Consider the following 63,310-nt stretch of genomic DNA (forward strand, 5'->3'; position numbering starts at 1 on the left):
AGTTCCATGCCTGCTTCAAGTAGGCCTTAAGACTTGGCATCTTGACTTCTCTGTCTGTCAACACTCGCATCACTAAGCACTTTCGCCAGTCCTTGGGGCCCTTGATTTCACCCTTTTTTGCAGTGACTGGTTGTAATGGTGTCGGGGAGAGGAGCCCCGCAATGGAATCAACAACAATCGGAGCTTTCATATCTTCCTCAAGCTTACTTTGGAAAGAGTACAAATGCAAATATGTACCGCACAAATGCATACAAAATAATACAAAATATAAAGTTTTGCACTCTACATATTTACATTTGTACTCCTTACAAACTGAGCCTCTACAACAATCTAAGTTCGATCTCCTGAATCATCCATAATGAGAAGCACAAAGTGCAGAGAAGAAGAATATAAGGGGGGAAGAAGAAGAAAGACCATACTAGAAAGCGCGATAGGGAAGAAGATTGGAGAGCCTCCCTTCATATCACAACCAAGACTTGAATGTCCAAGGAAACTAGTTTCTTTGTATTTTGTTTTTATTTAGCAATCTATTGGTTCCATTGATATAAAAAGATGTGATGACATGATTGATAGAATTTTGTAATTCTAAAAATAATAAATTAAAATTTTTGAACACTATTCAAACTTAAACTTCAAGGATCAAAGTATAGGTATCGGGTATCATATTGGACAACTCAAATATGGATATTGATATAAATAAAGATATGCTTTAGAAATGCATGAATATAAATACATTAATAATACTAAATTTAAGGTTAATTAACCACAAATAATGTATAAATACATAAGAAATGTATATTTTAATGAAGTATATAAAAAAGAAATACATTACAATCAATATCATGGGATGCATAGGTATCATATAATTTTATTGATAATACATCAATCAAGAGTCCAAGACACAAAATATATGCACCTATTATATTTTAATTATTATATCAATTATTCCATTATTAATATTTTAATTTATATAATTTTTCTGAAATTAAAAATCATTTTTTATATAAATGTAAATTAGTAGATTTGATAGATTCAATTTAATATTATATTTTAAAATATTTTTGTAAATGATAAGTATATTGTTATTTAATATAATAAATTAAAATACTAATATATATATATATATTAAGATACATAATTACATATCATGTGCAAATTTATATATTTTAAGTATTAAAATAATTATTCTATTATTAATATGTAATTTGTATAAATTTCTTAAGATTAAAATCATATTCTGATTTTAATGTGGATTTGATAGATTACTTTTTCCGTTAGTTTATAAAATACTAAGTTTGAATATTTTCTTTTTAATTTTTAGTTGAAATTGTTAAACATAATTATGTATTATTTATATAAATTATATATAAATAATAAAATTAATAAAAATTATTTTATTCCACTTATTATTAAAAGAGCTAAGATAACTTAGTGGTTTAAGGTTGTATTTAGGATTTGGACATGCTGAGCACTAAGCGGCATAGGTTTGAATCATTTTATACACATGACTGGAAGAATACAACTCAACTCATAGTGTATACCGTACTGGTTATGACTGACACCGATAGGATACACTCCTGTTATAACTAATACTTTTTTTCTGCTCAAAAGAAATCACCTTTTGCTCAGAAATCATTTTTCAAATAGTATTTCTTTGGAGAAGTGTACCAAAGATAACCTAATAATTAAAATGTCTTAAGACCTTACAGCACGTTAAGTCGTTAACGGTTACCCCCAAGTTTATCCATGCGTTCAAACAGTGGAAGACAAGAAGCAAGTCCAATGGGTTTGGTATGCTGTTATAGACAAAGCTGCCAAGTGTTAACACTGTATGAAATGAAATTTTAATCTGGTTTAAAATCACATGTAACAAAAAAAAAAATCATCTGGTCTGAAAAATGTTCTGGATCATTTTTCGTGGCGACTCTTGCGCCGCGCATTCTAGCTGAGACACCTCCTCCGAACTGAGACGCCAACCAAGAGCACCCAAGTTTTCCTCCGCTTGTTTTACTGTCTTCACACCGGGTATTGGAATGGTGCCCATGCATATGCACCAGTTTATTGCCACCTGCCGATGAAGATTGCATACATTTGAGTTAAGGAGGAGAGCTCAAAGATTACTACACGAAAATACTGCCAGCATGATTGTAAAGCAGCAAATACAAGCAACAGGATGGTCCTAACAACTACCTCACTTTTAGAATTTCTAATTCTCACTAGCCATTGAAAAAGGTAGAGAGCATAGAGAGATTCAGCTTCAATAGTAGGAACGAAGTTGAAATTCATGAGTTGAAGAGAGTAACTAAATTGGCTCACATCTTTCTGTCCTCTTGGCCTAAGAAAAATAATTTTTCTCCCTGAAGTTGGTTGATTAGGGCAAAATTGTATCCTTTAGAAACCGTACATGCACATGTGGATGCATATGACTCAAAAAAAAAAAAATTTGCGGAAAAGAAAAGAAACAATGTGTCGATTCCATCCCTCTTTCTTTTTTTCATAGTAGGGCTTTTCTAATCCCTAATGAAGGGACTTGTCTTCAACTTTTTCAAGAAAGATGAGTTTTGGCTCACTTCCCTACAAAAAAATAAAAAAGAAAACTGAACTTATAGAACTAACCTCTCATTGATGTATTGTTTTGTTGAGATCCAATCCAAATCACAATGTAATTTCTTTTTTTTTTTTTTTTTGTTCCAAAATGGGTCTCTTCAATTCTTTTAGGTCTACGCTTTATTCCGGGTAAGGATACTCTTCAGTTTATGAGCTTGCTATATTCTTTAGATAGCACCTCATCTCAGCTGCGGTTTGACATCATACAACCCAATTTCTTTGCCAACTTCTGTGCAATAACTTTGGGCAGATTTGGGCCTCTTCTATTGCCGATTACCTAGCCTTACTTCTACTAATTATTTCATTAATGATAACTTCAAATCAATCAATTATGTGTTACTGCTGCTACACACGCGCCAGAAAAGGCCAAGCATTCATATATGTTGCTAAGTGAACCATGGTTTTCAAAACTGGATCGGACCAGAAGGTTGGACCGGAAAAACTGGGATCCGGTCAGGTGACTGGTTCCATTTCCCCCCAAAACTGGATTTTCTCAAAAAACCATTGATTTTGGTCAACAAACCGCTGAACCAGGCAGTTAACCATTCGAACCGTTCGAATGGTTTTGACCTTTTTTTTTGTCAAAACGGGCCAACCATTCGACCCGGTAACCGGACCCCTGACCGGTTTGGTCTCCGGGTCGGTTTTAAAAACCATGAAGTGAACAATCACGGAGAACTGCACAATGCAAGAACTCAGGAACATATGACCAGGTACAAAAGGAAGAGATAGAGGGCTTTCCTAGCCAACAAATGAGCCACCTGGTTTCCTATCTTATCCTAAACCACACTGAACAATGAGGGATACTATTCAAAAGAGCCCTGCAGTCAGCAATGTGCTGTTTGATGCGCTTTCAGACCTCCAAAAAGAAGTTGATCACCAATAGAGCATCTCCTTCAAATTTAACATGATGAAGGTGGAGATCGAGAGCTAACTTACTGCTTTCCTTTAAAGCCAAAGCTTCAATCTCCTTCGGAGAGCAGAGAAGAAAAGCAATACCATGGGCCACAATAAGAGCACCAAAATGGTATCTGGCAAACAGACCAGCCCCCGCTTTGATGTTGGAGGTAGCTCCATCAAGATTAATTTTAATATGAAGAGAGAGTGGGCAGGGCCAATGTTGGGGAGAAGAAGATCCATCATCCAAGACAGTACTTTGATCCCCATCCTCACAGAATGAACCACCACCAAAATCAACAAATTGTGAATGTAGATTATTTGCTATGCCAAGTATATCAAAAGGTTCTATGTTGAAGAGCAAATTACAACGAGCTTTACAAATTTGCCAAAGAACCAGTGAGCATTTAGCAAAAACCGAAACATTATCCTTCCTTCTAGGATCATCCATCTCGCTCCAACAAGTTAACTAGTTGAACAATGACCAATTAGAAAACCACCTCAGGTTTAATGGAGAGAGGAACCAAAGTCTTTGCACCAATGGGCAATGGAAAAACAAATGATCCATGGTCTCTTTCATGCAAATGACATATTACAAGCACAATCAAAATGAACTCCCCTCTTAGATAACTCAGATTTGATAGGTATAGAGAGAGAGAGAGAGAATAATGCACTTCCAGATGAATGTGCACGAAACTGATATGTTTGAATTTCCAAAAGTGGTTCCAAGTCCATTTACCAAAAGCAATATAAGAACGAGATGAGCTAGGAGAGTGCTGGTGAATTACCCGGAATGCTGAATCCAAGACAAAAGTCCCATTAGAGGACAGAAACAAGATTAAAAATATCCCCCATAGAGGCATCGTATGAAGGTAGTGGAGTACGAAGGAAGGCATCTAATTGACGGGGGAAAATAGCAGAAATCAAAAAGTCATTCCAGTCCCTTGTATTTGTATCAATTAGTGTAGCTACCTTACCATTATATGATATCCCCCCAAATCTCGAACAGCATCTAGATTCCACCCATCTATCCATGGATCATCCTAGATACTCACCTGCCAGCCATTGCCAATAATCCACTTTAGTTAATTCATATTTAAAGGTCTGCCAAGTAACATGGAAGCCCACATCCCAGAAGAATTGGCAGCTCTTTTAATCGACCAAAATGAGGTATCATGCTTAAGATATTTAGCTGATAGAACTTACACCCAAAGACTATCCTTCTCCATTAGAAACCTCTAGATGAGTTTCATGATCATGACTCTACTAATATCAAAAGCATCATGAAAGCCTAAGCCCCCCACATCCTCATGTCGCATGATGGAACCCCAACTCTTCATGTACATATAGCTTTCTTTCTCTAGACAACGCCACCAAAAGTCATGACAAAGAGAATTAATCTTGGATGAGCAATCCTTCGGGATGAGAGAGGTGAGAGATGATAATTAGGGATTGCCTACAAAACACTTTTGATAAGCACCCCCTACCAACCTGTGACAATAATTTAGACTTCCGACTGCAATTTCTTTGAAATTTTTCCACGAAGAGCTTCCAGCTTTCTTTGGTGTAATGTTTATTTATTATTTAATTTATCTAGTGTATAAAACAATTCCTATGAACTTATTGGCATCATCAATTCTCCTCCATAAAAACAAGATGTTTCCATCTCCTCCAAGATGCCACTGTCATGTTAAATAGAGCATTGAGCTCCTAGGTTAAAAGAGTAGTTCTAACAACATAGACAAGTGAATTAACACTATTCAGCATATGGTTGCATATTCAACACCTGGGAAAACCTGCAGAGTTTGAAGAATTTGATTAGAAGCCAACAGATTATCTTGGTCTTCCAATTAACAATTTTTTTAATGAGTATTGAAGATTTAACAAATTTCACAAATAAGGGAATCATTACTACCCTGAATACTGCATGTTAAACACACGTGTTCTTCTCAAAACAAAGACACAAAGAGCACGCATCAGGTAACAAAGTCATTCCCAGCCTATACAACTAAACAAAGTAATATAAAGCAAAAAAAAAAAAAAAATCAAACCCAAACTACAAACCAATACTAAATCAATTTCTAGGGAAGGAGGGGAAATGCTTAGCAACATGTTCAAAGCATTCACTCAGTCAGCTAATCCTGATCCCGGTTCTTGATGCATATTCATTTGGGCATCTTCTTGAATCTATACCATTCAAATGATGACCAACAGTTCTCTATCATACCCTTGGGTGGGTATTTTAATTTTGTAGTTTGCACATCTGCCCTCCTACAACGAAAAAGCATTGCAAAACAGAAACAACAGTGCACTTTCTTCTGCTAGTCATTCCCAACCTAATAACCTAACCCTAGTAGCAAACATCTAAATCATTTTCTATGAAGTATAAGCCACCTAGGTTGGAGCATTTGGCAATAGAATGAACAGAAGTTCTCCTTTCAGCAACTCTTGGCTTGCCACATTTCTCAGATCACTTTTTTTTATTGGAACATTTCTCAGATCACATGCTTGGGATATTCAGCATACTGTAAATTTTCTGGTGTTTCAATAGGAATTTCTGTTATTATATGCAAATTTAATAGTTCAGCAGAATATTTTCAATTTTTCATTTTGCTCAAAGATATGATACAGTCCATTGTAAGTTTAATTTGCTTTGATTTCAATCGCAGAGCGCACATAATGAGTGCCAACCAAACTGCTTATTTTAGTACATGGTATGGACACATAGGAATTTATCTTCCAACATACAAATGTAAACCTCCAGCCTAACTAAAAGAAAAAATTAGGTCAATCCATGATCAAGACACAAAATAATGCTATTTAATCCATGCAGAAAGAGTCTAAAGTACTATTTTATTATTTTACAAAAATAAATAAATCCTATGATCTGGATCTTTAGAGGCAAGAAAAACCTTCACCAGAGCATACTGGAGTAATCTTGTTAGTGATTGAATCCCCAAACAACTGTTCAATGCATCCCAGTCAAACTTGCGACATGCTCCATGAGATGATTACAAATAAAGAGTACTTTCTATCATTCATATGAGTTCTAATTGGGCAGCTTAATTTGTCTATCTTAGTCTAATATTTATACATTGAGACCCCAACAAGCTCATATTAGAGAGAGAGAGAGAGAAGTGTTACCTTTCATATATAAATTTTTGACATAAGAAATTATGCTGACTAAAGTTTCAAACTTTGTTATCGTGTTTCCACCCAAAAGCATTTAAACATTTTAATACTGAAGACTTTGGTACCAAATCTAACTCAAGTTGGCACATATGACATACATATGTACTCACATTTACGCATATAGAAAGTACAAGCTGGGTTGCATGACATGCAAATTTAGTTGCATTTAGGCAAATAGTATCCCAGTTATTGATGGAAAGTACTATCAAGAGAGTCAGAGGAAATACTTGTGGTATAGTTTTATCCCTCCTTTGTGCAATTTCTCTCAATGCAGTCAGCAAGGGCTCCAAACCGGGAAGAATTTGGCTAAATAGTAAAGCCCTATAGAAAGAAAAAGAAAATAAGATAAAAGATAATTGTCATAAATGGTAATTCGCACTTCACAGTTACATCTTGACCATTTATTCAGAGCATGATCAGGAAAAAAAATAGAGAAGTTTTGGTACCGTGGACCACTTGGAAGGTTTGAAGATGTATATTTGCCAGTAAGCATTCCCAGCCCAAGAGGACTATAAGAAATCAAGCGGATACCAAGAGTGTCACATATATCCTTGATTTGCATTTGATCAGCCCCCATACTCAGCAAAGAGAATTGCACCTGTAGTTAGTCTTATATGTTTTAGATCAATATTCTCAATCTTTAAGGCATTATGTGATATCACACACAATGTGAATCTGCTGCAGTAATAGATCAACAGTTGACAGTTCCACAGGACATAAATAACATCAAGGTCCAAAGAGACATTTTAGGAGAAAGAAGTAAAACAGCTTCCAAGATAGAACATAGTAGCTATAGCCGGTACTCAAAGTCTCAAAGTTCCGTTGACAAAATCATAGTGAAATTGCTTCATTGGGTTTTAGTTAGCACTTTTTTTAATGGCAGGAGTTGGATAATCAATGTATAGAACAAATAAAACTGAATTCCAATATAGAAATTCTAACTGGTACCCAAAGTGCCATTAAGAAAAATCATGGTGTTCTTTCAGGAATGTGGATCCACATGAATTTCCTTTCAGGGTTTTTAGCAGCTATCCATTGTTTTCCTGGCATATAAGAAAGTGTAGCAAGAAAATCCAAGCACTTCACCCTCTAGAAATGATTATAAACTCTGCTAAGAACTAAAGCTTAGGATCTAGTAGTTGAAGGTGATTAAGTATTGTGAGAACCTAGGCTTCAGGAAAATACAAGGGTTCTCAGAGACAAATATTAAGAAAAAATAAGAATTAAACATACATTTAAATATCTCATTCAAATTAGTCCACTAGGTTGAATAAAAGGGAAGATCCTCTTCCAAGAACTGTGTTTGGGGTTGGAGGCTTGGAGCAACATCCTTGTATGATGGTTTTTTTATGAATTTTTCCCAACATGAATGCATCAGTTGCACATTTCAGTTTCTTGTCACTCATTTACCCTTCTCCTCTGTGTGTGTGTGTGTGTGTGTGAGAGAGAGAGAGAGAGAGAGAGAGAGAATTCATATGAATTACCTGAGCTGAGCAGAGGGGAACACCTCGAGACTTGAGGTAATCATGGATCTTCACAAGCTGCTTTGGCCCGTAATTGCTAACACCAACAGCTTGCACTAAACCCTGCAAGATCCTTACCGCCATGAGTTGTAAATCCCTTCTCCCTAGCTTCTCATAAGTTCAAGTTTTTGAAGCAAGGTTAACCAAATAAACATTGTATCCCTGATCCTCTTTAATGGCATAGTTCTACTACTTGAAAACGAATTACAGTAACCTTCTCATACATTGCAACTAGACCATCCCAGAGAGCCAACTCTTGTATAGGAGCATAATTTGCAGTTGACCAGTGTAACTGTCCTATCCCAATTTTCTCAATTTGCATTCGATCCAAAGATGACCTGGAAAGCGCTTCTGCATCAAACTTTATTTACATACTCCAATAAAAACAACTAAAATTGGGTAAACTAAGATTGATATACAGGTTACGATGGAGGTGCAAAACGACAGTTGAATTGAAAGTTGATTGTACTTGGATAACTCTAAGAACCAACTTGAAAATTTGAAGAAGTGAGTTGGATTAAGATGAAGTTTTGTGAGTGGGTCTATTGAGGGCTACTAAGACTAAAAATTGGCTGTCTACCAAAAAAAAGAATAAACATTAGCATCCTTACATAGGATTAAAGTGAGCACTGAATGCGTGTAAATCAGAAGCAAGAAACTGGATAAGCATCATACTTGCAAGCTTTTACAAACTGAGCAGGTGTCAGGCGCCAAGGATAAGCCGCAAACTTGGTAGCAATCACAATGTCATCACGCACTCGCTTTCGTCCTATAGATTCATACATCAAAAGCTTTAGTTATATCAAAATGTATTGATTTGTCACTAACACAAATATCCAAACTTTGCCTAACGCTTATATATAGTCAGAAGAGGGGAGAATGCAAAGAAGACATTCCCTTGCCTCAATGAATACTACAATTGCTTTTGTAAAACAAAAAGGTAAATTAACAACGTTACAGACACTGGTGATAAAGAGATAACTTCTTCCCATCCTCCGTTTTACTTATGCAGATCTTTATGTTGAATGAAAAAAATAGAGTAGAAAGAACAATGTCCAGAGTTTCTTATGTGGTTTAATTGAACTGAATTAACGGAAACTTTGAGAGATGAAACTGACCCGGAAATTCGCGGATAAACTTGCCAAGAAGCCTTTCGCTCTGTCCGTTTAATCTTCCAGTCCCATATGAGTCTGCCGTGTCAAAGAGATTGATCCCATTCTCGACCGCCAGATTGAACGTATCCTGAAGATCACCATCCATCGCCTCCTGATATCCCCATAGCAGCTGGTTGCCCCAAGCCCACGTTCCGAATCCCATCGGAGAGACAGTCAGTGGACCCATCTTCACCTGCCAACGATTGCCGAAAGAAGAAGCGCTTAACTGCGTGATCATTTTTTTTCTGCTACACAGCATAGTTAAGCAAGTTCCTGAAGTGTTAAATTGCGCTACCAGACACACCATACCTTCTCCCATGGCCAGAATGGAGGTCCCAACCGAGGGATTTTAGGTATTTTGAAAGCCGATGAAGGAAGCATTGTCTCACTTGAAGCGCTGCAGCGGCTAAAACATGCGGTGGGTGTTGCCGATGCGAGTGGCATACTTCTTCGACTTCTCCTTCAACTGGAGACTGGAGAGTAGAGACGCGATAAAGGACGGAGGTTCGATTACCAGGCCCGTGTTCCGCGCGGATAGGATGGGATTGAATTGCGGGATTGTGCAGGTGTCGCAGGACCACTCGCTTGCTTGCGAATGGAGAAATTTTCGCTGCCCACTCTCCACAGGAATTTCCCGCCCAGAGTCAACAGCATCATGCCATCATGCCACGACATCAGTCCACCCATAAAACGAATTGGGATCTGCTCCTGACAGAGGGCGACCTCATAGGAGAGACGGGATCTGCGCCTCACATGGACATCCACCGTGCATTGGGAACATCTTTAGTACGCAAGATGATCCCAATACACGATGGAATTTACCTGTGAGGTCGATATAAGGCGCTCGGCGTGAGGAGCAGATCCAGCAGGGAATGATTCAACGGTAATGTGCAAGAGTCCGGATCTGCTCCCTATAGATCGCGCCTCACAAGACCTCACAGTACATGCTAGCCTCACATTGGAAACATCTTTCGTATTTGTACTTTGGGCCTAAAAATTCCGAGCTGGTATCCCAACAATGCTTTGGGTTTAAAAATTTTAACCCTGGGTTGAACTACCATTCTCCTGAAACTGGATCTGTTCCTCACATATCATGTATTGGGAATATCTTACGTACTTATTAATTATTATTCACAGAAGATATTTTTAATACATGTGAGACGCCCATTTGTGAGGAGCAGATCCCATCTCCATTCTCCCTTTATTTATAGAGCTCGAGTTCGAATCTGCCCCCACCGGCTTGCGCCCCAAAAACGTCCCACAGCCTTAGAAGTTAGAATCGGCTGCGTGTCCTCTCATACGCTAACGGCTATCCCGTTAGCTCCCATTTCACATTTTCACCCAAAAACGGGTTTCACTCCCCTCTTTCCTGCTCAAACGCAATCTCTCAACTCAATCTGCCCCACCTCCTCCCTTGCTTGAGCTGCCAAGAAATCCAAGAGACGATTGTTCCGGCAAATACACCGGAGGTACATAATCTCCACTATCGAATCTCTTTCTCTGATTTTTTTTTAACCTTCTTTGCAATGGAACAAAAATGCAGAAGGGAAATACATGTGTGGTTTTCTCCCTCTTTATATTTCTTTATATTTCACAATTGAATTTTTTTCAGTTGGGTGGTTACCTAGCTTGCAACGGAAAAAACCGATACCGTTTTTATCATATGCTTACAATATATAACTTCACGTTCAGATTATCAACATAATGTATCTGTCGACAATTTTTGAAGAGACTAAGAACTACTCAGGTCACTTGCATTGAAAGTTAGAACACCAACCAGAGTCTTGAAAATGCTTAGAAGGTGAGAATAAACTTAGTTTCTTAAATTTTCATTATAGATAATTCAAAGCTATTAGAATATCTTCTAATGCTGTCAAGCTCTAATACTCAGGAGTCAGGAACTCCAAGATTTCTTAAATCAAACCAAAGAAGGTGATCTGCACCCACATAAAATCTCTGAAATGGATTTTCTACTTGGAGATTTCAATGACTTGCTAGAGGACTTAAAGAGTAGTAACTTGGGAAGTGAGCCTTCTATGAGGTAATAAATATGTTGGTTTCAGATTGAAACAGGTCTAACGGTCACAGAGCATTCAACTGATGATTGGTTTATGGTTTAGGCAGCTTGATTTTTCCAAGTCCCCAGGGAGTTCTAAATACAACACTAGGTCGACTGTCCAGTCCCATGCAAAAGGTGATAAAACAGAAGAACCTCAAGCTAAAATATGTTCACTAGACTAGTATGGTGAATCTGGTGGTGTTGAGCCAATGCCAATTCTAACAGTCACAGAGAATTCAATTGATGATTGGTTTATGGTATAGGCAACTTGATTTTTCCAAGTCCCTAGGGAGTTCTAAATACAACACTGGGTCGACTGTCCAGTCCCATGTAAAAGGTGATAAAACAGAACAACCTCAAGCTAAAATATGTTCACCAGACCAGTATGGTGAACCTGGTGGTGTTGAACCAATGCCAATTCATGTAGAAGCATAGAATAGTGGTGGCGGTTGTCAAGATGGAACCTGTTCATGTCTAGTTGTAAAAATTTGGTCCTAGGAAATTCTAGCCCATCTTCACCATCCAATTGTCTGGAAAGGTTTTGTCTTATCTCTTCAGTTCATTGTCCATGTCTCCCAAACCTTTCCAACCCTTTTCTTTACGAAAAGGCCGCTGTAAGATCTGCACCTCAAAGCTGTAATTTTAATGATTTTTATTAATAAAAAGAGCTTTGGTAAATTTCACTCTTATTTTTGGATTTTTATTTATCAACAATATTTGTTAAACTTCTATTTCTTAACACTATTTATTAATAAAAATATGTTTAAACTTTACCAAAAATACTCCAACAGTATTTACCCAAAATACTTTGAAAGTTACCAAAAATGAATTATACTATCCATTAATAATAGTTTTTATTAGTAAAAGTATTGTACTTTTATTAATAATAGTATTTATTACTAACCGTATATATGGATTGAATATTAGTTAATACAAATATCTCGGTAATTAAATATCGATAACAATATTTACCAATTTACGAAAAAACTTTAAAAATACGGTAAATGTATTTTATCAAAAAAAAATATTTAAAATTTAACACAACATTAAAACATATTGGATATGGGTCGGATTACGATCATATCCGCATCGTATCTGATCCATTTAACTTAAGCCAAAATAGTTTAGTTAAATGGACCGGTATGGCATGGATAAGTCTATCAACCCGACCCACACCTTATCCACTTTATTGCCTTCTTCACAATCGTATCCGTATCGCATCTGATCCATTTAACATCAGGCATATAGCTTCGGTTATGAGCGAAAACAATAGATTTAAACCCCATGAAAATTATAGTAAATCTATTTTGCATAAAAAAGTACAGACTTCTAATATCCAAACTAATATATTAGACAACATATGGAGTTAAAATATTGCTTCTAAGAAAAAAATAGCGAAAATAACCAAAACAGAGCATACTGTGCAAAGAGAGCTGCAACTTCAACTAGGAAGTCTACTTCGTGGAAGAACGGTAAACGATGAAGTCTTCAGAGAGTGTTGTTCCAAAAAAATCCAATGAAAAAGTTTCTTCCTAGGTATTGTTCTTTGGTAGAACAGTAAAGCTTGCTCGTGGTATCTCTGCTCCGGTCCTATTTTTCAACCAAAACAGTGAGCCTATGTCGAGAAATGACGAAGGGATTGCTTAGAGGCAACCAAAAGGATCCAAAGAGAGTCAAACTCTTACCTGTTCTAGCAAATAATAAAATTCTATAACGGTGGAGTATGCTTCTAGGTAGACACATAAAAGATGGGGATAGACCAATCCTGGTAGACACGTAAACTTCGGCTTCCGGGTAGATAAAAGCAATGGGAAGACGCCGATGAAGAATAGAGGGAGGGTGAAGAACAGAGTTACATGCTGCCGAAACCTGTTTTACAGAGCAAGTAAAGAAATATGTTTTACAGAGACGTGAAGAACAAAGAATGGGACAGAGCCCCTGATTTGATGTATAAAATGAAGATTCAAACACTGAATAGAATGGAGGAAGAAGAATCCCGTGGTGATGTGTTTTGACGTCCAAAAGGAAAATTTAAAACAAAGATAGAATGGAGGAAGAGATATAAGGGAGGAATAGAGGTTTCCATAACGAAGGGAAGGCTCTTTTGGATGGTTTCCATCCCAATCACGATTCTGAAAAGTAGTTTTTGATGGTTTCCATCTCCTTCACGTTTCTGAATAGTGGTAGAGGCCTAGAGCCTATATTGAATTGGGGTTAAGATTACAAAGAGAGTTTGCTGGGTGGCGACTCCTTGGGCTGATAGGGAACCTTTAGACTTGGCAATTGGGTTGGGTGGGTCAGATTCGGGTTGAATTCGGGTTGGGTTATCAAATGCTAGACCCTAACCCTAAATGTTTGGGTTAGGGTTGACCCATGGGTCGATCTCTCTCTCTCCGCCCTATCTTTCTGCCATCGCCGCTGCAAGACTCCCTCCCTCCCCTGTCTTCCCTCCATCGCCATCGCCGCTACAACTTGCAGCGACAGCTCTCTCTCCCCCCTGTCTTCTCTCTCTCGCTCTCTCTCTCTTTCCTTGTCTTCCACCGCAATTTTTTATTTATTAAACATTAATTATTTATTATTAATATTACTTGTATTGTTTATTATTTATTTTTATTAACTAATAATTTTTAATTATTTTATTAATTTTTAAAAATTATTTTAATTTTTTGTGTAAAATATTAATTATTTTTATAGTCATTAATTATTTTTTAACTTTAATAATTTCATTTATTAATTAATAATTTATTATTTTTTTATTTGTATCATGGTTTTCAAAACCGGATCGGACCAGACGGTCGGATAGGAAAAAACCAGGAACCGGTCAGGTGATTGGTTTCAGTTTTCTCCAAAACCAGATTTTCTTAAAAAACCGTTGATTTTGGTCAGCAAACAACTGACACGAGCGGTTAACCGTTCAAACCATCCGTATCGTTCGAACGATTTTGATCGTTTTTTATTTTATTTTATTTTTTTTAAATTATTTTAATTTTTATTTGTGTAAATTAATAATTATTTTAATATTTTTATAATCATTAATTATTTTTAACTTTAATAATTTCATTTATTAATTAATAATTTATTATTTTTTTATTTGTATCATGGTTTTCAAAATCGGATCGGACCAGACGGTTGGACAGGAAAAAACCAAGAACCAATCAGGTGACCGGTTTCAGTTTTCTCCAAAACTGGATTTTCTTAAAAAAACATTGATTTTGGTCAGCAAACAACTTACTCGAGCGGTTAACCATTCAAACCATCCGTATCGTTCGAATAGTTTTGACCGTTTTTTATTTATTTTTATTTTTTTGTTAGAACGGGCTGACTGTTCAGTTCGAACGGTCGAACCGTTTGGCCCGATAACCAGACCCCTGACCGGTTCAATCTCCAGGTCAGTTTTAAAAACCATGATTTGTATTGTTTCAATATTATTTTGAGGTTGAAAATTATTTTTTATGAGATCATGTAAATTGAACTCAACATTTTCAAATAATATGTTCTAGGGGTAAAATAGTAAAATCAGTAAAATTTAGATGGTAAAGGGTTGTTTCAAAACAAACAAACAAACTTATGGATTCAAATCCTCTAAAAAGTAGAAAATCATCCATGCCTCTTTTCAGGTTTGAGACACATTTAATATCTTTTTAACTTTTTAGATCTGAATTTTCAGATTTATCAAATGCCACCTTAATTTGGAAAGAGTACAAATGCAAATATATACAGTGCAAAAACATACAAAATAATACAAAATATAAGGCTTTTCACTCTACATATTTGCATTTATACTCCTTAATAAGCCTAAAGTGGGTAGCAAAAATTTCCCTCGTACAAATCCTATATCTTTCAAAAAAAAAAAGCATTAGTTAAACTTGATAGTTATTTTACAAACCGTGTGACCAATCATTTTGCTCCACACTAGCCTTAAAGATGCATACAACTCACAATCACTTGATCTCTCGCTTGCATTTATAGTTGGGGAAAAGTGATAGGTTATACAACCATAAAACAACTATCAAATTCAACTAATATGCTCTATGCTTATCTCCATATCGCATGCACTTTTAGTCATGCACATTTTACTACATTTCCAATTATTCTAATGCATCAATAATGTATGAATTGGAGATTGTTATGAGCAGCAACATTTTCCTACACTTCCAATTAGTCATGCACATTTTAACCATGGCTTGAACAGAATTGGTGTATGAGACATCATATAATTGTTATGTCATGTTTACATTCATGATCAGTGGACTATGTGTTATAGTTGAAAAAAAAGGTATAAAATATTGTATTCAAAACCAACAAAACCATTCAATTTTGTTGGTTATGGAACCATGGGTTGTTGGTTCAAAGTATCAATATAAATGAAATTGGTGACTTGAAATCAGCCCCCCACAAGATAATTTCCTACAACGTTCCACAGCATTCTCCGCCGTGTATTGGGAACATCTCCCGATGATGTCTCATCATTTCTGATATTATCATCGAGAGATGTTTCCAATACACTGCGGAGATGTGTTGTGGGAAACTATCTTGTGGGGGGCTGATTTGAATTCAAATTTGGCTTTTCTCTTTTGCCCCATTTGGTAAAACCATTCTTTTCTATTGTAACAAGAGATTGAAACTCTGCAATTTGGGCATAGTAACACTTAGGTCTCTTAAACTTTTCATTTTGTAATGAATAGTTACCTCATGCTTTTAAATTTCAACACTTTGCTTCCATCATTAGCATTTGGTTAATTTCAAATAAGGATTAAAATAATGATATGATATGCATGAGAAATGGCATACTGTAATCCATGATCATGGATGTAAGATACGCTACAACTTAGTTTGTATCACACTCATTGTCTAGAAAATCAAACCAGACCAATTAATTGTACCAGTTGAGTCGTGACCAAGGGCACTAGTTAGTCCAATCATACCTTATAAACCAAATTTTATAGAAAAAAAATGGTTGATTAGTTGGTTTAATTGGATAACTGGTCTCTTTTATTGTGTATGTTACTTTATTACATACATATTTTAAAGAAAATGCGAGTTAAGAGTCTTGAACCATGGTGATTATATATATTTATGTGTGTGACTCACATCATCACAATTTGACCTCCAATTTAATCATATTTGAACACCTGACCTGTGAACCTCTCCCTTTTTCGATTTTATACCTGGTCCAGTTCTTTGAATATTGATTGCACTAGTTGTGCATGTCGAAATAATATGCATTTGTATTAGGTCATATTGCATCATATCAATGGATACATGCCAATACGTATAGATTCAAAAGCACATTGGTGCTTGATTTCACAACTTTATATATTGACTGCTTTTTGGACTTTAACGAAAAATTATAATTATAAACACTAAAACCCACATCATCACAATTTGATCCCTGGTTTAATCCTATATCAACATCTTACTTGTGACCTTCTCCCTTTTTTGGGTTTATGCTTGATCTAGTTCTTTAAACATTGATTGCACTAGTTATGCACGTTGAAATAATATACATCTCGATTGGGTCATATTGCATTGTATCGATAAACATGGAGCGATTCACATTAATAAAAAAGCATATTGGTGCTTGATTTCACAACTTTGTATATTGATTGTTTTTGGACTTTAATAGAAAATGAAAAAATTATAATTATAAACACTATAAATAATCTAAGAGTCGTTTTCCCTAAAAATTTAATAAAATTAAAAAATATAAAATAATTTATTTTACATGCAGCAAATGATTTATATGTTTTATTTCACACAAAAAATACATGTTAATGAAAACATATTTATTTTTTTTTGAAAAATAGAGTTATTATTTGTATAAAAATACTAAATGAATAATTTTCCAAAAACTAATAAAAAATGAAAAGTATAAAATTAGTTTATTTTATTTACCTTGAATGATTTATATGTTAAAAATTAAAGCATATTTATTATGTACAAGTATAGCTATTATTTATGTAGAAATGCTAAATGAATAAATTTCCCCAAAAAATAAAAGCTATATATTATATTATAATAATCATAAAAACCAATAACTATTGTATGATGAATACATGTTATAGAGTATTTTGTCTTTCATGTATTGCATGTCCAAAATCCAAAATTTTGAACTAAAATTATAGGTGACAGCTGTGGGATTTGAACCCACGCCCTTTCGGACCAGAGCCTAAATCTGGCGCCTTAGACCACTCGGCCAAACTGTCGACGAGTGGCCAATGTCTCTAATAAATTTTATTTGTAGTAAATTTATTTTGGAATAATAGATAAATTAAGCACAACAACCGAAAAAATAGAGGATGGATTCTTTACAGAACTCGTCGTCGGCCACCGCAGCTGGGAATGGCGGGATCACCCAAACAAGTGATCCAGATGATCCAAAGCAGAACCTCAACCAGGTCATCAACTCCATACAAAAGACTCTTGGTCTTCTGCACCAGCTTTACCTCACTGTCTCCTCCTTCAACTTGGCCTCTCAACTCCCTCTTCTCCAACGCCTGTGCGTTACTGTCTGCAGTCTTTCTTAACCTAAAATTGAAATAGTTTATTTTATCCTCATTAATCAATCATCAATATTTCTTTTCCCGGTTGGAGAGCACTGGCGTTGTCCCGCAGAACATGATTACGAGCTTTTATTGATTTTAGGGTTTAACCTTGCAGGAATGCTGTCGTTTCTGAGCTTGACACAATGCAAAAATTGGCGGAAAATTGCAACATTCAGGTTCCAATGGAAGTCGTTAAGTGAGTCTTCTGATTCTTCACCGTTTCGTGTTCTTTGGAGGCTGCGTTTTTTTATTTCCCCCAATAACTAATTCTTCTTTATTTAACATTCTTGCCTATCTAAATTTCTGGGGTTTTAGTTTGATCGACGATGGGAAGAATCCGGACGAATTCACGAGAGACGTTATCAACGGATGCATCGCCCGGAATCAAATAACCAAAGGCAAAACCGATGCGTTCAAGGTAATACTCTGACGGAGTTTATGTTCATAGCGTCGGCAAAGCTCATTGTTCCCTTATTTTTATATGTTAAAGGAAGTTGTCAATGGAGTTACCTGCGAACTTGACTTTTGACATGTTCATCTGTTAAACTTGTTGGGCTTATTCCTTACATTGTAACAGTGGATGGTTTGGATTTGTATTTTGGTAAGCGCAGGATATAATCCTGTACTTCCAAATATGATTGTTAATTCGATAATTAGACAAGCAGTTCTTATGGCCCAAAAGAATGAACTATGAAGAGTCACACATTGGATTAGTAGCCACTTTCTAAGGATTTATACCAATTTATTCAAGAGGTCTATCATTTCAGTGTATTAGGGGCACGTAGCATGTGAATGCTGGAGATTCAGTATCCGATATGTGTGATTCTAAGCAATTCTTGTAGTCTGGAATTTGTTGAGGTGTTCTAGTTTTCATGAGAGAGTGTTGTTTCTATGGTTTGCCATCGGGTAAGAATATTCCGACCCATGTTTGAAAGGTTGGTTTGAGTGTTTCTTTATGGTAGCTGTCAAATTAAACATTTGTACAACTGCCTTCTTGGTATCTATTTAACCTGTTAAGTTGCAAGAATTGCCATTCTAGTCTGGAAGTATTCTAGTTTTCGTGAGAGAGTGTTGTTTCCATGGTTTGTCATTGGGTAAGATATTTTGACCCGTGCTTGAAGGGTCAGTTTGGGTGTTTCTTTGTGGTAGATGTCCAATTAAACATTTGTACAACTGCCTTATTGACTTCTTCTTGATTTCTATTTAATCAACTAAGTTACATAGGGCAGCCCAATACATCAGGCTCCCGCCAATGCGGGGTCGGGGAGGGACAGATGTAAATTACATGTCTTTGTAAATTAAGTTACAAAGATTGCCATTCTAGTCTGGAATTTGTTGAGGTGTTCTAGTTTTCATGAGAGAGTGTTGTTTCTATGGTTTGTAATTGGGTAAGAATATTTAGACCCATGTTTGAAGGGCCAGTTTGGGTGTTTCTTTGTGGTAGATGTCAAATTAAACATTTGTACAACTGCCTTCTTGATTTCTGTTTAACCAGTTAAGTTACATGTCTTTGTAAAGTGGGTAACGTGAGGTAGAATGGTGGAGAAATAGTTCTGTCCTTTCCTATATACTGGAACATTTACAATGATTATATTCATAAAAAATCATTTTACAATAATTATTCATTTCAGATATTACTACCCAATGTTGGTCACAGCTATCTGGGGTTGGGTGAGGTGGGCTGGATGTGGACCTAAGATTTGTTTTTTGTTTTGTTTTTTCTTGTTTTTTTTTGGGGGCACAACTGGCCACTCTCGGACTTGAACCTGTGTTCTCTTGCTTGTCAACATGAGGTTTTACCATCAGACCAGGCAATGATCCCTTCCAATTCTTACCTTCTTAGGGATAAAGCCTGTCATGGGATGGAATCATGTAATTGCCTCATATGTAGAAAATCAAATGAGTAATAGGTTGATATTTGTGTATGTGTAATAGGTTAGACATGAAGTCATATGAAGGGACCTAAGAATAGCTCCAATAGGTGATAAAATGAGGGGTAAAAGACTTAATCCTCCCCTGAGGTTTAATATAAGTACTTATACCTTGCCTTTGGTTTCTGATGTGACTTAAATGTCCCCTATCAGAATATGGTACTGGTATATTTGACAGAATCAATGAAAAGGCCTTTTTGTCATTCATTATTTAAAATTTTAAAGAAAGACACCAAAACAAAGAAAGCTGTCAAACTATAACCCAAGGGAAGAAACGGGATAGCCTGACAGTAGTTGGGTGAGGCTATCACGTATATAAATTATTGCCAGCTGGTCTTTCCTGTTGGACCACTCAACAAATGAGAGTTCGGAGTCCGGATTGTCCATTCAGAGTACAATGGACTTTTTTGTTTATATGTTTGGAATAGACATTATAAGTGGACTGGAGGGAAGTGGCCACAAGACATATAGAGCCGTCTTGAAAACATGCTTTAGTTCATTCAGAGTCCGGATTGTTCATTCAGAGTACAATGGACTTTTTTGTTTATACGTCTTGAAAACATGCTTTAGTTCTCCCCGCCCTTTTTGTAATAACAGTTAGTGATAAACCAAATCATCAAGAAAAAGTGGATCCGGACAGATTTCTGGTTTCTGATTTGGTATTATTTGTCACACACCTCTTTTCTAACAGAATACAAGATCACGTTTGAGATAAGCTAACAAAGATGATTAATGAGTTGAGGAATTTGTATTCCATGTGCTTTAAAATGTACAAAATTCAAAAATTTAAAATACAGACTTAAATACATTATACATGTTTAAAATACAACAAGAGATGAGATAACTTTATTTGCTAGGAAGTCGCCCAAGAGGTTTGGTGGTGCTACCTTCTCTGTCAAATGGGTTGGTAGATAAACCTTACCGTAACAGTTTCTGGCAGATCCAAATCATACCTTAAACGCTACTATGGACCATACGGTCAGTCAGGAAGACTCCTGGCTGTTTGGTTTACAAATTAAAACTAGATATATTTGAAATTTTGCTTCGAACAAGCTATTAGCCTATAATCTATAATAACCTGATGGTGCCATAGGAATGACAGGAGGTTGGTTTTATAGCAGGCAAAGGGGCAATAAAAGATGAAATTGGATTTTTAAAAAAGTTAAACTGCACATGATGTCACATGCATTTTTATCAGGATTGTTGGGAGGTGATAAAAGATGATCTTTGTGAGGTTTTTAATGAGTTCGTAGAGAAGCATATAGTTAGTCGAGGCATTAATTCCACATTCTTGGCTCTAGTTCCAAAGAAAGTTGATTCTCTCCATCCTAAAGATTTTAGGCCAATTAGTTTGGTGACTAGTATTTATAAAATCCTGGCCAAGGTCTTGTCTTTAAGGATTAAAGAAATCCTCCCCTCCAGTATTAGTCAGGCTCAAGGGGCTTTCATCCAAGGGCATCAGATAATTGATCAGATTCTGATTGCCAATGAATGTGTGGAAGAGACGAAGAGGTCCAAGCAGAGAGGCTTTGTTTGTAAGCTTGATCTGGAGAAAGCCTATGATTTGGTGGATTGGCAGTTCCTACTAGAGGTTTTGAGGAAGTGTGGGTTTGGGGAAAGATGGTGTAGTTGGATGATTGGTTGTGTTAGCTCTTGTCACTATTCCATCCTAGTAAACGGGCTGGTGAGGGATTTTTTTCCAGCTAGTAGGGGAATCAGACAAGGGGACCCACTTTCACCCTTCCTCTTTACCTTGGTAGCTGATGTGTTTAGTTGAATTATCACTAGGGCTGATAGGGAAAATGTGATAAGGGGTTGGAGAGTAGGCACAAACCGAATTCCAGTCACTCACCTTCAGTTTGCAGATGACTTGATGATCTTCTGTGAGGGAGGTTTCGGTGAGAAGGTGGAAAATTTGAAAGAATTGATTACAGTTTTTGAAGGAGTCTCTAATTTGAAAATCAATCTAGGAAAAAGCTGCATAGCCAGAGTAAATTTAGTTTTTGAGGAGGTTGAGGCGATTGCAGGCTGTCTTGAGTGCTCCATTTCCTCCTAGCCTTTGTCTTACTTAGGGCTTCTGTTGGGAGCAAACCCTAGGGAGAGTAGGTTCTGGACCCCAGTCTTGGAGAAGTTAGAAAAGAGACTAGCTGTTTGGAAGAAAAATTATCTCTTTGGGTGGGAGGGTCACTTTGATAAAAGCTACCCTCATGAATCTACCTACTTATTATCTCTCTGTCTTTAGGATACCATCTAGGGAAGCGAAGAAGTTGGAAAAATTGATGAGAGATTTTCTGTGGGAACTAGAGAAGGTAAAAAAGACCATTTAATTAAGTGGGGGGTTGTGGGTAGAATCAAAGAGGAGGGAGGATTAGGGCTTGGGAATGTGCTTAAAAAGAACTCACCTTTGTTAGGGAAGTGGTTGTGGAGATGGCCTTTGGAGCGGGATAGACTCTGGCATGAAGTAGTGAAGAGTATTCATGGATGTTCAGAGAGTGGTTGGGATGCTATTGCATCAAGGAGGGCTAGCCTAGCCACACCTTGGAAAGCAATTCACAAAGTTCTTCTGCAGTTCCTTAGCTGTGTCAGGTATGATGCTTGTTCAGGTAATTCTATTCAGTTTTGGGAGGACATTTGGGTTGGAGATCTCCCTTTGAAAGACCTTTTTCTTTCATTGTACTCTGTTTCCTTGTATAAAAATGAGGTGATCTCAAAATTCCTTCTGTCGAATTTATCCTTAACAACTTTGTCTTGGGATTTTGGTTTCCGTAGAGGATTAAGGGATGAGGAAATTGAGTGTTTGTCTACTCTTCTATGTCTCCTTGATAAGGTTTGGTTGGATCCCTCGAAACCTGATAAAAGGATTTGGGCCATTCACCCAAAGGGTCTTTTTCTTGTGGTTCCTTTTTCAAGTTCCTCTGCCAATCTCCTTCTCATCAGAGTTTCCCTTTCAAAGAAGTTTGGTGTAGGCCGGTCCCCCCCAAGGTTATGGCTTTGTGTTGGGAAGTGTGGCATGGTAAAGTAAACACGATGGACAACCTACAAAAGAGAAGACCCGTCCTTTGTATTTCACCAAACTGGTGCATTCTTTGCAGATCTCATGGTGAGGATTGTAATCATCTATTTTTATCTTGTAGTGTCACTGCAGAGCTCTGGGCTTGGCTTCTATCTTTGTTTGGGTCTAGTTGGGATATGCCAGCAGAAGTAACCTCAATCTTTAACCCTTTTTCTTCTCTTGGCCCCATAAAAGAGGAAGGAAAATGTGGAGATGCTCACGAGCAGCATTGTTATGGACAGTATGGGAAGAAAGGAATGCCAGAATCTTCCAAGAAAAAGGAAGAAGCAGTCAAACCTTAAAGGACTGCATTTTGTCCGGGTCTTTACATTGGTTAAAGACTCTAGAATTATTTAACCATTTTACTTTTGCTGATTGTTGGAAGGATTGGAAGTTGGTAGCAAGCTGTTCCTCCTACAAGGGGAGGGCACTGACTAGTTGGGTCCCCCCTCTTGGTTCTTTGAAGCTGAATTTTGATGGGAGTAGCCAGGGTAACCCGGGTCCCTCTAGGATGGGAGGTGTATTGAGGAATGAGGCTGGAGAGGTTGTCTTAATCTACTCTGGCCCTTTAGGAGTTGGGAACTCTATCCAGGCAGAACTGCTAGCTGCAATACAAGGAATACTTCTTGCAAAAGAAGTGGGCGTGGAGCAGCTTCTGATTGAAGGAGACTCTAAGACAGTGGTGGACTGGTTAAATAATGTCACTTGGGGCTACAAAAATGAGTTAAAGAAATTCAAATGGCTGACAAGAAATATGTCTATAACAGTACAATGGGTTGGGAGATCAGCTAATGCTTTTGCTGATGTCTTGGCAAAACAAGGGATAAATATTTAAACATTGTTCTGGGCACAATTGTAACTATTGTTTTAATTTCAACATTCATGTTTTCTCTGTTGTAGTTTGTGTATTTGCTGTTTGGAGAGGCTGCTCCTCGCGCCTCTAAGGGGATCTTCTTGTATCTATTCATTATTTTAATGGAATTGATGTTATTTATCAAAAAAAAAAAGGATCTGGATGGAGTACTAACTACCAAGGGAGGGTACTGCAGAGGTTTTTGTCTGATGGCATCACCCAATAGAGGAGGCTTTAGTTCAATTTGAAAAGAGAGGGGATGTTTCAGTATTTACTATTCAGGAGAAACCTCAAGGGAGGTTTAAATCTTTTACCCTAAAATGAGAGAAAGTAGACTAAGATGGTATATTCACTTGCATAGAAGACCAGCAACACCTGTTAGAAGAAGTAGTCTGTTACAACTTAAGGGGCCAGAAGAGCTAGGGGGCAGACTGGAAAGGGCTTGGGTGGAAGTAGTAGTAAGAAATGATTTAAATACCCACAATTTAATGATGGATATGGCACTGAATGGTGAAACAGGATTCAGGTTAGACATCACAATTTTTATCGAAGACTTGATCTTTTTGAACTCTGGGATTTCCTTTTTTCTTTTCATTTTGGTTTGGACACAGGATGGGAAGATCATTTCTGTACTCTTGGAGCTCTTCAGTTCTGGAATTCTGGTGACTCCATTTGAACAGAGTTACTGACTTTACGATACATGTTTTGTCTTATGTTTTTATTAGGCTTATCACAGTTGGAGGATGACTATTAGGTCTTGGTGAGATGGATAAGGGAGGGGAAGGAAGGATCCTGGTCACTCCAGTACTTTATTGGAGGGTTTAGATTTTGGCATCTAAAGTTAATCTTGTTCAAAACTTCAAATTCACTGCAAGATATACTAGATTTTTAGATGGTATCTTAGTTAAGGGGAAGTGCTGGGAGAACTGGGGTGTATCAAGGTTCTAATCTCTCTTAGATAATCTTCTATACTTTAACATTTATTTTCTATTTCATTTCATCTGTCTGGCCTTACTTGGCCAGTAGAGTTAACATCTTGAGCACTCTGCTGCTTCAGAATCTAAACCAGGAAAGACTTTACTTTTCAAACTCCCCTTCTTTAGTTTTCTTCACCATCTTACTAGGCCTGATACCCAAAAGTCCCCCTCTTAAACTTGTGAAGGCTTTTTAAACTTGAATGGTGTGAATATTCTTTTTTTACTTTTGAATCGTCTAACAGCATTAGACATCTTTACCAACCTCTGCCCATCCTATGGGAGATGATTGGGAATTTTTTTTCGGAATTGAAGGGAAGGGAAGTTACTGCGAGGTGAGAGAAATTAGGAGTGTGTCTAATGAACATGTTACAATTTCTGGAGGTGAATGTGAAATGGGGAGGGGGGACAAGAGATGATGGGATGGGGCATAGTGATCAACTGGTTGAGTTTATGGAAAAGTTAGGGTGTAAAATACAAGAGCCTGATGATATTAAAGTGTATTTGAGAAAGAATAAGGAGGGAGGTAAGGTTAGAAAAAGGAAGTTGAATGAAGTGGAAAGATTGGAAAAAGCTGTAGGAGATAAGGAGTTTAGTGGAAGAAAGGGAAAGGTGGGGGGTAACAAGTAGGAGAAGCTTGGGAAAGGGTTAGTTTTTGCAAAGAGGAATGAAGATTGTAAGTTGGAAGGTTAGAGATTTAGGGAGGGCAAGGAAAGAGCCATTATAAAAGAGATGCTTAGGAAGGAGAAGCCAGATATTGTTTTAATTCAAGAATCTAAGGTGATGGAATTTGATAGAAAATGGCTAGGAGTATTTGGAAATTCAGAGGATGGAGTTGGGCTGTGTGTCCTTCGTGTGGGGGGCTTTGGGTAGTATTGTGACAATGAGGTGGTAATTGGAATGGAGGAGTTGGTGGGAAAATTTTTAGTCTCAATTAAGTTTAAACGAGTTTTAGATGGATGTGAGTGGGTTTGTCAAATATCTATGGACCTAATGGGTACCAGGAAAGAAATAAGCTTTGGAAAGAATTGGAAGATATCAGGGGACTATGGGATGGGCCGTGGTGTATAGGAGGGATTTTAATGTGATAAGGTTCCTAGAAGAAGCTAACAATCTGAGACGGAGAATAAATTTGAGCATGAGGAGATTTAATCAAGTCATTGGTGCTTTTGGGCTGACGGAACTACCTCTTTCTTGTAATAACTTGGTTCAGTCTACAAGCTAACCCAATCTGCTTCAAACTGGATAAATTTTTATTCAATGTTGACTAAAGCCTAGTTCTAGAGCCTTGCCAAGAGTGACCTAGGATCATTGGCCAATTTCTATTTCTGAGGAAGACTTGGATGGTACTGGTTCAACTTCATTCAAGTTTGAGAATATGTGGTTTTGTTCCAGTGGATTTAAAGAGAGTTAAAGTCTGCTGGGAGGAGAGGGGAGGAATGAGGTTCCATTGGAAATTAAAAGAGCTTAAAGGCAAGATCAAAGAATGAAATGTACAACAGTTTGGTAGGATTGAGGAACAAAAGCAAATTCTGTTTGCTAAAATTGAAGAGTTGGATGAAAAGGATGTGTCAGGTACGATGGAGAAAAGTGATAGGAATGAAAGATGGCTATTGAGGAAGGAGTTGGAGGATTTATTATTGAAAGAGGAAATGAGTTGGAGGCAGGAATCAAGGGGCAAGTGGATCAAGGAAGGAAATAGGAACACTGAATTTTTTCATGCATTGGCAATGGAGGAGAAAGTAGAAATTTATGTCAAAGTTGGAGGTGAATGGGCTCAACGTTAGCCAACAGAGTGAGATTGCCAAGTCTTTGTGGAGCACTTGAAATCATTCTTTAGAAAGCCTTTGAATGATAGGTTTGGAGTAAGGAGGGAAGATATTGAACCATTCTTTAGAAAGCCTTTTTTTCTCCTTTTTTTTCTCATACACCCTTTGATTAGACGAGGGACATGTTAAGTAAGCACGTGACTGGGAGGAGGGATGAGTTGATAGACGAGATAAAGCGTCTATTTTCTTCAACCCCGAACCCTTCCTCTCGATCGAACAGATCAGGCGCAAAAAAGTCTCAAGACTCGCAGTCTCGAGGCTCTCTACAGTGGGTCCCTTCCAACCTGGCGAACCGTTTCTCACCAGATAGGCGCAACCCGAGATACCTGAAGCCCAGTGATGAGAACAGAACAGGGCTTGAAGATTGGTTGAGTGAACAAAACAGCAATGACGATTCTGATAGAGACGAAACGCCAAGTCTGGGAAGTTTGTCTTCGAAAAGCAACAAGGATCTTCTTGAAACAGAAAGTTTGTATACAGAGTTGTTGTTTTTAGAGGAAGAGATTGAAGAGGCAGGTGGCGGAAAGACTAGGAATGGTGAAGAAATTGGTTCTAAAGCTGTGAAAACTCCTCCTCCCTTCGTCGAGGGAGCTGACCCTGAGTCTAATGAATTACAGGATGTTGGTGGAGAGGGACAAGAATCGGCCGTGAGGATGGATGCGGGTATTCCAGTGTTGGAAACACAGAGAAAGGTTTTCCAAGTGGGTAGGTTGTCAGGAAGTGATTCTTTCACCATGTCTACTTCACAACCTTGTCCAAAAAGGGGAACGACTTTAAAACCATTTGCCGACTGTCAGCAAGTCATTTCCAGTGATTCTAGTCCTACCCCCGTTTTTTCAGGTATGGGTGTCAATTCTGTTTTAGGTACTGACTTGTTTGCTATGCCTGTAACAGATATCCCAGTTTCCCATCCAGGAGTTTCTGATGCAAGAGAGAGGGTGATAGTGGAAGGAGGAGAGAGGGTGTTGGAAGGAAGTAGTAAGGGGGAGGCGGATAGAATTTGGGAGATGATCTGTACAATGATGGAGGAACAAAATAAAAAGGAAGGACTCGTAGAAAGATGCTGTAGCCAAAATAAGTGTGTGAAGGTAAAATTCTTTCTCAAACATTGGCTGGAAAGGATGGAGAAATTGGGAAGGGGGGGGGGAAGAGGAACAAATAAGAAAAAAAGATCTAAAGTGGAAAGGCTAATTTCAGACATTGAGGGGGATTTAGATTTCAGTGGTAGAGGGGATAGGAGGAAGGGCCTAAAATGAGGAGAATATGGCCTCTTATTGGGTTCCTTTGCTATTTTGTATCGATGAAAATTATTAGTTGGAATGTAAGAGGGTTAGGGAGTGCAAGGAAGAGAAGGGCGATCAAAGACCTACTCCGAAGGGAAAAACCTGATATTGTGTTGTTATAAGAATCCAAACTGATGGAATTAAATGGGAGATGGGTTAGGAGTTTTTGGAGGTCTAGAGGTTTAGGTTGGAGCTCGTCTCCTTCTTGGGGAGCCTCGGGGGGGATTGTAACACTGTGGAGGGAGGATGTGGTGGAAGAATTGATAGGCAGATTCTCGGTTTCCATTAAGTGCAAGAATGTAGAAAATGGGTGTGTATGGGTCTTAACCAATGTTTATGGCCCTAATTCCTATAGAGAGAGGAATGAGATGTGGGAGGAACTATATGCAATCAAGGGGCTATGGGATGGTCCTTGGTGCTTGGGCGGGGATTTTAACGTCATTAGATTCTCTAATGAAACCAGTAATCCCCAACAGGTAATCTCAACAAGCATGAGGAAATTTAATGGTTTTATTGAAGATTGTGAACTGAAGGAAATACCTCTGTTGCAAGCCAGTTACACATGGTCCAACCTTCAGGAAACCCATTTGTGTTCGAAGTTGGATAGATTCCTTTTTAACCTTGCCTGGGAGAATAGTTTGGAAAACTTGGTTGCTAGGGCATTACCCAGGGTCACCTCCGATCACTGTCCTATCCAAATAGGAACTGAGTCTTTTCTTGTAGGACCCAAACCTTTTAGATTCGAAAATATGTGGCTTACCCATCCAGATTTTGTGAAAAAAGTGAAGGAGTGGTGGGGTGAGGAGGAGAGGGGGGTAAGATGGAAGGGGATCAAGTTCCATAAGAAATTAAAAAGGGTGAGAGCTAAAATAAAAGAGTGGAATAGAGATCAGTTTGGTAGAATCGAGGAGCAAAAAATGGGCCTAATCTCTCGAATAGAGAATTTTGATGTAAAGGAATCTCACAATGGGCTGACCGAGGAGGACAGAGTGCTAAGGAGACAATTAAAGGAGTTGGAAGAAGTGTTGTTGAGGGAAGAAATCAGTTGGAGACAAAAATCTAGACACAAGTGGATTAAGGAAGGCGATGGGAACACTAGATTCTTCCATGATTTGGCAAATGGGAGACGAAGAAAGAATTTTGTTGACCAAGCTAGAGATAGGAGAGGAGGTGATTACCAACCAGGATGGCATAGCTAGAAAATTTGTGGACCACTTCAAATCGATTTATAGAAGGCCTTTGAGTGAGAGAACAATCATGGGAAGGGTGGATTGGCCAAGAATTGATGAAGAAGTGGCAAGGTGGCTGGAAAGGGATTTCGAGGAAGAAGAGATTAAGAAAGTTGTCTTTCTAATGGATAGATCCAAGGCTCCGGGTCCAAATGGCTTTACAATGGGTTTTTATCAAGACTGTTGGGAGGTGTTGAAAGAGGATCTAGCTGAAGTCTTTAAGGTTTGCAGACAATCACACTATAAGCCCTGGAATTAATGCCACCTTTTTGGCCTTGATACCTAAAAAGAATGATGCCAACCACCCAAAAGATTATAGGCTTATTAGTCTGGTGACAAGCATCTATAAAATTCTGGCTAAAGTGCTCTCATTAAGGATCAAAATAGTCCTCCCTACCATCATTAGTGAAACTCAAGGGGCTTTTATTCAAGGGCGACAAATAACATATCAGATTTTAATTGCGAATGAGTGTGTGGAGGAAATGAAAAGGTCTAGTAGGAAAGGATTCATTTGTAAATTGGATCTTGAAAAGGCCTATGATTTGGTGGACTGGGAGTTTCTATTAGAGGTTATGCCAAATGGTGGATTTGGGGACAAGTGGTGTAGTTGGATCTTTGGGTGTATCAGTACTTGTCACTACTCTATTCTGGTAAATGGTACGGTGAGGGATTTTTTTCCAGCTTGCAGGGGTGTCAGGCAAGGGGATCCACTTTCACCCTTCCTTTTTACCTTAGTAGCTGATGTGATTAGTAGGATCATTACTAAGGTTGACAGCGAAGATGCCATTAGGGGTTGGAGAATAGGGAGACACCAAGTCCCCGTCACCCACCTTCAGTTTGCAGACGACCTAATGATTTTTTGTGAAGGAGGTCTTAGTGAAAAGGTAGCAAACCTGAAGGAGCTAATAAAAGGATTTGAAAGTGTTTCTAATTTGAGAATAAATCTGGAAAAGAGTTGCGTAGCAGGTATAAATTTGGAGGTAGGGGAGGTCGCGGCTATTGCGGAGTGTCTTGAATGTTCCACCTCTGCTTGGCCTATGTCATATTTAGGGCTTCCTTTAGGGGCAAATCCTAGGGAGAGTAGATTTTGGACCCCAATGTTAGAAAAGTTTGAGAAGAGATTAGTCTCATGGAAAAGGAACTATATCTCTTTAGGAGGAAGAATTACCCTAATAAGAGCTACCTTGGCTAACTTACCTACCTATTATTTGTCTGTCTTTGGGATACCAGTTAGGGAAGCTAGGAAGCTGGAGAAGTTGATGAGAGACTTCTTATGGGAGCCGGGACAAGAGAGAAAGGATCATTTGGTTAATTGGGAAATTGTCTGCAGAAGTAAAGAAGAGGGGGGTTTGGGAATTGGGAGGGTAACTAGAAGAATCAAGCTCTGTTAGGAAAATGGTTGTGGAGATGGCCTTTGGAAAGAGAGAGATTGTGGCATGAGGTGGTGGGAAGCATTCATGGGAGGTCAGAGAATGGATGGGATGCTGGTGTATCGAGGCAAGCTAACCTAGCAACACCTTGGAAGGCTATTCACAACACCCTTCCTCAATTCCTCAATTTTATCAGGTATGAAGTTTGTTCTGGCAACTCTCTCTCTTTTTGGGAGGATATTTGGGTAGGAGACTCACTGTTAAAGGATTTGTTCCCTTCGCTTTTTTCTATTTCTCTGTACAAAAAAGAGGTGGTCTCAAAATTTGTCTCACCTTTGGGAACACCCTTGGATCCTACTTGGGATTTTGGGTTTCGTAGAGGACTTGGGGATGCTGAAATTGAGTCTCTTTCTTTGTTGCTTGGGTGTCTTAATCAGGTTTGTTCGGATCCCTCCAAGCCAGATAAGAGGGTTTGGACTCCTAGACCCAATGGAACCTTCACTTGTGCTTCTTTTTTCAAGTCCATCTCTCAACTTCCTACTCACCAACCCTTTCTGTCAAAAGAAATTTGGTGTAAGCCAGTTCCCCCAAAAATTATGGCTTTTTGTTGGGAAGTTTTCCATGGGAAAGTAAACACTTTAGACAACCTACAAAAGAGGAGGCCTTTTCTCTGTATTTCTCCTAATTGGTGTATCCTCTGTGGAGCTCACGACGAGGATTGTTACCATTTATTATTATCTTGTCCCTTTTCTGCAGACCTTTGGGCTTGGCTACTTTCATTGTTTGGGGGTAGTTGGAGTCTACCAGCAGAAGTTCACATGCTCTTCAACCATTTTACCTTTTATTGGCCTACAAAAATAGGGAGAATTATGTGGAGATGTGCTCGTGCTGCCTTGACTTGGACTCTTTGGGAAGAAAGGAATCTCAGAATTTTTCAAGATAAGGAAAGGAACAACCAAGATTTGAAAGACTGTGTGTTAAACAAGGCAATACATTGGCTGAAGACCTTGGAAATCTTTCATCAATTCTCCTTTAATGACATTTGGAGAAATTGGTCAGCAGTAGCAAGGTGTTCATCTTTAAAGGCCAAATCAATTACAAACTGGTCTCCTCCACCCGAAGGCTCAATTAAGTTGAACTTTGACGGAAGTAGCATGGGTAATCCAGGATTATCTGGAGTGGGGGGTGCTTTGAGAAATGAGAAGGGAGAGATTTTGTTGCTCTACTCAGGTCCTTTGGGAATTGGGAATTCCATCAGGGCAGAACTTTTAGCTGTTGTACAAGGGGTCCAATTTGCAAACCAGCTGGGGGTACAACACCTAATAATCGAGGGGGATTCCAAAGTGGTGGTGGGTTGGTTAAAAAATTCTGAAGAGGCTATGTGGCGATACAAGAATGAAATGAAGAAATTTAGTTGGTTGACAAGGAATATGTTGGTCACTGTACAGTGGGTGGGGAGATCAGCAAATACCTTGTCATATGTGTTAGCTAAGCAAGGGGTAAATAGGGAAGAATTATTTTGGGCTCAGTTGTGATTCTTGTTTTTCTTTCCTAGTTTACTTGTAAGTTTCAAGGAGGGGCTGTAGCTCGCGCCTCTCGTTGGGATGATGTATGAACTCACTCTAATTTGCTTATGAATCAATAAACTTATTATTATTCATCAAAAAAAAAAAATAAATTGCTGATTGTTTTGAGATCATTTGTGCCATTGTTGGTAGAGGGTCTGGAGAGATAGAAACTGGCTATAGATTGCCAAGAGATAGAGGCTGCTGTTTTTTACCCAAAACCCTAGCGGACTAGAGAGTTTTCTAGTTACAGGTCAAGGATACAGTGTGAGAGTGGCTCTTAGGGTTTGGAAGGTCATTTTTGATCCCTAGAAGAGGGCGGTTGAAGTTGGAGAGTGTTTGGAGAGCTCTGGCAGCGGCTGCTGTTCTTCCATTTCTCCCAAGTAGCCGAGTGCAGTGAAACCCTAATTTTTCGGGCCTACTAGTGCGGGACTGATTACAGTTAGGTCCATAGGAACTAAAATCATTGTGTTTGGATTTTCGTTTGGTTAATGGTCGTGGGTGGTTTGTGCTTGGAAATGTATTTGGAGAGAATTAATACTTGTGAGCTACTCTGAAGAAAAAGACCTAATAGGTGCCCATCCCCCCACTAGTGCTCCCTTTGCAAAGTTAGTGGTGAAAATTGCTATCACTTGTTAATCTCTTGCCCTTTTTCTTCTTCAATTTGGGAATGGTTCTTTCTTTCGTTGGCTGCAGATGGAACCCTCCGGCTAATCTACAAAGCTTGTTTGCTCCTTTCGTAAGCTGGTCAAAGAAGAGGTGAAGAATGCTTTGGAGATCCACAAGGACAGTGGCGTGTTGGACAATTTGGGAAGAGAGAAACCAACACATATTTCTTGGGAAAGAACGAAGCAGGGAAGCTATTACCATCAAGGTGGTCCACTAGGTGAAGTCATTTGATCTATTCAAGGATGTTTCTGGGGGTGAGGTGATGAGTAACTAGAGAGAGGTAATTAATTCTTTCCCCTTTGGGGAGGTGGTTAGGCCTGTTTGGTCCCCTCCCCTTAGAGGTTTGCTAAGTTCAATTTGGTGGTAGTAGTGAAGGCAACCTGGGTCCATTTGGCATTGGAGGAGTGTTTATGAATGAGGAGGTAAATGTTATTGCATTCTATACAGGTGCAATTGGAGTTGGGGACTCTTTAAGGGCTGAGATTTTGGCGGTTATGGAAGGGATTCAAAAGACTAAGGAGCTGAACATAAAGAAATTGCTAATTAAAGGTGATTCAAAGCTTGTAATAAGCTAGTTACAAAAAGAAGAGGCTGGATGGTGGTTCTATATATGAGAAGGGGAAAGCCATTATACTGTTACAAGGAATAGAAGTGACTTGTAATTGGTTATAAAGAGATGCAAATGCCTTTGTTGATACGCTTGCTAAACAAGGGGTGTGAAGGAATATTTTGGGTTGTGTTGTAATTTCAAAAGTTGGGAAGGGCTAAGAGAGATTATCCCTTCCCCTTCTTTCTCTTTTGTTGTACTAATTTTCTTCTTAATTAATGAAATTGATTCTATTATTGATTAAAAAGGTTACTCTTTAAATTCTTTAATGGTTTTCCTTGCAAATTCCTCGCCTCCTATGTAACTTAAACCCAAAATTTTGTTTATCTCCAACTCTTTGTTTACAACCATTTCTAAATCTATTTATTTTTCAATTAAATGAGTTTCATCAATTGTCACCTCTTCATCACTTGAGTAGCAGTTCTTACTCCTCCCCTTCATCGTTGCTTCAAGCTTTTCCTGCAAGGGTCTCATTCTATACTTCCTTTTCCTTTTACACATCCTTGAACCTAAACCTGTTAGGCAAATTTTTCTGTCTCACCTTTCTTGGATTCATTCAAATTGAACTCCCCCTATTAATGCTTCCAACACCCTCCTCAGCTTTCTTACAATCTTCTACTGAAACTACTACCTCATCACCCTCCCTTTCAGGCTCTAGCTGCTCACCAAACTCCCTAAGCCCTTCTTTTGAACTGCTACTAATAGTTCCCCCATCTAATTCTTTTATCTTATCAACTTCAAACCTTGGTTTCATTTCTCGCCTTCTTGCACCACTAAAGGTGATGCTTCCTTTAAAATGCCACACCCTTCTTCCTCAATTCTCCCTACTAGCAAATCCGTTCCCCCTTTTTTTGAAGAGTAATAAAAAAGATTTATAAATAAGAAAAAAGGTTACAAAGTAGGGTGACAAGATGGCACCACACAATACAAAGCGGCTAAAGACCAACAAAAGCAAGAATGATTGTTACAAGTCTAAAATTCAAACACATTCCAAAAGATCTCCCTCCAATCTGATCTGCTACATTGTTCAAACTCAGGAACCATAGAGCTCAAACCGAAATATAACGCCTGATAAAGCCACCAACACCTTGATAGCTTTGGACAATGCCCTCTGAAGACCGTCAGCAACCAATTCCAACCACTTCCCATTGTCCTGACCCCCAAATTTCTTCCTTTAGGTTTGTCTTGACAGACTCCAATTTTGTTTCCTGCGAAAGAACTTCCTGGTCTGTAACGCCTGAATAAGCTCTTGAATACTAATCTCCCTTTTTTCCTCCTCTAACAATTCCCTTTCCTCATTCTTAAACCCCACCCTGATCATAGTTTTCAAGGCGCCAAGGTGAAACTAGGTGATAGGGGAGTGCCTTGTCGCCTAGGTGCCTAGGCGATGGGTTTTTTAAAATAAAAAAAATATAAATCCTAGGGTAGAGTCCTAGGTTTCATAGTAATGAGTAGTGATCTTTAACTAATAATCACCATAATTCTCAAGAAATAAGTATAAAGTATAAACCCCATATCAATAGATACAAAGTGAACATATTTATGAGTAGAAAAATAAGAAAGGAAAGAAGCACACAAAACATAAGGGCTGAGCCCTTGTTTTGGTCCTAGGAAGAAGAAATCCTATTGATTGTTCTTGTGTGTCAATTGGATACAATCTTCAAGTTATTTTTTTTGCATATCAATTCAGGTTTTAAAGTCCTAAAGGGTTTGAGACTATGTAACTGACTTGTGTCTCGATTGAATCCAAACATATAAGAAAATAACAAAAAGAAACTAGTATAAGCATAACAATATTAATACTACTAACCCACAATATGAATAATTTAGTCTAATAATATCTACTGTGTGGTGTCTTACATATAAGTATGTAGGTGTCTTTGGGGTTTTTGCCTCATTTTTTTGGCACCAAAGTAATAAAAGTGGCATTTACACTTGGGGAAATCTCCCCTGCGGAAAAACTCATTAAAGATGTCCAACATGTCTGAATTGTCTAATTTCAAAAAATCCCAACATTCTCAATAGAAAGCCATTGAAAAAACATCCAGACCAGGGGCTTTGGATCTCTCCATCGAGAAAATTGCTTTCTTGATCTCTTCCGATGAGAAATTCCTTTCTAAAAATGTACTTGTTCCTCTATCAATCTGTCCCAATCCAAATCTGTCAGCTGTCTAACTTGTACTAACCTCAGTTGGATCTGAATATAGAGCCTTAAAATGATTATGTACAGCATATACAACCTTATATTCCTTTAGGTTCCATAAGTTAATTCATTTTAGTTACTTACTTTTATTTTCTTTTTAAACATCATATTTTCTTCTACCAAATATCCAAATTATTATTAGGGCCCTCAACTTTCTTAGGACTCTCTTATTCTTTCTACATCAAGCTGGTTCTGGTGAATAGCCCTAATACATGCCAATATGATACATTGAAGGAGCCTTTCTGGTGAATAGCCTTTATTATTTTCCTTTCTAATGCTTGCTGTGATTGTTGATGGCTTCTAGTCTGTTATAACTTTTTGTATTGGTTTATACAGAGTCTACGCAAGCATCTTTTGGAGGAGCTTGAGCAAGCATTTCCTGAGGAAGTTGAAGCTTATAGGGAGATACGTGCAACTTCTGCTGCTGTAAGTTACATGAAACTAATAAGTGTCTATTTTCCTTGGAATGGCTTTATCACAGATTTTCAGTTTCTCTAAACATTGTGCTATGTTTTATAGTAAAAATACAGGGCCTAAGAATGTATTTCTTTGAGTGGTAATGATCAAGATTCATTTATAAAGCAGCATGAAAAAGGGAAATAAAAAGAAACAAACTATTACATGAAGATCATGCATGGGAAATTTTTACTAGAATCTCTCCTTGTGAAGGTTATGTTTTAATTGCCCATGAGAGATATTACTCAAGATTGATTTTATTTTTACGTTCATCATGAAAACCTCAGAAAGTATACTTATTTTTCCATAAGAATTGGGTATTCATGGAATTCCTGATGACAGAATTTCTTTAAAATGTCTTGCCACTATGATCAAGCAAGGACTTACGTTATTCAATCTTCTAGTCAACTGTAGTTGAATTCATTTCATCGTCATTTAAAGGTTACAATGACAGGTATCTTCAACCCTTAATTTCGAATAGTATATGCACCATAAGATGAACAACATTCTAAAAGTAGGGAGTGCAATTAAAGTGGAGCTGAGGTGCATGGAGTAGGGGTGAATCAGTAATCATGGTCTGGGCCCACTGTGCACCTGGTATAAGGGGCTTAACCTAGGCCTGGGTATATTGGCCAGGGCCAGGCTTCTGGGACTACAAACTTATTTATTAAATATATGGTATATCTGATATATCTAGTATATGTTATTTTAAACTAATTGTACTTAATAAGTACATAGAAGCATTTTTAGCAAAAAGTGTGTATAAACACCTAGTATTTTTTTTATTTATTGTTAAGGAGAGAATTTCAGATCTTAAAGCTTGAACAAATGAATCAAAATAAACCTTTTCTTGCAAAATGAAATTAAGGATTGCAATAGCATAATCTAGTGTTGCCATCTGCAGCATGTGCCATAAAACAAAGAAAAAAACTGTGCAGTTTTGCATGTCAGCTACAGCTGTGTAGCATGATGCTATGGCAGCTTGTTGTAGTTGTGCAGCATGACACCAAAAAAGAAAAATATGTTGTTGATACCAAATCTTGAATTCCAAAAAATGACATGACAGGAAGAAGGAAAAAATACATATGCTTGAGGAGCTTTGGTGCAAGTTGAAGCCTTTAAGGCTCTAATGGAGCAATGGGCCTTCACTAAGATGTATTTGGTCATTCAAACAGGGTGCTAGTTAGAGTGGTTTCTGTGAGCTAAACTTGGTGTCTACTTACAAAACCCAGGGGGCCAGGACCACAAGGGATGAATTGGGGGAGGTCAAGTATCCCAAAATCAAATACCTGGTAAGCATTTATACCCTAATCTACAGATACCTTTCCTGTTGGAGAGCACATTGAGCCCAACTAGAGTAGGTCCAGCCAATATGTTAAGCATGTGAACCATCATCACTACTCTGTTTTTCTCTGTTTTTATGTTCAAAGATAGGTCATAAAATGGGTTGCATCTGGAACAGACCCCTATATCTGGGTCCAGATCGTAATTAGCATGTCTCTTCCAGTGTTTTAAAAGGCGTGGGAGGCATACGCCTGGAGGCGCACCTCCAGGTGAGGTTCCCCCAAAACACCCTGAGGCGCCGACACCTCTGAGGCGTATGCCTCATACACTTTTTTCATGAGGCATGCGCCTCATGCACACCTCATGCTTCTAGGTAGTGGAATGCCTTGCATCACACCTCTGTGTTTTAAAACATTGGTCCCTACTACCTTGGGGATGGAATGGAGTGGGTGATGCCAAAATCCTCCCCTGATCCATACCTGGATCTAGCTAGTTTGAGCCATCACAAAGGTCCCCATTCCGAAATAAGCCAGACCAAAATCTGGACTGGCTACAGATCCACCATGCATACATTTCCTTGTAGGCCTGACCCACGAACTGCTTTAATGCATGTGGATGGGCATGGACCCACCCTTATGATCTGAATCTGTTTTCCCATATGGATGTGAATATGAATTTGGTTGGATCAGCAATGGATCCTACTTGGCTCATGTGCCATTCAGATCTTGTATCCTGCTCTTGAGATTCATATTCCAGCCATTTCAACCATACAACTTAGATCCTGGCGAGATTGCAATAGTTTTGTGCAATTAACTTAATCCAGATCCACTTGTGATGATATTTGGATTCGCGTAACCATTTCCATGCTCAACCCATTTAGAAAATGGATCCAAACCCTGCAAATATTGGTTTGTAGATTTTTTTGATAGGATCATAGGAAACGATACTTTCATTGAAGATAATTAAACCACAAATACAACTTCAACCACCCAATTACAGGCTGCTGACCCCACTGGTATACTCTTGAGTTACAGCACTGCCCAAAAAAAGTTCTCTCTAACAGTCCCTTGCTTTGCCAACATGTCAGCTAACTGTTAGCCGACCTTCTAACTCATTTGAAAGAGGCTCCTATCTCCCTTGCTAGCCAATGTATTTCCCTCCAAAACTGTCTATATACCTAGACTCCCAAACTTTGTGACTGCATCCACCCAATTACCAGCTTAGAATCCCCTTCTACCTCAACTTGATGAAGACCCATCTGGTTAGCTAGCTTTAAGCCTTGTAGTAGAGCCAACACTTACACTTTCAGTGAATCTCCCACTCCTATTGGCCCAGAGAACATAGCAATTAGTCTGCCCTCTGCATCTCTTAGAACTCCACCTATTCCAGAAGGACTTGGGTTGCCTAAAGAGCTTCCATCAAAGTTCAACTTTAGCCTTTGGACAGTAGGAGTCCAAGTATCCTGAGATCGCCTTTAAAGAAGCAGAATTTGCCACTACACTCCAACGTCTTAAGATGTCATCAACTAAGAAGTCCTTGAAAAGAGCTAATGTTTTCAGCCAATATAAAATTTTGATGGTTATTCCATCAATGATTTCTTCCTTAGATTTTCCAACATCTCTAAATATCCTGTTGTTTCTTTCATCCCAAATTGACTAGAGGGTAGCTGCCCTTGTGGCTCTCCACATTAATTTACCCTTCTTCTTCGGATGCCTAAAGAAACATGGATCGAAAAGGTCCACCACATCTTGGGTAGGGTCCCACTTCCAGCAAAAGAGAGAAGAGAACCAATCCCAAATATAAGATACAAAGGGATAGGAGATAAATAAGTGTGTAGTTCTCTCATCACAACCCAGACAATGTGACCTTCTTTGAAGCACATCCAAGGTGTTGATTTTTTGGAATACCACCTCCCAGCAAAAAGCCCTTATTTTTTGGGGCATTGGGCTACACCAAACATTCTTTGTTGGGAAAATTCCTAACAAGTTACTAGACTGAGTCACTGAAGAAGGGTATTGTAAAAGGAGGAATCTTTCTTTACTGAGTCACTGAAGAAGGGTATTGGAAGGAGAGAAGGAAAAATGCTGTAAATAGCTTTCCAAGGCGAAGACTGAGTAGCCCTTGGGTTGAGACCAGCATCCCATCTATTAACTGCCAATCCATGGATACTCACAATTACTCTACGCCAAAGCCTATCCTGTTCCAAAGGCTCTTTTGACTTTTTTTCCCCTTTTTTTTGTTTAGTAAAGAGCTCTTTTGACTTTTACCACCAAGAAGTCAGAAAATGATGTCGCAACCACTTCCACTATTAGCATGGTAATTGCAACTAATATGCTCTAAGACATAGGCATCTTCTCCTCACTGGCTTGCTTGGAATGGTGCTTAGCTGCAGCTGTCTTGTTTTCTCGAGGGAGGGAGCCATTCAAATTACATAATCTAGAACATCAAGGCGATCTTAAAGTGGTTAAGCAAAGAAGGGTTGAGAAATTCAGTGTTGCCTAGGCACACATGCGAGGCACATTTTAGGGTATGTGCCTTGTGGCCCTTGCCTAGGTCCTAGGTGCAACACTTTCAAATGGCGTGTGCCTAGTTTGCCTAGGCGTGCGCCTGGTGCGCCTTGCACTTCAGCCCAGGCATACACCTTTTGAAAATCTGTGCATTTTTCTATTTGTGTTTTTATGTTTAGTATCTGGGCTAGGGGTGGAGCCCTTTTACCCCCGACCAAACTCCTCGAGGCAAAGTCCAAACAAGCCCATATCAAGGTCTTAAATTCTTAATCCTTATAAAAAAGGTTTTATAACTCTAAGTGTTTTAAAAATATCTTCTATTAGGATGGATGAATGAGCAACATTCGCAAATATGGGGTTCTTTTCGCTCCAGATCGCTTGATTCGCTCACTCATTGAAGCTCTAAAAACCCCATATTTGCTAATGTTGCTCATTCATTCACTCGAGGGGCTTGGTAGAAAGGCAGTTCGTAGAATCAGGAATGTATAATGTTTAACATCACATTTTCTATTTGAATAATGCAATTGGGAAAAAAAAAATAAAGGGAGTAAGAGTTTACATGGTTGAATATGTTTTATATGTTATGCTTGATTTTGTTTTAAATTTTCATTTTAAATATGTTTTACATGTTATGTTTATGTATTTTAATTTGAGATAATAGGTTTTTTAAAACGTTTACTTTAAAGTTTAAGTTTATATTTTTATTTTGTAATGTGTTTAATATTTTTAACATTTTGCATTTTTTGCATTTTTGTGCCTTGCTTCAAAAAGGCGTGCACCTCACCTTGCGCCTTGCTGTCTCATGTGCAAAATGGCCATTGTGCTCTTTTTTACACATTTCACTTTTAAAACACTAGGGAAATTTGGATCTAGGTTTTGCTCGAGTTTTATAAATTGGGGATTGATATTCATTTATGGGCTGTGTAAATGGGACCCACCGTAAAAAAGGTGATTCAGGTATTTCACGATCTACCAGATCACAATATAGGGTCGTAACTGAATGATTAATATACAGTGTCAATATGTGGTTCATGCTGTGTCAAGTTGGTTTGCTGATGCCTTCGACTTGTGTGTAATCTGTCCCAATACAATTGACTTAAAAATTGAGTTGAAATTGCTGTGTTTTCATTAATCAGTATGACATAGACTTGGGTGGCTTTCGGTAGCGCTGAATTGGCCACTGAATGTTGAAAAAGTTGATTTTCAGTTGTCGGTGGTTGTCTGCAGCTCCGAATCGAGCCACCGAATACTGAATTTTATTCAGAATTATTCAGAGGGTGAGCTACCTCCGAGTGCATTTGGAGGTAGCACACGGACATTTTCTTCCAGCAGTGCCCGTTAGATATTTTGAAAAACCTAAAACTACCCCTGCATTTTAAAGCTTCTCTCCCCAAACCAAAGCCCCTTTTTTCTCTTTTCGTTATTGCTCTCCCATTATGTGTGTGTGTGAATCTAACAAAAAAAAACTAATTTATGCATTTGACAAATAACAGGGGAGGGTGGGGGGGTTTGATGTATCGGACCTTGGCCTTGTCAAAAAATGGTTTGAAAAACTCTATTCCATTGGTTTTTTGCAATTTAGATTGAAACTTTTCATTGAAGAGATTGGTATAATCCAGTGGAGTCTATGCTTGATAGGCTGCATTTTTGTTTTGAATGTAGAAAAATGCTTTCTAAATGTATTGGGACAGCTGTTTTTTTTTTTCCTACTATGCTGAATGAATCACAAATGAATTAATCAGATAAATGTATTGAGATTGCCTTTTCTTTCGTTTCCTTCTATTTTATATTATTTTTTAATGATATTATATGATATTTTCTATATTTTAACTTTTTATTACTATTATTTTATAAATCTCTTTTATTTCTTACATTTTTATTATATTTATAATAAATTTTTAGTGTTTTACCTTTCTATATTATTTCGCTTTTTATAGATCTCTTTATTATTATTTTATGTTCATTTTGTATTACTTTTAATAATACTATATGATCACTTTTATAGTTTTAACTTTTTATTACCATTATTATTTTCTTTTTCTTCATTTTTATTATGTTTATAATATTTTTTTACTAATTTATCATTTTTAACATCATTAGATTTTATATTTTATTATTTTTATAATGTTTTTTGATAATTTCATACTATTTTAATAATTTTCATTTACTTTTATTTAAATAACAGCTTAAGGGGTAAATTTGTAAAATGAAAACTTTTTAGACGTCACAACATTCAGATTACCGAACAACACTATATTCAGATGTCTACAAAAGCATAAAAGCAAATTTTCCACTGAATGCTTTCAGAGTTTTTTTTTTTTTTTTGCTTTTCAGACATAAGATTTACCTAATGCCACCTTAGTCATAGCACCTAATGTTGGAAGTCTAGAATTTTGAAACCGAAAAATTAGTCTCATAAATTCCCATATTAAGTAATGTATACTAAAGAAAAGGTGTTGGGGACTTGGGGTTTCTGATGGGAATTGATTATAGATTGGATTATTATGTACCAATCAAAAGAACAAAAATGGATTACTAACCATGCATAGATTGTGAATAAATGGGAATTTTATTAAAATGACAGAGTAAGTGAAGATTAAACCAGTAGACGATCCTTTTTCATTGTTGCTTAACAGCCACTACTAAACCAATGTTTTAAATCCCAATCAGAAGGTTGAACCGTATTTTCCCTTGGATGGACGGGTCTTTGGTTCAGTCATATGGAACAATGGGTCATGGATGAAGCTTTGATGTCACGGCAATGAAGAGTTAAAGCCAGTAACTTGGTGAACAGGTTGAATGGGTCAAAGGTTCATTGGTTAAATCATATGGAACAATGGGTGAACCAATGATGTCACAGCAATGAAGAGTTAATAAAAAGCCAGTAACCTGGTGGACAGGTTAAATGGGTCAAAGGTTCAACCATCCAGGTTGATGGGTTGTTGATCAAGTCTACTGGTTTCTGGATATTTTATGTTACTTTTACATGAACTTACTGAAGTGGTCAAGGTCCATGTTTATGACCATGCTTCAGCCATTTTGGAGTAAAGTTCATGCATCTCATCCAAAAGGGGAGAGGTGGTCCCTAAGATTTATGTTCATGTGGACAGAAAACACCTTAAAGATAACCTAGTTTTTTCTCTTTAACTTCTCTCTCTCTCTCTCTCACGCACATACTGGTAGACCGTTATTGAGAAAAAGAATCAGCATAGTGCTTTTTGTATACAGAATCATCATAGTGCTTTATGCCTTTAACTTGTATAATTTACTAGTTAGGCAATTGCAGAGGCTAAGTAAAGGAATTTTTGATTTGCAAATTTGTTGTACAAATATGCACAAGTTCAAAAGCACACAGATGAGCTCTCCGAATGTGCTTTTGATGAGTTTCACAAACTTGGTGCATCAGTCTTGCTTCCTATGCATCCTTTGGTCACTTGATATTGGCATGTTCATGATTATTATGGCATAAAATTGGACATCAAGTAACAGCATTCAGATTGTCTGGATGTGCGCATTAGCATTTATTTTCCTTAAGTTACTTGGGCAGCAAAATGGGCCTTGCACTTGAGTTAGTGATACAACATGAAAATTATGCATTTACTTCATTAATATGCTAGGCTCAAAATATCAGAACGTATCAATATATGATATGCATCAATTTTGACCTCACGGTTACGCTCAATCTTGAGTTTTGAAATTGTTTGTGTTAAATATTATTACATGATAATTGATAAGACACATCTACTGACTAAGCATCAGACCAAAAAAAAAAGAAAAACTATCAATTTTATAATTGTATAATTATTTTATTTTATAATATAATCATTTATATAAATAAACAATAATAATTCTATTTTTCTATTATTTTATTTATACAAAATACCAAAAATGAAGAAAATATCAATTTTGATGTAAAATGTTGTTGGATCAATGGATTTGGTAAATCATTATAGAAATCATTTAAGACAAATAAATTGTTTTTTGTAATTTTCAAAATTTCCATGTTTTGGAGAAAATGCATGAATTTATAACCACAAATCTATTTACGAAAAAAAATACTAATCACCATATTTTTCCACAATTAAAACCCCAAAAACACACATCAATTGGAATAATTAAATGAATACTATATTCTTCTTCTTCCTTTCTTTCTTTTGATTTTTCAAGGAGTGAAAGGATTGTTTGTGTTTCCAACATAGCATAAGATACAAAATGGCAATGGAGCGGGTTTGGGGCCATACTCCTTGTCCCCGACTGCAACTAATCCCTGTTCCCGACCCCGATCCTGGTTGGGGATAAAAATGAACTTCCATCCTAGGTTCAAAATATCGATACATCCGATACGCCGGTAGTGGCGTATCGGGTGAATCGATACTGCATTTTTATATGTTTTTTTTTATTTTTTTTACAACCGGTTCAGGGGGGCTGGTTTAGGTCTCCATCCCCTGAACCGGTCAGACCCCCGATACGCCCACTGTAGGGGCATATCGGAGGGGTCCTGGAATGATACGTATCGGCCTGTATCGACTGATACGTGTCGATACTTTGAACCTTGGACCAGAATCTCTGAAATTTTTAAATTAAAATTATTTTTAGAAAATAGATTTACTTAAAATAAGAGAAATTTATTAAAATATAAAAATCTTTTAAATATATTTTGATATATATATATATATAATATGAATAATATTGTATATGTATATATTTAGTATATATAATCAGGGTCTGGGCAGGATGGGGAATGCACTCCCCATCCCCGACCCGGTGTGGACGGGAAAAGTGCCATCCATATGTCCAATTCACTATGCCATATTCTCCTCTGTATATCGATATGATACGCTCTGTATTCAGTCTATCATGTCGATATTTTGAACCTTTTGAACCTTGTTAATATTGCTGTTATTGACTGTTGTTAATCTTGCATCCTTGGTTTTTACCATGCCATATGCCCCTCTGGATATCGTTACGATACACCATGTATTGAGTGTATCACGTCAATATTTTGAACCTTGTTAATATTGTTGTTGTTGACTGTTGTGTAGTCTTGTATCATTGGTTTTTCATCTCCTGGTGTCTCATGCAGGAATCGAAGAGGCTTGCACAAGCGCAAAGTATCTTACCAAATGGGGATGTGAAGGTCAAGACAGAACATTAAGAGGCCAAGTTGGTGATAATTCCAGATCTCTTATTATTCATTCATCATTTTTGTAATTTAACAAATTATTTGTATCATAGATATTTTGTTGCAGCCTATTTTATCATCTGTAGCAGCACTGAGTTTGAGTGATTCTGATCCAAATATATTAGAATGTCACATCAGTTCCCAGCTTCAAATCTGAAAACATTAGAATGTTGATTGATATCCTGGGTAGTTGGAATAAACTGGAAAAATTGAGTTTAGTTTAAGTTGATATCAAATGTTGGGAAATGCCACTTTACATGCTCAAGTCTCAGTTGCTTGAGGCATATGACTGACGTCAAATTGTCTCCTACATGTTGGCTCTTATGCATGTCCATGTATTATACCCCAACTAATTCCCCTTAATTTGTTAAGATGCAATCCAGAGTGGCAAGTTTTTAGGCTAAAAATTGAAAATTAGAGGTTGAGACAGTAACATCAAATTGGCAGCGTAGGCACCGCTTAATCATGGAAATCTGAGTTTATTAGTCGGTACATTATGTGCTTTTAAGCTGGCCTCTCTGCATTTTCTCTCATTAATAACCCCATAATTACTCTCTCTCTTTCTCTCTCTCTCAATATAGGCAGCTTTTCAAATTCATATTGTCTTACTCCTAATCTTCCATAGATTCCTACGTGTCCAAACTTCCCTAATTAGTAATTAACTAGCGGTGACCCATGCAATTGCACGGGCTGTTTTTTGAAAATATAATTTTAAGGGAAAAAATAAGTAATAGTGATTCGCTAAAGTTTTCTTTTCGTTTTTGGTTATTGAACTTCAAACTTATTATTTCTTATATAGTCAAGAAATGTTCTTAATATGAGATTAATAATCAAGTTAAAAAATAATTTCAAAATTGAAATGATGAAAATAATCAGTCTCATGTTAAGTGCTTTTTATTGTTGAACCAAAAGAATCTATGAAACAAATCTACATGAAATTAATAAAGGAATAGAGAAAACCTAATAACCCATGGAAAGGAGAAGTGTTTCTTTAGACTTTTATATAAGAAGAAAATTAGTTCACCCCATGGTGGGGCAAATTTGGGTTTTGAGTCTTTTGACATTAGTTTGGGTGAAAGGTGTGGTTCATAATTAGGTTGACCCTTCTTAACCTAACCCCATCTAATTAACACCTCTACTTTGTTAGATTGAGCCAAAAGGGGCTAAGGAAAAAAAGGGTTTAATGGGGTGGGGAGATGTTGCAAACATTGACTATTAAGGAGAGAGAGAGAGAGAGAGAGAGAGATGGTGTTATTAGAGAGTATATGGATTTTATGAGGGTTTTAATTTTGCCTTTGTTATTTTTTAATGATTTCATTTAAAAATAAACATGCATATATGCAAGAAATGAGAGGAGAAAGCACATGTAAACTCTATGGTTAGAGGATACTTCATCTCCCTTCTTTCCTCTTTCTATTATTTATATAGTTGTAACATATATTTTTTGCTATAAAAGCTATAAGAAATTTGAACCTTTGGCCATTAGTTTGAACTTTGAATGACCACGGGTCTATCACTATGCCATACTCTAATTGCTTATCATAATTGTAATAAATGTTAATTGATTATTAAAATTTATATATTTACAAATATTAAAACACATTATATTTGATTTTTTGAGAACAAAGGTATATTCATGCATATTTTAGTTCTTTTATTTTATTTTCAAAGTATGTTTTTTATATGTAAATAACTATTTTATAGTTATCTAAAACTTATATTTACTATTATTAATACATTTTTCAAGATTTTAAAAACTGATTGGAAATGGAGCTGCATTGGCCACTGGTTTCTGGTTCAGCTATTTAATTGAGTCAAGCAGTTTCACCTATTGGCCCAAGTATAATATGTATTATCATGGCCTTTAGATTAGAATATTAGGATTAGATAGGATGATTATATAAGTAATATCAGAGGAGATGAGAGTGAGAAGGGCGGTTGAAGAAGAAGAAGAAGAAGGAGGAGGGGAGGGGGCGACAATGGCAATGGTGACGGTGATGGTTGCAGTTGCCTCTCCTTCAAATCCCTATTAGGTTTCCTCTCTCTCTCTCTCCTGCCAATTAGTCAATTCCTTTTTCTTTCTCCACTAACTAGTCAATTCTCCTATTTTTCCTTTTAATTCTTAAAAAGTGATTTCATCTTTTATTATTGAACCATGAAACGCTACTCGGGACTGTCTCCAACCAACGAGCTTAGGACACACACAAAAATGACTAAAGGCTGGAAAGTTCGTCAAAAACTGAAGTGGAGATTCCGCCAATTCATGTTTGGTATTGTGTTGTATCAGTTGGTGTAAGTTCGTATCAATCAATACAATGTGATACAATGAATATGGGATAAACACGGGTGGATTTTTTGCAACTGTGTCTAATCCACTTTGCCATGTACCATACTGATATGATGTGTCGCCTATATTAGGTGTATTGTAATTGATATCTTAAGGCTATGTTTGGTTGAAGGAAAAGGTAAGAAAAGGAAGAGAAAATTAGGAAAACGTATATAAGATTTGTAAAGATTTTCTTATCTTTCTCTTCCTTATCCTATTCTTTCCTTTAAATCAAACACAGCTTAAGGATGTATTTGGTTTGAAAGAGTAGGTAGGAAAACCTATATAGGCCTTTGTATGGATTTTCTACATTTTCTTTCAAATCAAACACAGCCTAAAAAGAGAAAAAAAAAAAAAAAGATGGGGCCGACTTTAGGTTGGGCCAATCATCAATGGAGTCCAGGTTGAGACCTTGCATTTCCTAGTTTGGCTGGGGGGTATGGACTTTATGGTGATCAGTCACCTTTCCCCCCAGATTCATAAGTTTCGTGGCTTATGATATTTAGATTATGCATATATATATATATATATATATATATATATATATATTTTGACCTTGCATTTGTACATACATTTACACAACTACAGATACAGATTATTGATCAGGATCACTGTTGAAAGCAAGACAAGCATAACACAACGTACAAGGCGGCTAAAAGTAAAACAATTCAAAAGCATTGAATTTCTGATTGTCTTTGTTTGCATCCAAGTTTGTTTTGGATGTTTTGGGTTAAATATTATTATCATTGTTGAACTGCAATGAAAGTAGATACACTCGCACAGCCGCAAACAAATGACGGTTGGCAGTGTGCGATGACGTTGGTGCAGAACTTTCGTTGTGAGGGAGAGTAGAGAAAGTAGAACGAAAATGGAGAAGAGAAACTTGGAAAGTGGGATCCCAAAAGGGCGGTTAAAATATAATTGATAAGTTTTGGAGTCCAGCTGCTGCCGTTAAGGTCTGAACTCCGTTAATTTTGAATTTTACGGAAAAGAGAGACGTGGTTGATTATTATTGGTATTATGGACAGCCAGACGATCTCTACTCTCTTAACTCCGCATAATCGTCTTAGCTCAAACCAATCATAGTTATCTCAGGTAAAAGGATAAAGAAACGAGACTGACAATACCGGCCGGCTCTGTTAGTCATTGCTTTCGTCTGGTGAAGCAGTAGATATTGTAGAGGATCCAAATTTCCTCTTTGTTTCAGTCCTTGAAAACTTACAAAGCTTATCTGGAATGGTCCGCACTCTCCTGTATCACTTGAGGTCTTACCATCTTACTAACTTCCCTGATATCCTCCAGGTTTTGTTTGGCCTGGTTTATTTTCCTCAAGACCAGAAGTCCCACCACTGCGAACCACTACATGGCTGATCAAACAGACTGCCTGAATTGAAACTGCACCAATTTTCAGGTGATGTCAAAGAACCATCTGCAGTTTCAGCCATGTTTAGTTCGGGTTCTTCTTCCTGTCCAAAACACTCGAGGCTTCTACTATTCTCATCATCTGAAGAGAAGACCACTCTTTGGTCTTCCGCTTCCAATAATACGCTGGGCTTTGTGTCAGATTCACACTTGGCATCTCCATTGTCCGAGTCTCCATCGGTGCTGTTTGCGGCTGTGGTTGACTGGCACCACCTGTTCTCATCTCGAGGTTTTCCGAGTATATCATTCAGCCTCTGCAACTGTCAAAAGCCAAGAGAAACATATTATGGTCCTTCCTAACCAGATTAATCTTTTTTACTGTTCAGGCTACTGTCTAGCGGGAAAGAAGGAAGAGCTTTTGAAAGGAGGGAGAGTGGTACCTCTACCATTAAGGTCTGCTTCTCCTTCTTCAAAGTCTCAAATCGAGAAGCCAGAGCATCATAATTGGCAGTCAGTATACTGTAGTCACGCTCGAGCTGCTTTGATTTCCATCGTGCTCGTTTGTTTTGGAACCATATGGCAACCTGGCGAGGCTGCAGGCCCAGTTCTCTTGCCAGCTGGAGCTTCTTCCGGGGCTCAAGTTTGGTCTCTGATTCGAACATAGTCTCCAAAGACTTGATCTGTTCGTCACTGAACCTCCTTTTATTCTTGTTCTTCTTCTTTCTTGTACTCATCACCGACGGGAGCTGGTTGAGGCAAGTTGAAGACTCTACTTTTCCAGCTGTTACTGCTGGAGAGTATTCTTCTTCCTGCAACATCTTATTGGATCGCTGAGATGTTTTACTTCTTCTGTTAGTACTCTGTACTGCAGAAATACGAGAAGCGAGGGGAGAGAGAGAGAGAGAGAATTGGTGTGCTTGACATTCCTTATTAGAGGGAATTGTGAAGCGAGATATATAGCTAGCAGAGTATGTAACCGCTTGTGTATCGGGTGTTTGGGGGATGGTTTATCCTGGACCAATGAGGTACGGTATCGTGGAGACCTCTCTCTCTTGTGCCTTGTGAATATGTCCTTTGTCCCTGGTCCCTACGTCGTTACTCCTTACCGTTTCTTTCTTTTGCTTTTATTTTCTTTTCCTTTTCCTTTTTATTTTTCGAGGTGGGGGTTGAGGTGTTTGAAGTCTCAAAAAGAATGCCCAACTCCAGCGCTTACGGGCTTTGCTTCTTCGGTCCACCTACCGATCTCCAATAAAATAAATTAAAGTAGCTTCTTATGAACATGAATAAAATATTATTATTAATGTATATATGAATGATGTAACGAGACTTGTTTCACTGTGCTTATTTGCATTGTCTCCATTGCCTTTGGCTCTATTTGTTTATTGTCGTATTCATCATCTCATCGTCATCTTTATCATCAAATTTAAGTCGATTATGTGATTCTTTGTTCCTGCTCCTGTTCCACCACTACCTCTCTTTTTATTTTCTTTCTTCCCCATTCCCATTTGTTTTTTAGATTAACGTCTATGGCATATTACCTAACTAATCATTACAAGTGACTACTGAACTGAACTGTTAACTATATTCCATATATGTGGTTGGCGTACCATCAACCTCAAATCAATCGTATTGCTCCTCCATCCAAATTCCTCATCAGATCAATTTGTTCTGGTTGATAGCTTCTCCTTAACCAACCAACGAGCTCATTCCCAGTATCCCACTGTGTCTGTACTCTGTATAGAGGAATCAGGAGGTCAAATCTTGCAAACGAATCCATCAAGCTTTGGTCCTCAGATTCAATCTTTTTGATTTTACTAGCCTTTTTCTTTCTTTCCTTTTAGGATGAAAGACAAACCATTTTATTATCTGCTCTTTCTTATTTCCCCCTTTGATTATTTACTATCATCCCTTTTATAAGTCTAGCCTGTTGGGCTGTGGTTTTCTGTTGAGTCGTCGACGTCATTTCACGGAGAACGAAGCCACCAAGACTTAAAAAGGCGTTCCCGAGTTGGGTTCTCCTTCTCCTCGTCCTCAATTAAAAGTAATCAGAAAACCATAAGGATAAGGAAAATGCACTGAAGATTGGAAAAAAGGTAGTCGATAAATATAAATTACGGCTGCGTCTAGACAAGCTGCTGTCGCCTGTCATAAGCACGCGGGGCCTAGCCATCTGTCTCTTCTTATAATTTCCTTCTTTTTTTTTTTGTCCGTCACGTCAGTTTTTTTTGGGGTTTAAGTCGGTGTTTGACACGCGCCAGGTGTCAATAAATAACTGATTTTAAGTGGTAACAGTATGTGAAATGAGACAGCTGTCGTAGATTGTGAATGGAGTACACGATAAGTGCATAGAAAAAATGTAGGAGATCCAGGGTCATGGACTTTCCCCCGGCACGTTTGGGGTCAATGTCACGACTGGTGAAGTCAGGTGGGACTTGGGAGTAGTCACAGGTGTCAACTGTCAAGCTTTACGCTTTGCTTTTGCTTATCGTGTACACGACGATGGCGGAGGGCCCCCTGCCTGGTATTATCGTCCGCCGATAATGCAAACAAGTGGTTGATGGTGGCTTAATTGGTAGGATCTCTTCTTATTCGTTGGAGCAGATACCTGACATCCTGCTGCCACCAGGGGTTAGGGGTTAGGGTTAGAGAGAGGTTTAATCAAGGGGATGAGAGTGGACTACCTCCCTGGTATGCGGTATACCTCCAGTCTCCAGGATAAATTTCTTTAATTACCCTTAAGTTTTAGAAATAGATTAAAATTATCTCTACTACGACTTTGATATTCTAACAATTATGACATTCACATGTCATTGCACATGGTAATTTTTTTAAACCAATTTTACCCTTTGATTTCATATGACGACCTAAGTTTTGGTCAGGGCCACCTTCACCCTTGCAAGCCAATAGACTCCAAGTCTCGATTCAAACTTGGATGCTACTGCTGCTGCTTCTTCTTCTTTGCATTTCTTCTCTGCGAATGGATAAGAAAAAGCTTCATCTCCATTAATTAGAAATTGGGTTATTCACAATGTCAAGATGGCAAGGGTTCATGAATTTGAAATTGTTTCGCATGCAACTCTGTATTCTTTGCAATTCAAAATCTATTTAGATGGATTGGACGGACCAATATGACATATTGGATTGGATTTGGTCCGTCCATAATGAATTTATATTGGATTGAGCCAATATCTGGTCCATTAATAAAAGATAAGAACATATGTGTCAATGGACCAGGTTTGAGTTGAAACCAATTTAAATTAACAGGAATTTAAACAGATTGGACAGTGTCTGGACCGGTCCAAAGTATTCATTGAATCAGGTCCATTTGTAATAGACTCACATTGAACTGGACCGGATTATACCAAATCCAATCCAATTGATACCCCTATTAAGTCATCCGATCAATTTTAGCTTGTCCAACTCATCAAGTCATTTATTAGCTATTCGTCCACCACAATTCGAACAACATCAGTTTGGAACAAAAGTTGAATAGCTTTGATGAATTGGTGTTGTATGCATAGTACCCGCTAGAACTGCTGATTGCATGATCGACATCACCACTTTGTCCTTGCAATACTGATACCAGTCAACATTTGCAATATGATACCAGTGTGATTGTTGAGATATGTTTGGGAGAATTCAGATTCTAAACTACAAATAATCTAATAATCTAGAAGTTTACAAGGTGTAGATCAACAATAGCACCAACACACTCTGCCTATTTAGTAGTAGCGCACTGAAGAAGAAAATATTCCATGAGGTTGATGCAAGCTAAGACGAAGGCTTAAGTTCTACAAAGAGTTTAAACATTTGACCTAAATCAGCTACCTTACGAGTGTGAGGTCTGATGATTAGAAATGTGACCGCATTAACACTGTACTAAGAAGGTGTGTTATGTGTTTGAAAATTTGAAGAATAACGAAGGACAAATTTGACACTTCAATCCTTAGGTCAATCATGCCAATTGTCAAAAGATCTAGGGATATTTTAAAAAAATTTGCAAATAGTAGGGGTGTAAGTCTATTTCCTAAAACTTAAGGGTAATTTAAGAGATTTACCCCCAAAAAGTATCTAAGTATTGATGTAATCCCTCTTTCTTCTTTAGTGTTTAAAGCAAGGTTACTGTACCTGAATAACAAAAGGATCAATTTAAATGCGAATCTGCATCTAGTGCGAGTAAAATTCATACGAATACCTTGAAAGTACAACATCTAACTGTATATTCAGAATATCTCATATATTTATTTGTATGTAAAATTCATGCGGAGATATTCTTGATGTATAATCGGATATTATGTGTCAAGAAATTTACACGATTTTTACTTTTAGAAACTCCTCCTGTCTACATGCGCTGATGATTTGATCGCTATCCATTTTGAGCAAGGGATCCCACTAATAGCTAATCATCAGGATTACAAGTCCTGATGCAATTTTAAGCACTTAGGCTCGGTTTGGAAATAATACAAATATAAATATATATAATACAAATACATGTAAAATAATACAAAATACAAGGTTTTACAGTTTATGTATTTATATTTATACTCCTTGCAAATTTAACCTTAAGAGTCAGGATATGCTGGTTTCCTATTAACAGGATATATGTTCAGTAGAACCCATTGTGATTTTCAAGGTTTCTTTCTAAAGGGTAACTAGTAGATCCCTAAGCATTTTGAGGGCTTACCCTTGGGTAAGAAGGCCTGGAGTTGTCAAAATCTATGAAAATTGTCATAGTATAATGCAAATGTGAATGAATTAGTGATAAATTTAATTATACGCTAAAAAAGAAAATAATAAATCAATCACAGTAACATCTTTGATGTTATTAAAGTATTTAATGAAAAGTATCTCTTGTGAAATGTGAACTAACAATAAATAATATATAGTAAGTAAATCATATGACATCTAATTTTGATGTAACATGCTACAATAATTTCAAAATGCATCATGAAGATTTTCATATTCTTCTATTCAACGCCTAGAACTAAGGAGGAGTGGCTTATTCAGCCTATAAAGCAGAAAGTTATACAACTTCTATCTTTTTTTGATATAGTATGTGTATCTCATGTACATAGACAAATGAATAGGGCTGTTCATGATTTAGCATATAATGCATGTAAATGTAATATAATAGTAGAAAAAGAGAGCAGCCAAACTATCTTCTGTAATGAGCTTATTTGATGAATGCTAGCTTTCTGAGTGTCTTTTGGAACAAAAAAAAAAAAAAAAAAGTAGTTAGCAAGTTAATAGATCAATAATGAGAAGAATGCACGTGTAGGCTCACTGAAATTTATCATGCCAAGAGTCTACCTTGGTTTGAGTTCACATCTCTGCCCCACAGCACATCTTCGCTGTATATTGGAAACATTTCCCAATGATAATATCAGAATCGATGATGTCAGATGGTCCCAATACAAAACGAGGATGTATTATGGGGTGGCCCCTTATGGGGGTGGAGATGTGAACTCTCTTGGTGTGGATTTGAAACCCTATCTTTCATTTGAAGAAACCGGATATACTCTTTACAACACACACATCCTACTATGCATTGGGAACATTTTCCTTACTTGAAAAATATTCTCAATACACGGTGGATGTGCCTATTAGGCGCCCCTATGTGAGGAGCAGATCCCGTTCCCAACTACTGAATGATGAATTGAAGTCATCACCTAAAAACGCAATATTCTCAAATTGAAAAAGGAAGAAACTTGTCATAATTAGCAAAATAACTGCTGTAGTGATATGTCTGTCAATTATCATTCATGCTTGGTAAGAAAGGAAAAAGGAGAAGAATAATAATATAGTGAAAAGAAAAAATTGGAGTCCCCTCCAATTATACAAAGTCCAAAGCCCCAAAAACAATAAATAATAATGTATGTAACCGATATCTATGGGTTTGGCCTTTGGGGTACTTTTGGGAAAGATAAAAGTGAGTAGCGTCTCAACTTGAAACATGTCTTATTCTTTCTCTTCTTTCCCAAAAAGAAGAGAGGTGAGGTGGGCCACGGTGGGAGGGACATTTTCTTCGCGCATCAATTCAATGCAATCGCTTCTTCTTTGACTTGACAACCTCTTTTGTTTTATACGGCCATTATTATTCATCACTGTTCCCTTCTAATTATTTCTCTTCCTTTGTACTGTTTATTGGAACACACAAATTTTTACTGGTCTCGTTCATTTGCTCATATTTAGCGGGATAAGTTGATTAACTAGTAAATTGGCCATGGTTTTCACAACCGGACCGGACCGGACCGGACGGTCCGGGAACCGGTCCGTTTTCCTCAAAACTCGTTTTTTCTTCTAAAATCGTTGATTTCAGTCAGTAAATTGTTGAACCGATTGATTAACTGTTAGAACTGTTTGAATGGTTTTGACCGTTTTTCAAATTTTTTAATTTTTTAATATTTTTTTATCAAAATAGGCTGGCCATTCGGATAAAACGGTTGGACCATTCGAAGTGGTAACCGGACCCTTGACTAATTCAGTCACCGATTCAGTTTTAAAAACCATAAAATTGGCTATAATACTCACATTTTTGCTGCTAAGTATATACAACTTACCTGCATCTTTGTTTAAGCCGATAAGTTTTCTTTCCCTCTTGGTAATGTACAAAAAACATCAAAAACGTATTTACTCAGGCAAGTTTTACCTCATAAATATTAATTTGTCAAGTTTTACCTAATAAATATTTGTCAAGTCCAGGTAAATATATTTACCCAACAAAACCTAAGATATAAGAGCACACACTATACTAGTTACTATTCATTGACATGAATTAAAATGTCGATACATTTAAAAAACTGGGTGAAACCATTTAATAGAAAAACTATCATCATATCAAGTATATTAATATTTTAATCTTTGATAGAAGTTTGTCATCACAACTCACAAGTGTATCTTTAATGCTGTATTTGACACCATCACCAGTTGAGGGAATTTTAATTTCATGGAACCTTAGCTGGTTATGGCTCGCTCTGACATGAAAATATGTTATGGGCCTTGGCCATGGTTTTCAAAACTGGATCAGACCGGATAGTTGGATTGGAAAAATTGGAAATCGGTCACTTAATTGGTTCCGTTTTTCTTAAAATTGTTTTTTTTTTTCTAAAACCATTGATTTTGGTCAACAAACCATTGAATCGGCCGGTTAATTATTAAAACTGTTTGAATGTTTTGACCAATTTCCAATTTTTCTAAATTTTAAATATTTTTTTTTGTTAAAATGGGCCAATCATTCGGATCGAATGGTTGAATTGTTCAAACCAGTAACCGGACCCCTGACCGGTTTGATCACCGGTTCGTTTTTAAAAAGTATGTCCTTGGCCCTTGGTGAATGATAATGTATGTAATTAATTAGTACGTGTGTTCTCCTCGGGCGGGACGTTCTTGACTTTTGGTCCACCTTTCAATTCATAGCTGCTTCTTTCTCCTCCTACATGAAAGGCGAAGAAGACAAGATGGTACTAAAACTAAATCCAAAGTGTTTTAATGCTCATACTTATCAGACTACAGAAAGCAGAAAACAACTTGTAAAAAACCTGTGGGGCATTCTCTGCAATATCATGAAATTCAAACAGAGAAACAATTAAGGGTTCCCTTGTTACTGCTTTTTATTTTGATATGCATTGGGTGCGGTAAAGGAAATAAAGTCTTCAAATTGTGGAAAAACAAATATTTGTAATAAAATAATAGCCATAAAGAAATACTAGTCTTAATAGTAGTAGGTGAAGATATATTGTGGTCCATGAGTGGTCTGGCAATCCGGTAAACCCACTGGAATTGGAATGTATGTAGTTAGATCATTTGTCATTCCCATATGCTACCTGGTGGTTGGAGTTATTTTAACTTAACTAAATACTTGTTGAAGAGCACTGTAAAAGTTGCTTAATTTCAAGACATATTTTAGAAATATTTAAGCCGTTATGTGCAAAAGTTATAAAGCTAAACTTAAATTATATATATATATATATATATATATATATATATATAGATGGAAAAGCTGTAATGACCAAGCTTTGATGAGGATCAAAGCTCATCTATATTCTCTAGAAGGTCCAATCTGCCCGTCGCAACAAGGGAGAGGAAAAGCTCTACTAATATAGGTCCGGCGGTTTGAGAGGGTTGAGCCAATGATTCAGCAAATCTAGTTTAGCTGATTTTTAATGCTTGGCCGTTTTGGGAGGGTGAAGTGCAGTGGCTTTTGGTTTTTTAGCATGAATGAGGATGCAAGTTGGGCCGGGTCGAGTTGGAGATCAGATTAGGGTTAGGGTTAGGTTTCAAAAATGTCAACCCAGTTTAACTTCGGGTTGGAATCAAGTCAAATAAAATATCCCTAACCCTAATATTTTAGAATAGTTTTGGTGGACTTAAGGCTCAAGTATTCTTTTCTTTTTTCTTTTTTTATTGTTTTCCTTTATCCAAAAGTTTAATGTACATTCAACTTCTACTCCCACAACGAAGATCCTAAAAAACTACTGAACGAACTGTAACTATGAGATGACGGGCTGTGATTTTTTACTGACCCAAGCAACCACTGGTCCACCGTCCATCGTGGTGGTTTTCTTCAAATGTGATTTTTCACTCTTTACCATGGCGGCTTTGGCACTCTCTTATTGCTATCGCTGCCGCCCAAGCCCAAGCGCACAACACCCACTGGTATTCAGTTCTCTCTCTCTCTCATCTATAATGCATTTATGCAAGGTTTTTTTCAAACTTTAAATTCTTATGAGATATATTAGTCGAATCTCCAATCCTTGATAAAACAATAGAACATGCATTGGTCATTGTTTTAGGTGGCCCTTGCAATTCCTTCTAAGTTAGATGTTGATTCACTATTTCTTCTTTTCTTGTTCACATATATAAATTTGGATTGCTTCTCATCTATATTGGTTACATCAATAGAAAAATACAAGTCACTAACCCAAACTGAATTTAGGTTGGGTTAGGGTTGACTAGGTTAAGTCAGGTTGGGTTGGGGTTATGGTTAGTGTTGGGGGTTTAATAATTAGGGAAAATTCCTGATCAGTACCTTGTACTTTGGCTCGAGTGACAATATGGTCCCTGAACATTAAAATGCGACAATTCAGTACCTGAATTTTCAAAATGTGACAATCCAGTACTCGAACTTTCAAAATGTGACAATCCAGTACTCATCGTTAACCAGTCCGTTAATCAGCTGTTAAGTGACATTTGAAAAGTCAAAAATGCCCCAAGAATGCCATATAATTCTCTTTCTCAACTATCCAAGCATTGACAATAAAATAAACAGTCCCAAATTCTCAATTCTTCTAAACAATCACCAACTTTTTTAAAAAAAAAAGATGCTAGGATTTGGACTGTTCAGTTTTTTGTAAATGTTTGGATGATTGATAAAGAGAATTAGATGGCGTTCGAAAGGTATTTTTGACTTTTCAAATATCGGAAATCATGAAACCCCAGTACTGCAACTGGTATCCGCTTTGCTGAATTCAAATTCAATCCAATCCAATCAAATATGGAATCAGCCCAATCAAATCCAATCCAATTGGAATTTAAGTTGATGAAATTGTATCCAGGTGATTTACGTAGAACCCATCTGATGGTGGACTTCAGTGCTCCAAACATCGGACAGGTGCCAAGTTATGAAGGCATAAACACTCATACAAGTCCAGTGAATCATTGGCTCGCATACCTTTGAAGAACTTTTGTAGAATTTCTCCAATCTCCAAACATACAGTCTCACAACCAGAGTGATATTAGAAGAGCCCCATGTGATGCATGGGTTGGTGTTAAAAGATGATCATGTTTTGAAGGGGAGTGATTACAGTTTCCCCAATAAAAAGGAAATTGAATGAGTAGTCCATGTTTTATTTTTTATTTAAAAAAAAATTATAAAATTCTAAAGGGGTAAGAAAGCAAGAGAGAGGTTGACATGGACAATTGCATTTTAGAATATGATAGTAGATTTTAAGTTGATCATTGGCACATTTAATGTTCATAGATCACCAGAAGCATTGATTAGTGTGTCTAAATCTGCGGATTGTGCGTCTTTATATATACTCTGTACATTTGAGAAACTATTTATATACATGAACTTTTAAAAACAACTTATTTGTATCTTGCTGACATTTTAAAGAGTAAATCTAACAGATAAAATGTAAAAGGCAATAATATGCCATTTTCATTCTTTTTTTCTCCTCTCCTCCTCCTCCACCTTCTTCTGCTGCTGCTTGAATGTGTAGGGTATGAGTATGCCAAGCTCAGCAATCTAAAATCTGAACAAGAAATTTAGTGTGAAACTGCACAAAGGTGGCATGCATATAGGGGTGCAGGGGTAGTTGGTTTGAAGAATTTACAATGCAATGGGCCCGGGCTTCTGGGCTGGGCCATCCACATATTAAGTTTTAACAAATTTTCAAGAGATTTCTTATTTTGGTGAGAAAGGATATGTGGACCGCGTTCCTGTGATTTTCACTGGCCAAATTAATCCATTTGGAATTGGGGCAGTCCAAAAATAAAAATTATGTTCACGCACCTAATGTTGCTCTGATTCCAAACCTTTATGATCTCCCTGCAAAGGAAACAACTATTGGCCCTTCTATTATCACTTTCCCTATAATGGAAAACATAGATTCCGGCAGCCCATTTATCCTCAAGGACTCAAACCAAGCCACTGACATCTCACGAAATTCCTCCACTATTGTGGCCCATTGGGTTAGCCAGGTCCACACGCCATCCCTAACATGTCTTGGGCCTGGGGTACCCTGCCTATGCGAGGATAAACGGGATCTCCTCGTCCTATTTCTTTTCTTTTTTTCTGGATCGGACCTTTGTATTAAGGAATGGACTGATTAAAAGCTTTCCAGAATTCAAGGTCTCAGAAAATGGAGTGGAGTCCTTTTTCCCTTTCTTTTTCTATAAATCCACCGTTTTTTGGTCAACCATAAATCCACCTTTCATGACGAGGATTATGGGATTCTCCTCTTTGTGTGGAGGAGGATTCACAGTTCTTAGGTGTATAGGGCAGGTGGGGTTTCGTGGGATTCATCAAAGGGTAAAAAGAGAGCCCAACCCACAAGGCCACAAGCACAAGATGTCGAGAGAGCTATTGAACGAGCCTATTTGATGACCTATAGCTAGCAATAGCATTCATTATATGATAATGTTTATGGGACCGATGGCTCATTCCGGCAGATAGAAGACCACTGTGGAGGCACCACGTTTCCAGGAGAGGACGGGCATTCTGTCCCACAGCTGGATTCTAATAAAAAAGAATACCAAAGAAATATTGGCAGGAAGGCTGTTCGTAGAAGAAGACAACATTTGTAGAACAAGGATAAAGGCTTAAAAGCCATCCAGTCCCAGAAAAAAAAAAAAAAAAAGGTTACTTGCAAATCACGAGATTTGTTTAGATAGTCTGTATATTTTCATCATGGGCACTAGGATGGGGAATTGAGCTGCTCACTCGGCCCAGTAGACTTAGCTTCACCTTTTTTATTTTTCTACACAACAACTTGAAGAAGAGAAAAACTAATAGAAATCCAGTATTCTATTTGAAGAATTTTCACTGCATGGGACCCTATTTTACCCTTTGAAAAAATTTAGACACTTTTGAAACTAATTGGGATTGGGATTTGCTCCTCACAATGTGCATCTCATATGTACTCACAATCCCATCCCATTGTATATTGGGAATATCTCCTCATGAATAATAATAATGCAAAGTACGGGAGATGAATCCGTTGTGCGATTGGAACATGCTGTGAGGTTGGTGAGAGGAGGGCTCTGTGAGGAGCAGATCCGGACTCTCTTGAAACAATATATCTTCCTTCTTGCTTTGGGCGATGATATCACCAGTGAGAACAAGAGAAGCCATTGTTAGTCACTTCATCAAGAAATTGTAGCTTTTTCCTCTTTTCATCTACACAATTGGACGATTTCTTGAACTCTCTTCTGGAACAAAATCTGCAAACTCTTGGAGGGCCTTTCCACCAAAAAGCCTTATTTCATTCCAAGACATCTATTTCAACTTCTAGATTCTAGAATGAAATCTGTTGTTGGAAAATATTAAGAAATATGGTTGTAACAGTAAGTATATATATATATATATTAGCACTTGTCAATGACTCAAATTGCATGATGACAAACCTTTAACGACTTAAATTGAGCGTCTATATAGCCTTTCTTTATTCTATGGTTCTCTTTGAAATTTTGAAGAATGATGAAGGGTAAAAAAGTCTTTTATGACCACAAGGTATATTTAGTATATTTAAAAAAGTTAGGATACCCTTAAATCAATTTTACCCTTCATTTTAAATCCCTAATCAAGCCCACACAAGTATGGAGATGGGATCTGGTGCACTTATATTGCCTACACTTCCATTCAGTCTCTGGCAAGTGTCCAATTACATGTGTGACCTTAGTGGGCTTTATAATAATGGCCCAGACCAGCCATAAGTATTAAGTGAGAGATTAAGATGGTGTTCGGAACCGGTAGTGTTTTGTATAGGTATGTTATTTTCTCATAAAAGTTTTTTTTTTTTTTTTGGTTTGAAACCATTGCTTCCACATAAGTATTTTTCAATGCCACATCAGCATATTATTATTAGCAACAGTAGAAAAACGAGAAAATGTTAAAAAGAGTGTTTTTTCATATCATACCTTTCATGAATTTCAAAGTATGGTTTGAGAAGACATTTTCTTTTTTCTTTTTTCTTTTTTTGAAAAAACACCCAACCAAACAGTGAGTGTTAATTTCTACATAAAAACAGATTTCAGACACTGTTTTTCAAGAAAACTTCATCGGTTCCAAACACCTAATAGGTAATTGTGGGTGGGTTACATGCATTTTATTATTACTGATGAGGGCCATTATAATTGCTTCCACATGCAGCCCGCTATACAATCATTGACTTCTGCTAATCCAAATTCTAAGGGTGAAATTCGGGTTGGTTCGAGTTAGCATTTTATTGCTTTGAGCTTTGACAAAAGAGCCCAACCCGGCCCACCCAAGTCCCACCCTACCAAATTCTATTCACATACACGTAATGGGACATCAGGGCACAAGGAAGAAAGATCCCGGTTTGATGGACGTGATTTGGAAATGAATTATGAACCAATGTCAAGTATGTGTCTGTAAACCAATTGTTCGGAAATTAAACATAATCGATACGAAATGGAAAACCACTCAAGTCAAGAACATCCACCCTCTTCCATACAGGAATCACAGTTTCCAAATTCCAACAATGCATACTAAACAATAATAAAACCTTAACATACACTACAGGAAAACAGACTTTTAACAACTGCAATTCAGTTACGGTTAAAAAACCGTAGCTAAAACAATGGATATAGCCACAGACAACTTCGCAAGGTTGTGATTTAGCTACGGATAGATTGTCCGTAATTATAACCCATTTGTCCGTAGCTAAAACATATTTATAGCCACGGTTTTAAGATGTTCGATGCTATAAGTTACAAAAGTAGAAGTTGACTTATAGCTACGTCCATTTTGTCGTGGCTAAAGATATCTTTGTCTGTGGTTAAAAATTATTTATCACAATAGCTACGGAATTTTAATTATCCGTGGCTATAACTACAAAAGTCAATAATCTTTAGTTACATTCTTTTTATTCATAGCTATTTAATATATATATATATATATATATATATATATATAACGCACTGAAAATTAATAAATAATAATCATATAGTATTAATTTAAAATGTTTATTGTTTATTTATTGCTATTCCTAGTAAAGTAATAATTATGGATTTATCAAAATAAATAAATATAATTGATAATTAACAAATTATTATTAGTTCATCTATATTGAATTACAATAATAATTAATGTGATCAATTGCTATTTAATAATAAGTAAACTAGAAAATAAATTATTAATTAATGATTTCATAAGTTCATTAACAAAAAAATAATAATAATTTATAAAATGTAAATAAATATATATTAACTATTATTTAACTAATTAAAATTAATCATGAAAAATAATTCAATTATTTAAATAAATTAATAAATAGTAGGATATAAGAAATAAATAAATAATAAGTAAAAAATTATCAACCACTAATACTTTATTAATTAATTAATAATATTTAATGATAAATGAAAAATAATAATGTCAATTTGGACTATATTATTTAATTTCATAAAATCGTTAATAGGGTAATAGTTATATATTAAATATAGATAAATAATTATTAATTAATAGTTAATTAGTTAAAATAAATATTTATTTAATAAATTAACACTTCAATAATTATTAAATACTTTTTATAAGTAATTTATAAATTAATACTTATTTAATATATAACTTATTTCAACCATTATATTTTACCAAAAAAAAACACACTTTCCCTCTAAACATAATATTTAAGTTTTTATTTATAAAAAGATGAAAAACTAAAATAATATATATATATATATATATTCTCTCTCTATTTATATATATGTATATAATAAAACATATATATGCACTAACCAATGTTTAGGAAGTTGGACCAGTTCACCAAATCGATCGACCAATTAGACTATCGTTAAACCATGACCCAACCCTTAGCCAATTTGATCAATACCCTTATCCTTGTTTATCAAAAAAACATTGGGCAAAACCATATCCACCTAAAACGTCCCCTATCCTTGTTTATCAAAAG

At 37.0% G+C, this 63,310-nt stretch overlaps 3 protein-coding genes and 1 non-coding gene across 5 annotated transcripts; 1 reads left to right on the forward strand and 3 right to left on the reverse strand.

Annotated features, from left to right (window-relative positions):
- Positions 1–1,769: 1,769 nt before the first annotated feature.
- PLR1 (NAD(P)-linked oxidoreductase superfamily protein) lies at positions 1,770–10,035 on the reverse strand. The gene is made up of 8 exons (XM_010253345.3): positions 9,683–10,035; positions 9,338–9,566; positions 8,895–8,988; positions 8,434–8,557; positions 8,181–8,282; positions 7,143–7,294; positions 6,924–7,017; positions 1,770–2,068 (listed from the first exon to the last, which is right to left on the reverse strand). The coding sequence occupies exons 1-8, from the start codon at positions 9,815–9,817 to the stop codon at positions 1,883–1,885; spliced, it is 1,116 nt and encodes a 371-aa protein (XP_010251647.1). The 5' UTR covers positions 9,818–10,035; the 3' UTR covers positions 1,770–1,882.
- Positions 10,036–17,558: 7,523 nt separating this feature from the next.
- Positions 17,559–17,638, reverse strand: TRNAL-UAG (transfer RNA leucine (anticodon UAG)). The gene has a single exon. It is a non-coding gene; the product is annotated as a tRNA-Leu (tRNA).
- Positions 17,639–17,699: 61 nt separating this feature from the next.
- LOC104593484 (mediator of RNA polymerase II transcription subunit 10b-like) lies at positions 17,700–45,263 on the forward strand. Its single transcript, XM_010253355.2, has 5 exons — positions 17,700–17,931; positions 18,093–18,173; positions 18,293–18,395; positions 35,879–35,968; positions 44,873–45,263. Exons 1-5 carry the CDS (start codon positions 17,732–17,734, stop codon positions 44,942–44,944), a joined length of 546 nt encoding a protein of 181 aa, XP_010251657.1. The 5' UTR covers positions 17,700–17,731; the 3' UTR covers positions 44,945–45,263.
- Positions 45,264–47,887: 2,624 nt separating this feature from the next.
- LOC104593490 (homeobox-leucine zipper protein ATHB-12-like) lies at positions 47,888–49,516 on the reverse strand. Of its 2 annotated transcripts, none has more exons than XM_010253375.3 (2): positions 49,106–49,516; positions 47,888–48,979 (listed from the first exon to the last, which is right to left on the reverse strand). In XM_010253375.3, the coding sequence occupies exons 1-2, from the start codon at positions 49,475–49,477 to the stop codon at positions 48,626–48,628; spliced, it is 726 nt and encodes a 241-aa protein (XP_010251677.1). In that variant the 5' UTR covers positions 49,478–49,516; the 3' UTR covers positions 47,888–48,625. The 2 variants fall into 2 exon arrangements, with proteins under 2 accessions (XP_010251677.1, XP_010251668.1); XM_010253366.3 differs by having other exon boundaries at positions 49,100–49,516.
- Between the last annotated feature and the right edge of the window lie 13,794 nt (positions 49,517–63,310).

This window comes from Nelumbo nucifera, chromosome 3 (assembly GCF_055504915.1).
Source record: "Nelumbo nucifera cultivar China Antique chromosome 3, China Antique-T2T, whole genome shotgun sequence".
In the NCBI taxonomy this organism is placed as follows: domain Eukaryota; kingdom Viridiplantae; phylum Streptophyta; class Magnoliopsida; order Proteales; family Nelumbonaceae; genus Nelumbo; species Nelumbo nucifera.

Bases quoted from the DNA above. Each gene is read 5' to 3' on its own strand.
- PLR1 (XM_010253345.3), bottom strand. From the start codon at position 9,817: ATGCCACTCGCATCGGCAACACCCACCGCATGTTTTAGCCGCTGCAGC. The intron at 9,567-9,682 runs GTATGGTGTGTC...AATCGTTGGCAG, and splicing joins CATTCTGGCCATGGGAGAAG to GTGAAGATGGGTCCACTGAC. The intron at 8,989-9,337 runs GTCAGTTTCATC...ATGAATCTATAG, and splicing joins GTTTATCCGCGAATTTCCGG to GACGAAAGCGAGTGCGTGAT.
- LOC104593484 (XM_010253355.2), top strand. From the start codon at position 17,732: ATGGATTCTTTACAGAACTCGTCGTCGGCCACCGCAGCTGGGAATGGC. The intron at 18,174-18,292 runs GTGAGTCTTCTG...CTGGGGTTTTAG, and splicing joins GTTCCAATGGAAGTCGTTAA to TTTGATCGACGATGGGAAGA. The intron at 35,969-44,872 runs GTAAGTTACATG...TGTCTCATGCAG, and splicing joins TACGTGCAACTTCTGCTGCT to GAATCGAAGAGGCTTGCACA.
- LOC104593490 (XM_010253366.3), bottom strand. From the start codon at position 49,477: ATGTTGCAGGAAGAAGAATACTCTCCAGCAGTAACAGCTGGAAAAGTA. The intron at 48,980-49,099 runs GTACCACTCTCC...GGCTTTTGACAG, and splicing joins AGCAGACCTTAATGGTAGAG to TTGCAGAGGCTGAATGATAT.